Genomic DNA, 70,798 nt, shown 5'->3' on the forward strand with positions numbered 1-70,798 from the left:
CAGGTTCCTCTGTCCATGGGATTCTCCAGGCAAGAATACTGGAGTGGGTTGCTATGCCCTCCTCCAGGGAATCTTTCTGACCCAGGGATCGAATCGATGTCTCTTACATCTCCTGCATTGGCAGGAGGCAGGGGGTGGGGTTATTTACCACGAGCGCCACCTGGGAAGCCCAATAAGAGGTTGGGTGCCCCTGATTCTTGTGGGAGGTTGTGATTGACTCATTTGACTAATTTCTTATTCAAATGGTGGTCCAGGGAACCCCGCCATCTCCAGGTGCCCAGGAAGGCCCTTTTCCTTTTTAGGACAAGATTCTCAGCTGCTTTGCTCCCAGCTGGGTGGTAACCAGAGAGGACTGAAGGCCCTCTTTGTTTCCTCTCGATCTTACACTGTGGGGCTAGGGAGTGGATTGGCACAACTCATTGGCATTTTTACCCTGGTAGTCGGGATGGGGACAATGTATGGGGCTGAGCTGACCACGCTGATGGGGAGGTCTGGCTCTTAGCCCAGCTCCTCACTCACAGTGTGGCTTTGGGCAAACTTGTCCCTCTCTGGTCTTGGACGTCTCTGCAGGAACCAGAAGGGGTTGGTTGAACTTGAAGGCTCTTTCTGTTTTGTTGTGCTGTGAACCTTAAAGATTCTAACTGTGAAATACAAGGCTCCATGCTCGCAGGTAGAGACATTTGAAGGCTGGAGGTGGGAGGGCATTTTTGCTCCCTTAGAGTTGGGGTGAGTGATGGCGACTTAGTTCCTTGGGGTGAATAGATTCTGGGATGCTAGGAGTGTAGGTCAAGACCCTCCCCCAGCCCTTAGCCCAGTCAGGGTCTCATGTGTCCCAGGAAATTGGGCTTTTTCCAGAAGAGGCCTATTTCCAGAAGATGTGCTAGATACTAGATGTGCTAGAAGAGTTTGTGTGGTTTGGCTGTTGAGAAAATGAAAACAGAAAGCTGTCTGGTTTTCAGAACATGGAAGCCCCCAGCCCATACTCAATTAAAACAGATAGGCCTTCCCATCCAGTCTCACAGGAGCACTTGCTGTTCCTTTTACTTCCTCTTTCCCTTCCTGGAGGTTTGCTGGATTTATCTCTGCCTGCAATGCAGGAGACCCAGGTTTGATCCCTGGGTCAGGGAGATCCCCTGGAGAAGGGAATGGCAACCTACTTCAGTATTCTTGCTTGGAGATTTCCATGGACAGAGGAGCCTGACGGGCTATATTCCATGCAGTCACAAAGAGTCAGACACAACTGAGCGATCAACACACAGGCAATTTCAAGATTCCCTGGTACTGAGAACCCAGAGCCTGTTCCTAGCCCTTCTTCACACACTGGGGCTCTGGGTTTCTGCTGCTTCCAGAGACAGAAGTGTGTCGGCTTGGTCCAAGGCCTTTGTACGTGTATATATGATGCTGATAAAATGGAAAATGATCATCATAGCAGCTGAGGAAGCCAAGCCCAAGCTCAGGCAGCCAAGGGTGGGGAGTGCTGGTAGGAGGCCAGTCTTGAACCTGCTCTTTTTGTGTTCATTTTACACCCTTCCCACAGCACCAGCATAGATTTGCAGAGACAGCTCATCAGAAAGGAGCCTGTGCAAACCCGCAGGCTCCCTGCTATGGGTCAGGTGGCCGCGCTGCGGTGAGTGCGGAGAACAGCGGGTGTGCCCTGTCTTTTCGCAGGGCCAACCAGCCCACTGTGCAGCATCCAGGCTGCAGGCCAGAATGCCTCACAGGGGTCGTGTTTGATTCCACCTTTCAGCCTGCCTACGAATGCAGGTCCCTGGGACGTCCCTGGTGGCCTGGGCTGCTCCTGAACCATCTGCTTCCTAACCAGACCTGCCAGAGACTGCCCCCAGCCATGGGCCTCTGAAGCCAAGCCGATAGGTGGGGACACGAGTGGTAACCACATATGAGAGACATGCAGACAGGCTCCTGTGTGGCCATTTTTCCCCATTTCATTTCCCTTTCCACTCCAGAAGACTTAAAATTAAAAATTGGGGGAGAGAATAATACAGAAGCATGTACACTACCGTGTATAAAATAGATAACCAATGGGAATTTGCTGTATTCAAATCGGAGCCCTGTAACAACCAAGATGGGTAGGAAGGGGAGAGAGGTGAGGGAAGTTCAAGAGGGAGGGGACACATGTATACCTGTGACTGACTCATGTTGATGTATGGCAGAGCCAACACAGTATTGTGAAGCAATTTTCCTTCAGTTAAAAATAAATGAGTTTGGGGAAAAAGGAAAAAATAAAAATTGGGGCAAGGAGGGCACATATTTTCAATCTCATTTTAGTGATAAGGCTGAATTAACCACTCCAAAATTATACATCACTGGAGAGCCAAGACTGGGGTCTGACTTCACACCTTTTCAGTATCCTGGACTCCTTAGCCCTCCAACCTGCAGCTGTTCCTCAGAGCCAGGCCTGAAAACAATGAATTGCAACCTGACTGCATATTAGAATCACCCAAGGGCTTTAAAAACATTCAGGTCCAAACCCCAGAGATTCTGATTTAATTGATCTGGGTGGGTCCCAGGCTTAGGTGGGTGATTAAAAGCTCCCCAGCTGCTTCTAACAAGTACCCAGGACTGTGAATCATCATAGGCAAACTCAGAGGTGGCTCAGGGTAGGAGTTCCCTGGCTTTTCTGCACATTGGACTCATCTGGGAATCTTTAATAATATTGCTGCCTGGCTCCCTCCCACAGACATTCTGATCTAGTGTGGCATGCACCCTGAGCGTCCGGATTTTTTTTTTTTTTTTAAAGCTCTCCAGGTGATTCTAATAGTCAACAAGTTTGGAAACCATTGGCATAGGCTAAGACCCGGCTCCTCGACACGTGGTCTATGGACAGCAGCCTCAGGATCACCTAGGAGCTTGTTAGCAATGCAGAATCTCAGAATCTCTGGACCTGCTGAATCAGAATCCGCATTTTAACACGATTTCCAGGTGATTTGTATGCACAGTCAAATCTGGCCTATGGAATGACAAAAAGGCAGATGAAGGCATAATTTTTTAATCAACCCATCTGCTCGTTCATTTATTCAGTCATTATACTGATAATCACAGAGCGCTGGCTGTGTGCTAGCACTGTGCCGAGCACTGCTTATTCAAAGATGAATAAGGCTAGGGATGCGATGAGAAAGGAGCTGTCACAACCCGAGGGCAATGCCAGTGCCCATGGGAGCGGAAAGGATGTACTGTATGAGAGAGAACAAGGACTAGTGCCTTTCACTCTCTGGAGAGCAAAGGGCTCATCTTACAAGACAGGTGTGTTCAGGGGCTACGGAGACTCAGGATGGCTGCTGTGGAGGTGGGTGCATGGGATAGAAAAGGGGTTCCATGCCCCCCAAGGAGCCTCAGCTTGAGCTGTGGACAATGAGGTGCCTGTGGAGGCTGTAGGTAAGACAGAGGAGAGTGTCCTGACTCATATGGGTCTTCTAAAGACAGCTGAGAAAAATCAAGTGAAAGGACTGGAGTGGAAGAAATCTGGTGGCCATGGAGACCAACTGGAACATAGAAAGAGATCCAGTGATGAGGAGGTAGCTGAAAGGATGGAGAAGAGGGCCAGGTTTGGGAGAGGCTTCTGAGGGAAGATCAGCAGGACTTAGGGGCAGGCTGCATGCGGGCTAGCAAAGAAGGCAATGGCACCCCACTCCAGTACTGTTGCCTGGAAAATCCCATGGATGGAGGAGCCTGGTAGGCTGCAGTCCATGGGGTCGCTAGGAGTCGGACACGACTGAATGACTTCACTTTCACTTTTCACTTTCATGCATTGGAGAAGGAAATGGCAACCCACTCCAGTGTTCTTGCCTGGAGAATCCCAGGGACGGGGGAGCCTGGTAGGCTGCCGTCTATGGGGTCACACAGAGTCGGACATGACTGAAGTGACTTAGCAGCAGCAGCATGCGGGCTGGAAGGGAGAGAAGTAAGCATGGCTTCTATGTGTGCAGTTTAGGCATCCAGGTGAAGGTGGCACCATCAGCTGAGGTGAAGAAACCAGGAAGCTGGGTGAGTTTGAACAGGCTGAGAGGCCACTCTGTGTTTGGGACTGGAGCTAAGGAGACAGGCTGAGGCTGGCTGGGGATCTGGGAGTCAACAGCGTTCAAGGGTCATTGAAGTCATGGGAATGAGTGAGATAATTTAAAAACAGAGGAAGTGGGGAGAGAGAGAATACTGGGGCCTGACAGTTTGAGGAGAGATTGGAGGAGGAGGAGGAAAGGAGGGGGGGCAGGAAGGAGGTGGAAAAGTGGGAAGGAGCCAGTAAAGACAGGCTGGCAAGAATGAATCAGAAAAGGAAAAAGAACACCAAGACAGAGGACGCCTGAAAATAACAAAACATTTTTGTGGAGTAAAATGCTACAGAGAATTCTGGAGATGAAGACTGAAAGCTGGAGTTGGGAATTAGATCATTATTGACTCAGTGCTCTCAGTGGCGCACGGGTAGAGGGACCAGGTCATAGTGGGTCTAGGGGGTTGAGAAAGGGGACACAGAAAGTGTAGATTCATCTCCATTGTTGGTGGGAAGAGGGAGAGGGGATAGAGCAGTAGTTTAAAAAAGATATAGGACAAAGGGGTTTCTGTATCCTGTTTAGGTTGGAGAAGATGAGCCATTCCTTTTTTTTTTTTAATTTTATTGGGGTATACTTGCTCTACCGTGCAGTTTTGGTTTCTGCTGTACAATAAAGTGAATCAGCCATAGGTATACATGTGTCTCCTCTCTCTTGAGCCTCCCTGCCCGCCATCCCACCCCTCTAGATGATCACAGAGCACCAAGCTGAGCTCCCCGCGTTATGCAGAAGCTTCCCTCTACCTAGCTGTTTACATGGTTTCATATATCTGTCAATCCCAATTTTCCAGTTCATGCTACTTCCCCTTCCCCAGCCCCACCTCCACACATCGGTTCACTGCATCTGCATCTCTATTCCCGCCCTTGGTAATAGGTTCATCTGTACCATTTCTCTAGACTCCACATATATGCATCAATATACAAGATTTGTTTGAGCCCACTTCTGAGTTAAGAGGAAAGAATTAAAAGTGGTTAAAGATAGCGGGGAGAGAAAATAACTATCTTCTACCTGGGAGGGGGAGATGCAGTTCAGACCAAAGAGGGAGGAATTCATCGTAGAGAAGAGAGGGATATTAAAACAGTTCCCGTGAGTGTGGGGCAAATTACCTACGGACAGCCAGGAGGGAGTGCCTGGCTGAGCAACCTCAGGAGCCCCGAGAAGTTCTGGGAGCAGGACAGAAGCGGTAGAGCCAGCCAGGCAGGAACCTTTATGTGTTGAAACACATACTCCTATATTGTGTCATTTTAATTTTTGCATGTCAATTAGAGAAATGTATTGATTTTTTTATTGAATGAGATTCTTTAAATTCGGTAGTACTTTATAATTTTCAAAAGTTTCACATACATGATTTCATGTAATCCCATGCGTGCCTGCATGGTAAGTTGCTTCTCTTGGGTCTGACTCTTTGCGACCCTATGGGCTGTAGCCCACCAGCCTCCTCTGTCCATGGGGATTCTCCAAGCAAGAATACTGGAGTGGGTTGCTGTGCCCTCCTCCAGGGAATCTTCCTGACCCAGGGTCGAACCCATGTCTCTTTGTCTTCTGCATTGGCAGGCGGGTTCTTTACCACTAGCGCCACCTAGGAAGCCCATGTAATCCTATAATGACCCTTTTTATCCTTCACCCCTATCTTGCTCCTCCCCTTCTCCCTCTTCCCACTGGTCACCACTTATTTGTTCTCTATGAGTCTGCTTCTTTTTTGTTAATATTCACTAGTTTGTTATATTTTTTTAGATTCTACATATTAGTGATCATATAGTATTTGTCTTTGACTTACTTCACTTAGCACAATACCCTCAGAGTCCATCCACATTGCTGCAAATGGCAAAATTTCAATTTTTTAATCGCTGAGTTGTATTCCATTCTGTGTCTGCGTATGTGTTGTGTGTACCATATTGTCTTTATCCATTCATCTGTTGATGGAAAGTTAGGTTGTTTCCTTACCTTGGGAATTGTAAATAATGCTGCTATGAACATTGGCGTGTATGTATCTTTTCAAATTAGTGTTTTTGTTCTTTTCAGATATATACTCAGGAGTGAAATTCCTGAGTTATATGGTTGTTCTATTTTTAATTGTTTAAGAACCCTGCATACTGTTTTCCACAGTGGCTATACCAATTTACATTGTATTCATTTTCTAAAAATATCTTTTAAGTAACTTTACTCTTTAAAATACTCTTTAAAATACTATACTACTATTTTAGTATAGTATAATAAAGAGGGTATTATCAACTATTTACTATAAAAAAAGGTGTTTTAACTCTAGCAGAATTAGGAAAGAATCTAGTCTAATATCTCAACCAGTGAGAGATCTCTGTCTCTACAGTAACTCTAATAGCTGGTTGCCTAGCTCTGCTTGGCCATTTCCAGGGCAAGGAATTCATCTCCTCTACAGTGATCTGTTCCATCAGCTGAGAAATGAAGAGGCTTGCATGTAAGGAGCTGAACCTGTCATTGAATAACTCTCCATACCTCACTAGTCCAACTTATGTCCTCTGAGACCACAAAGAAAGTATCAGTCCTCCGGCATGAGATCTCTTTGATATTTGCATGTGGCCAGAAACCCCATGCATATCCCCTTCTGGCCCCTTCACTCTCTTCTCTTCTCCAGACAAAATGTCTGCAGGCCCCCATCATTCTGTGTTTGACACTTTGCTCTCCTGGCCATCACACACTGTATTAAGCATGAGGGCTTCAGAGAGACCAGTAGGTTGCATTCTGCTCGGGAGATACTTTACAGACTGCCGACTTACGCCATTCACTGTGCTCAGCTCTAGGGACCCAAAGATGATTGAGAAAAAGCTATGGTCCCCAGAAGCTCAGCCACATGAAGTGGCACATGGAACAGTCCTATCTCCCTTCTTTCTCAAGATACCTCTAGACTTATAGGAAGGGGATATTCTTTTCTTAAAAAATACAGAGATTTCCCTGGCGATCCAGAGGTTAAGACTCCATGCTTTCAATGCAGGGATCATGGATTCAATCCCTGGTCAGGGAACTAAGATCCCATATGCTACATGTCATGGCCAAAAAAATAAGTAAACAAAATAAAGTAATTAAAAAATACAATGATGAAGAGAGGCCATCAGCAGATGAGAGGTTTCCACAAAATTCTAGAAGACTAAGAGCAGCTGGAGGTCTGAAACAGTCATATAGAAGAGTGGAGAAAGCATCGGCTTAGAGAACTCAGAGAAGGGACAGTAGATGAGAAGGGGCTGATGTACTCCTGAGAACCCCTGAGAACTGGTCCCCACAGGGCGGAGCATGGCAGAAGGCAAGAATGAGATCTGGTGCCAGAGTAGGGAGATTATTTGAACATCTGCTTATGTAACTGTCAACCCATACCACCAGATTACCAGGTCTCCAGCCCTCACTCACATGATTGGAGGTTTCTTCTAGGAAAACTGAGTGGCCCCAGAAAACAGGCATGTGAAGATCCCCAGAGAACAGCCAGCTCCTACTGAGAACCCAAGAGCCAAACTCAGCTACTGAGGAAACCCCCAATACACACAGAACTCCCAAATGACATTTCAGTGTCTTATTTTTCAATATATGAATCGACACAGCCAAAGATAACTCACCCCCCAAGGACAGTCTCCACCATAATGAGACTGAGGGAAACACAGAGAAAGAAGACCCCTGAGGAAATGGAAATAACTGAAGAACAGAAAAGAATTCAAACAAAACGAGCACAGCCTCTAATTAATGTCCACAGAGACAGTACCAAAAGGGAAAACTCAGAGGACAAGAAAGTGCTCTTGGAAATGAAAACATTTTAAGAATGGCTGCCAAAATAAAATATTCAGTTAAATTAAAGATAAAATTACGGAAATTTCCTCGAAAGCAGAAGATGAAGGTTCAGTACCATTCAAAGATGAAGTTGAGGAAATAACCCAGAAAGCAGAATAGCAGGACAGATGAAAAAGAAAATAGAAATGAAAAGAGAATCCATTTGGTAGGTTCACATGGGACTAATAGGAGTTCCAGAAAGAGAGAACAAAGAACTCTGAGGGGAAGAAACTATCAAATCAATAACACAAGAAAATTACCAACCCTGAAGTTTAGAGGTCTTTACAAAGAATAAAATCAGTAGTGTATGTCAACCTAAAATTTTAGTGTATCAGGAACAAAGAAAATAACCCAAAAATGTTCAGAGAGAAAATATAAAAGCCCATGAACATTACAGAGGCAAGAGAATTCTTTTTTGTCCTTCAAGAGACTCCAAAATACAGAGGAACCAGAACTTCAAAATTCAGAGGGAAGGTAATTTCAACCCAGCATTCAACACATGACAAATTATTATCTTCTAGCACAGAATAAAGACATTTTAAAGATTATATAAGGGCCCAGACAGTAAAGAATCTACTGGCAATGCAGAAGACCTGGGTTTGACCCCTGGGTTGGGAAGATCCCATGGAGAAGGGAATGGCTACCCACTCCAGTATTCTTGCCTGGAGAATTCCATGGACAGAGGAGCCTGGTGGGCTATAGTCCATGGGGTCACAAAGAGTTGGACATGACTGAGTGACTAACACTTTCACTTTCAACACATCAGTTAAGCAAGTTGTTAATAATGTACTCCTCAAAATAAAGGCAGAAGCAAAGAAAGGTGGACAGAAAATTTCAGAAGCAGTGGCTACAATCTGGAGAGCAATTGGGAGATGTCTCTGGCTGATAGCTGAGCCCAGGGAGCTGCTATGCTGTCCAGTTGGGAGCCCAATGAGAGAGGGCTCATGGCAGGGGGTTTCTCAAAATTAAAGTAACCGAGGCACCAGAGCTTCTGAATAAAGCATAAGCCTTATATAAAGCATGGAGAACTGTTTGAAGGAGATCATGGGAAAAAATAAAATAGAGCCAATTAGCAAGTCCTGGAAAAGCAAAAAACCTACACATGCAAAGCTTAAACCTTGTATGCTAATTGATTCTGCTGTGGCCATGTTTGCATAGTCACCAAAATGTAAACACTAATTAACCAAAGATGGTGATAGACCAGGAGAGGTAAGGTGTGGGCAGCGTAATACACGTGTACCCTCATCTGTTATATAAGAAGTACATCTGCGGGTAAGCATCTATTCATATGCTCATGAGCCATTTTTATTTCCTCTTCTGTTTTGTGTTTTGATTATTTTTATGTTTATTTCAAACCAAATTCTTCATCTAGCTTAATGATAAAACCATAAAAGTAGTCCCATTTGGGTAAGGAGCAGTTAGATGAAGTGTTAACTATAAGAGAAAGAAATGAAGCACCAAATTAGAAAACAGAAAGTAAAATTGTATCCTTCATGTAAAATCATGTGATTACATAACTTGAAAACCCAAGAGAATAAATGGAAAAAAATTGCAAATAGTAAGAATTCTATAGGATTGCTGATGCAAAATTAATATGGCAAATTTACAGCATTCTTCAATAAAACAATCAGAAGTTTTAAAATATAACAGAGAGGAAAACCAATTGTAATAGCAATAAAGGTCAAGATCCATTATGAAGAATTTTGAGACGTTGCTCAGTAATGCAATAGAACTCATCAAATGGAGATGAAAAACTTCTTGGGCTGGAAAATGTTGATCTTAAGTATAATGATGTTAATTCTTCTTAAATTATGCAATATCTAGATAATACCTACATAATTATTTCTTGAAACCAGACAAGCTTATTCTCAAGTTGATATGGAAAAATAAACATGCTTGAAGAACCAGGAAATTCTCAGAAAGTGGAGTTGTGAGAAGACAGCAGTTCTACTCTGTGTGAAAACATAATTAAAATAGAGAGGTACTGGAGAATACTTGGTCAGACCAATATGACAGAATAAAGAGCTCAGAAATAGGCACAAATTTATATGGGGCTTTAGAATATCATAAAATGGCATTTCATATCAGAGAGGAAAGACAGATTCCTCAGTAAATAGGTCTGGCACAGCTGGAGACATATCTGGGGAAAAAGTTGACTCCAACTCACTCTTTACTTCAAAATAATGGAACAAGTATATAAAAGTTAAAACTGAAGCTATAAAGGTACTAGAAGAAAATATGGAGTATCAGTTCAGTTGCTCAGTTGTGTCCAACTCTTTGTGACCCCATGGACTGCAGCACGCCAGGCCTCTCTGTGTATCACCAACTCCAGGAGTTTATAATATTAATATATAAATATATGGTCTTACAGTAGGGGAGAACTGTGTGCTTATGAAGCTTTATTCAACAAAAGACTAGTTAAATCAACTACTTAAAAATATATCCCTGCACTGGAAAAAAGCACAAGATTAAACAACAAATGATAAATTGCTAAAAGATATTTGCAGATATATGGCAGACAAATGCCTACTTTTTTCTATAGGAAGAACCACTACAAATCAGTATAAAAACTGAAAAATCCCACTGAAAAATGGGTACGGGATGTGAATACATATCAGAGATAAAGAAAAATTCATTGCTCTGGTACAGATAAAAAGATACTCAATCTCATAATGAGGGAACTGCAAGTGAAGATTACAATGAGGTGTCATTTTTCATCCTTCAAAACTCAACAAAGATGGAAAACAGAATAGTGTATTGGCAAGGATGGGGAGCATTCATGCATTATTGGTGGGAGACTAAATTGGCACAAACCAATATCTACTGTCAAGTAGAAGAGGCAAGGATAGAACAGTGTGTAGAGCATGTGACCTGTCATTTACATTTAAAAAAGTAAACACATATACTTTATACAAATATAAAGGGGCTTTGACAGAAACCACAAGATACAGGTCTCCTTTCTTCCTCCTTCCCTTTTTTTTGTCCAAATTAATTAATTAATTTATTTTTGGCTGGGCTAAGTCTTTGTTGCTCTGCGCAGGCTTTCTCTAGTTGTGGCGAGTGGAGGCTTCTCTCTAGTTGTGGTGTGTGGGCTTCTCATTGTGGGGTCTTCTCCTGTTGCAGAGCGCCAGCTCTAGAGCTAGGGCTCAGTAGTTGTGGGGCATGGGCTTTATTGCTCTGCAGCATGTGGAATCTTCCCGGACCACAGTTCAAACCTGTGTCTCCTGCATTGGCAGGCCGATTCTTAACCACTGGACCACCGGGAAAGTCCTCTCCCTCCATTCTTCTTTCCTTCCTCTTTTTCTTTCCTCCCTTTAAAAAGAAATAGAAATAATTTTATGCTTTTCTAATTATAAAAGTATTCATTGCTTCTCATAAACAAGAATCTGAAATGTACAGAAAGAGTTTTGTTAAAAAGAAAGCAAAACCATCTTCAGCCTTATCAGAAAAATCACAGTTAACAGTTTGTTGTATATCTTTCAGATATTTTTTCTGATGTATATTTTTGAAATATTATCCCACCTTGCACATTATTTTCAATCTGAAATTTCTCATTCAACAGCATCTTCCTCTTCCTATTGGAATGGTCAAAATTTGTATTGCTTTCTAAGAGAAAGGTATGTATTGTGGACATTTATCCTTGTGTGTCATAGTGCAAATATTTTCCTAGTTCAGATGTCTAATTTGTATGACGTTTAAAACTTTTTTTTTTTTGACTTCTCAGAGTGGTAAGTGAGTTATTCGTTTCCCAACCAGGGACTGAACTTATACCCCTTGCATTGGAAGTGTGAGTTCATGCTCAGTCACTCAGTCATGTCTGACTCTTTGTGACCCTATGGACTGTAGCCCACCAGGCTCCTCTGCCCATAGCAGTTTTCAGGCAAGAATACTGGAGTGGGTTGACATTTCCTCCTTCAAGGGGTATTCCCCGACCTAGGGATCAAAACTGCATCTCCTGCATCTCCTTGCATTGGCAGGCAGATTCTTTGTCACTGAGTCACCTGGGAAGCCCCACAGAGGCTCAACCACTGGACCACCAGGAAAGTCCCCAAACTATTTGGGGGGATTTTCAAACGTAGACAGCATAGTGTAATAAGCCTTGGCATATCCATCATCCAGCTTCAGCCATTATCAAAATATAGCCAATTTTGTTTCATCTGTATCCCTTCCACTTCCCTCCTATTATTTTGAAGCAAATCTCAGACATCCCATCATTTTATGTGTAAACATTTTGGCAATGTAGTGATTTTGACATATGGAAAATTTCAATGTTTCAGTAAATCAAATCAAATCAGAAGACAATAGTCTTTGTGAAATCCCAGCATGATTTCTTGAACAGCATATCATTTCCCCCACTGACTTGAAATGCCAGTTGGGTTTTCTGTTCTCTTCCTTTGATCTGTCTGCTTAATCTGACACCAATACTTGACTGCTGCAGTTACTATAGGTTTAAAATATATTTGTTCATATTTGATATGACAAGCATCAGGGGATGCTCTAATTTAGTCTTTTTTTTCCTCCCCCAAATTTTCTTATGTATTTCTTCACATTTATTCATCCAGATTAATGTCAGATTTATTTTATCAACTTCAACTCAAAAACTCAATTGAGATTTTGATTGCAGTTATGGGAAATATATGGTGAATTTGAAAAAGATTGACATTTATACAATATCAAGTCTTCTTATCTTAAAACCAAATATAGCCCTCTATTTATTCGAATTGTTCAGTAAAGTGTGAAAGCTTTTCTTTATGAGGTCCTGCACTTTTCCTGTTAACATTCTTTCCCTATATTTTGTATTTCAGTTGCTATTATGAATGCAACTCCTTTCCCATTGTAATTTCCATAACATCTTACAGAAAACCCAAAAGAACTTTTTGGCCAACCCAATATATTCTAACTGATTGTTATCATTATATAGGAAATCTAATAGTTTTTCTGTATGTCTTTTGTAACTACCTGCCTTTAATCAACTTATTAATTATGATAATCTTCACTTGATCCTTGGATTTTCTATGGAGTTCATCAGGTTCTTGATTCTCCCTTTCCAATAATTATATCACTTTTTCTTTTTATTTTATAATGACATTGACTAGAACTTACTCCCATGCAATCTTTCATGATAGCTCAAATCAAGGACGTCTTTGTGCAGTTATAGGGTAGTATTTTATCGCTAAGCATGACACTCGCTCCTGATTTAGATTTGTTCTTTATCCTTCTTTGGAATTATCACTCTATTCCCAGTGTACTAAGGGTTGTTTTTTTTAATATATATTATATTTTATCAAATGCTTTTTGGGCATCTATCAAATGGTCATATGATTTTTCTCCTTTAATCTCTGTTCCTGAGATAAATTGCACTGATAGATTTTTAAGACTGACAATCTTTGAACTCCTGGAATAAACTTCTCTTTGTCATTTATAATACTATATTTATTACTCTTCTGCTGGACTCTATTTGTGATATTTTATTTTTCCCATTAATGTTGGTATATGACACAAAAAATTACTCTTTCAAAAAACTTAGCTGAGGAATAGAGAGGCAAACATAGAGAAAGGACATGGGAATGGGAGCGGGGGGCTTAGAGTAGCACTCGCACATATACACAACCACGTGCAAAATAAAAGCTAGTGGGAAGCTGTGGTGTAGCACAGAGAGCTCAGCTCAGTGCTCTGTGATGACCTAGAGGGGTGGGATGGCAGGGGGTGGGGGTTGGGAGGGAGGCTCAGGAGGGAAGAGATTGTGTATGCATATAGCTGTTCACTTTATTGTACAGCAGAAAGTGATGCAACATTGTAAAGCAATTATTTTTGTCGTCGTTGCCGTTCAGTTGCCCAGTCGTGTCCAACTCTTTGCAACCCTGTGGACTGCAGCACACCAGGCCTCCCTGTCCCTCACCATCTCCCAAAATTTGCCCAAGTTCATGTCCATTGCATCAGTGTTGCCATCCAGTCATCTCAACTTCTGACACCCTCTTCTCCTTCTGCCCTCAATCTTTCCCAACATCAGGGACTTTTCCAAACAATTATACTTCAATTAAAAAAAAAAAAGCTTAGCTGAGAAGGGCAGGAAAGAGGAACCAAAGCTGTAGAGACTCAAAATTAAGGATACATATGTTTTGAGCATATCAATAAGTTTGGGGGGGGACATGGCCAGGAGAGAGGAAACCTTTGAAGACGTAAGAGGAAGAGGATGTGACTGATGGGACAGGAGCCTGTGGAGGGGGCAGACAGTGGGACCAGATATCAGGGGCTGGGTGGCTGCGAGCAGGAGAAAGGGTCATGGAAGAGAGGCCACAGCAGTTGAGGCCAGTCACAGTTGGAGGCCTCGGTTGTCATGGAGCCAAGGAGGCATGGTTTTCCTCCCAGGTTGGTGGGTGAGGGCTGGAGGCACACTGGGAAGCTAAGAGAGCGGCTGAGAGAAATGGGGCAAATCAAGATCGTCATGCATGCCAGGGCCTCACTGAGGTCAGAGACCTGGACTCTGGGGGGCTTCAATTTGCAAGGTGATGCAATTATTTTTTCCTAGGACACTATGGGAGTGGAAAGGGACTCTGGGGCCAGTGGGGTGTCAGTGGAGGGAAGGCGGTTTCCAATGGGTTGTTGAGTGTGGAAGGCAGGTGGCAGGGCCATGGAGGTAGCAGGTCCCACACGTTGACAATGGGGATCATAAGACCTGGAAGGACACACACGACATGCAGACCTCTCCTCGAGATGGCTAGCACAGGTTGTCTTTTTCAAAATTTCCACCTCAAGGCAAAATTTTCCATTTCTGCCCTGTCACAAAACAAGCAGAATGCACCATGGCTTAAGCCAGATGAGTTATGTAACTGATTTCATGCCCTGCCACGTTTCTGACAGTTACAAAAAGTCTGTACTGTTGGGACATTGTGTTGGGACCATGCGGGGCAAAAGCTGAGCAGGGAGGGGTTCAGGTGGCCTGGCCGGCCCAGCCCTGCTGCTCTGATCCCCTGGGAGAAAGCGGTCTGGTGGGGACAGGGCAGCTAGGAGCTGGCCAAGGGTGTGAGTGCCTGAGGGGAGCTAGAGGTAAGACCTGGAGAGCAGGCAGCACAAGGCCCCCGAGGCTGGCCTGGTGAATGGGCCTCCTGCTTGGATCTTGAGGTCACGCTCAGATGATGCTGGGGCTTGGGAGACAGTGAGCGAAACAGAGTGTCCAGGGAGTTGGGAGGTGAGAGCATGGCTGGAAGGCAGGCCCTGAAGAAGAGAAGCAGGAATGTTTGGAAAGTTGCGGTGAAGAAGAGAAGCAGGAATGTTTGGAAAGTTGCGGTGGGGAGTGAGGCAGCCATGGAGCCTGGGGAGCCCAGAGAGGGGTATGATCCACTGGAGACCATCCCTCATCTCCACCCCCCCTCACCCAGCTAATAAGCAGTAGGGCTGAGATATACACCCAGGTCTGTGACTCCCTGAGGGACAGCAGGCATCCTTCTGGAGTGACCTGTAGACACCACTGTCCCCATGCCACAAGACCCGGTCAGAGCTCGCCCTCCCTCCTGAAGGTGGCCACTGGGTGGCTAGGTTAAAAGTCTTCAACCCTGAATGTGCCCACGCAGCCAGGGCGCACAATGATGGAGCGCCCTCCTAGGACCCAGGGGCTCTCTCTCCATATGGGAGTGGCTCAGCCATCTCCCCTGCCTGGCGGGTTCTTTGAGGGTTGCCCCCTCCCAGATGACAGAGGATGTAGTGAGTGTGGGATTTGGCTCTGGATGGAAATACTTCTGACTTCTGGCTCTGGGTCCTTGGGCAAGTGGCCATCTAAGCTTCAGACTTCTTGGGCTTCCCTGGTGACTCAGACGGTAAAGAATCTGCCTACAATGCAGAAGACGCGGGTTCGATCCCTGGGTCGGGAAAATCCCCTGGAGAAGGAAATGGCAACTCACTCCAGTATTCTTGCTGGCATAGTCCCATGGACAGAGGAGCCTGGTGGGCTGCAGTCCATGGGGCCTCAAAGAGTCAGACACAACTGAGCAACTAACACTTTCACTTTTTGCCTGAGAAGAGTGGGTGCAGGACTTAACCTAGAACTCATACTTCCCTTGTCAGTTGCTGTTATGATGAAAGAAGAGAATCCACATGTTACCAGTTGAATAGGTTCTCCCAGGAACTGACTCTTTGAGGGTGAGTAGCAGACGGGAGGTTTATTAGGGAGTACTCTCAGGACCCCACCGGGGAGGGGAGGAACCCCTCAGAACCGAGTCAGTTAACCTGTTTGGGTTTGCCTTGGGAAGGAGAGGGGCCTGGGCAAGGTGACCCTCCTCAATCAAGGAGAATTCCAGAAGAGGGATGTGAGCTCTTAGGATGGCGGCACTCCCCACAGCTGGGAGAATAAGTCCATCAGCTATGAAGCCAGTCCTGGGCTCAGCCCCTGTGTGGATCAATTGATCTGAGGGAACCATGAACCCCCTAATATCGTGAAAAAGTGGGCATCCCTTCTAAGGCGAATCTTTTTATCAGCTCCCCAAAGGGGTCTCTAAACCCGGTTTTTAAGGAATGATTATCTTAGGGTCACGTTCTAAATGGAGAAGAGGATTTCCTTGACCATCCCACTCTGCACTCTGCCCCTCCCCGCCTGGTCATGTCTGGGAAGTGCCCTCTGGAATCCCTTTCCCTCAGTCCTCTCCTCTAATCCAGTAACCACCACGCCAGTCCAAGTGCTAGCCTACAGAGGGAGTGGACTTTGGTGTTGAACATCCAGATTTAAACACTTCCCCTGCCACTCACCCTGTGTGTGGCCTTGAGCTAGTTTCTTGACCTCTGTGAGTCTTAGTTTCCTCACCTGGGATGTAGGAATAATTGTACTTATGTAATGGTTACATTCTAGAGGTGGACTCTAGAATGCAGAGCTGGTTTAGGGAAGTGCTCAGCTGCACAGTGCATAGAACAGGGTAGGTGATTCGTAACAAAAATCATTTTCCAGGGTTCAATCACACTTTCTTGTCTATCACACTTTTTTGTCTGCCTCTCCTAGCATAACCGATGGATGCCTCAAAACCAGGGGGGTTCAAATAGTAGCTGGATGTCACAGTCCCCACTTTGGGGCTGGAGCTCCTGCAGGCACTCTTGCTCCTGAGAAAATGCTTGATCAGCAGGAGCCCCAAGTTATATTTGAGGAGCCCTTGAGCATTCACAAAGGGCATTCCCACCCTGCTCTCTCAGCCGTGCTGGGCAGTGGACAGAGCAGCAATGACGTCTGAGTTTCCCAGGGGTGGAAGGCCTTCCTCAAGGCAAACCCAACTCCCCAAGGTCACAGAGCTAGCGAGCAGCCAAGCTCGCTTCCTCCCTGGATTGGTTATGAGGAAGGTGTTGGCGCCAGACTCACTGCCTGGGTTCCGATCCCGGTGGACTCTGTCCCTTGCTGGCTGTGGCACCCTGGGGATTTTCTTCACCTGTAACACTAGAGAAAACAACAGCTCTTCTCTCACAGGAAGACGTGGGGACAAACGTCATGTCTGGAGCAGCGCCTACTCTTGTCTAAGTGTGAGCTGCTTGTGGAAAGGTCACGGTTTGCACCACACTTTCTGGCTTCCCTCATAGCTCAGTTGGTAAAGAATCCACCAGCAATGCAGGAGACCCCAGTTTGATTCCTGGGTGGGAAAAATTCACTGGAGAAGGGATAGGCTACCGACTCCAGTATTCTTGGGCTTCCCTTGTAGCACAGCTGGTAAAGAATCCACCTGCAATGCGGGAGACCCTGGTTGGATCCCTGGGTTGGGAAGTTCCCCTAGAGCAGGGAAAGGCTTACCCACTCCAGTTTTCTGGCCTGGAGAATTTCGTGGACTGTATAGTCCATGGGGTCTCAATGAGTAGGACACGACTGATCGACTTTCACTTCTGGGATCGGAGCTCCGTCACCCTCCTTTCTCACCACTCACCGTATTCTCTGGTTCTCCTCAACACGTGTTGGTATTTTCAAGGGACTCCACCTGAGGCCTCGGCCCCACACCTGCTCAACTCTTTCAAAAACCTTTCTTTTTCTTCTGTCGTCAATCATTTCCCTTAAGCCACCTGCCTCTTCCCCATGACTATAAACAGCAACAGCTCCCCTTGCCTCCTCAGCTGCTGCCCTCTCTTGCTTCCTTCCCCTTGAACTGTAAACTTCTAAAAAATATATAAAATACCTCGGGCTGTTGCCTTCCCCACGCACTTCTCAAGTACTGACCCTGGGCTCTGCTGCTGCTGCTGCTGCTAAGTCGCTTCAGTCGTGTCCGACTCTGTGCGACCCCAGAGACGGCAGCCCACCAGGCTCCCCCGTCCCTGGGATTCTCCAAGCAAGAACACGAGTGGATTGCCATTTCCTTTCTCCGACCGTGGGCTCTGCCAGGTTTATTTCCTGGAAGCGGCTCTCTGAGGTCAGTGGCTGCTGAGAAGGCGGCCTGGCCCTGCTGAGGCTCTTGCTTTCCTCCCCTTCCCTTCCTCCCTCCCCTCGCACTCACTCAGCCCAGGTCATTTTTCCAGACTGACTCCCAGATCACCAGCCTTCTCCAGCTCTCTGGGGCCTGCCCAGCCCCCTCTTCCCCCTCAGCCTCAAGTCAGGGCACTGCTCTTAGATCTGTAGTTTCTTAGATCTGTGGGTGGATGTTTTTTCACCAAATGAGGGAGATTTTCAGCTTTTATTCCTGAAAAATATTCCTTTCTGCTCAATTCTCTCTCTCTCTCCTTTTTCCTTCTGACTCTTTTTATGTTAAATTACCTGATATCGTCCCATGGGTCAGTGAGTCTTTTGACTTTTTAAAAATTCATTTTTAAGCTCCTTTCTAAAATCATGTTTCTCTGTGGTCTTCAGATGGGATAATTTCTATTGATCTATTTTCAAGTTCAATGACCCTTTCTTCTGCCGACTCCAATCTGATGTTTTAAGTTTATTCAGTGAATTTTTTATTTTAGATCTTGTAGCTTTGAGTTCTGAAATTTCCATTTGGATCTCTTTTATAGTTTCTATTTTCTGCTGAAATGTCTACATCTGTTCACTCATTATGAATATCTTTTCTTTTTAAACGCCTAAACATGTTTATGGTAGTTATTTACAATTTTCTATCTCCTAATTCCAACATCTCTGTTATTTGGGGACCTGCTTATATTGGATCTATTTTTCTTAATTATGGGTCTCCTTTTCCTGTTTCTTCTCATGTCCAAAATGTTTTCTTACTGTATCATTGGCCATTATGGATGAGGCATTGCGGGGCATCTAGTTCACGTTTCCTTCCTTTAATGGGTGTTGATTTGGTTCTGGTAGCTCTTGATCCTTGCAGGCTAGTGTTTTTTGCTTTTTTCTTCACTATGTTTTTTTCCTTGCTTTAAGGTGTGGCACTGACTCTAACTCATGGCTGTTAGCCCTAAGGTGTTGCCTTTCCAGGATTACTCCTGAAAGTTCCAAGCATTTACTGAGGTCTCGCTACTTCTGTCTGGACTGGAACTTGGTCTCTGAGCCCTGCATGACCTGCTGTAACTCTGCACAACAGCCACCCTCTGATGGGCTTTGTGGAGTCCAGTGCTGTGCAGAGCAGCCCTTGGCCGAGCACCCAGAGGAGACCATGTAGCTGCCACAGTCTCCTTCAGCACAACTCCCCTTTCTTCACTATTGTGTTCATTTGCTAGGGCTGTCGGAACACAGTACCACCCACTGAGTGACTTAACTAGCCTGTATTCCTCACAGTTATGGAGGCTGGAAATTTAAGGTCAAGGTGTCACTCTGTGTATCTAGATCTCCCTATAAGAACACCATAATCTAACACCCATTAGATTAGGGCCACCTTAAGAGACTCATTTTAACTTATATCTTTAAAAGCCCTGTCCTGGGACTTCCCTAGTGGTCTAATGGCTAAGACTCTGTGCTCCCAATGCAGGGGGCCCAGGTTCGACTCCTGGTCAGGGAACTAGATCCCACAAGTCACAACTAAGACCTGGTCACAGCCAAATAAGTAAATAAAATATTTATTTTATTTTAGATCTTGTAGCTTTGAGTTCTGAAATTTCCATTTGGATCTCTTTTATAGTTTCTGCTGAAATGTCTGCATCTGTTCACTCATTATGAATATCTTTTCTTTTTAAATGCCTAAACATATTTATGGTAGTTGTTTACAATTTTCTATCTCTTAATTCTAACATCTCTGTTATTCGGGGACCTGTTTAAAAAGAAAAGATATTCATAATGAGTGAACAGATGTAGACATTTCAGCAGAAAATAGAAACTATAAAAGAGATCCAAATGGAAATTTCAGAACACAAAGCTACAAGATCTAAAATAAAATAAATATTTTATTTATTTATTTGGCTGTGACCAGGTCTTAGTTGTGACTTGTGGGATCTAGTTCCCTGACCAGGAGTCAAGCCTGGGCCCCTGCATTGGAGCACAGAGTGGTAAAATCCAGGTGGTTCAGTAGTAAAGAATCTGCCTGCCAACACAGGAGACATAGGAGAGGTGGGTTCGACCCCTGGGTTGGGCAGATCCCCTGGAGTAGGAAATGGCAACCCACTCCAGAATTCTTGCCTGGAGAATCCCATGGACAGAGGAGATTTGCAGGCTATAGTCCATGGGGTTGCAAAGAGTCAGCAGGACTGAGAGACTAAGCACACACGCACGTATATTTTGGTATGCAAATGTAAAAGCCCTGTCACCAAATACAGTCACATTCTGAGGCATGGGGGTTAGAGCTCCAGGGTGTGAATTTGGGGTGGGGCTCCAATTCAGCCCATAACAGCTATCCTGCCCCTCAGAGGCTTGCCTCTTCAGCAGCGCTGCACTCTGACCGCTGTCGTGTGGAGAGTGCCACAGCTGCCCACAACCTGGACATGCCCTTGGCCACTATGAGCCCCAGACCCTCTCTGAGGGCCCCTCCAGGCAGGTCCAGCGGCACAACTCCCTGAACCACTCCTCCTTGGGTGTAATATGCTTGCCTGCTGTGCCATTTACTGTGCTTCTTGAAGTGAAATGAAAGTCGCTCAGTCATATCCAACTCTTTGTGACCCCATGGACTGTAGCCTGCCAGGCTCCTCCATCCATGGAATTCTCCAGGCAAGAATAATGGGGTGGGTAGCCATTCCCTTCTCCAGGGGATCTTCCCAACCCAGGGTTTGAACCCAGGTCTCCTGCATTGCAGGCATATTCTTTGCCAACTGAGTCACCAGGGGAGCCCACCATAGTTCTTGCTCCCCCTAATCCAGAACAGGATGCTTCCAGACCTGGTCTCCACTTTGAACAAGAAAGAGGGTTTTCTCTGCACATGTGATTATCTGACCTTTGGGAAAAGTTCTTTCTCCTGGAGGTCAGATCCTGGAGATCCCCCAGGGAATTATGGCAGCTTTCAGCTTTTAAGGCCCTCTTTTCAGAATCCAACTCGGTAGATCCAGCGAGTTCAGTTGGTGGAGTGGGGGTGGGAGGTTGGGTTTTTATTAGCATCAGAAAGAAACAAATCAAGAAACTCTAAGATTATTAATAGAATGAAATTCTATAAACTGCAGTACCTCAATTCACCCACCATTCAGAATATACAATAGTTATTTTTGTCTAAATTATTTCCTGAACAAGAATAAGATTCAGATGTTAAACAACTGTTACTCTATTTAGTTTCATTTTATGGTTAATGAAACTATGAGGACAATATGAACTTACAATGGATCTGGAAAATATTATTACTGAGCAGATAAAAAGAATGGTCTATAAATTAATGAGTAACACTTGAATAAGGAATGTTTCTATTTTAACATGAAAAAAGAAAAATGTAAATATGAGATGGAGAAAATTACAGGGGACTGCGTGTCATCAAGCAGGTGACAAATGGCAAACCATGAAGCTAAAATGCCAAAAGATACAGAAAGAGTGATTCAGCTAGTGATGAAATCACAATGTGAAACGCCTAATTTTAGCCGGAGTTCTATTACACGGCAATGGATTGGATGCACGTATGAAGAGCCTGCCCCCTGTAGCTCTGTGGGGAAGGTCAGCGGGGGTAACAGCAGTTGTAATAGGAAAACATGGCCAGTCCCCCTCCCACCTGTCCCTCCCTTCTTAACTTCCTTCTTTAATTCCTCCCTTCCTTCATCCCATCAACACTAACAGTGGCTGCTGGGTATACATCAGCTAACAAGACAGACAAGATTTCTGTCCTTATGGATTTATAGTCCAGAGGAATAGGCAGACATTAAACAAACAAACAAATCATTCTAATAACTATATATTTGCAAAAGGAGATTAAGTGCTGGGAAGATGCTGAGTGGACTTCATCTGGGTGCTCAGAGAAGGTCTCTCCGAGGGAGTGCCCATGAAGCAGGGAGTTATCCAATTGGAGAGGGCGAGATGATGTTCCTGGCAGAGGGGACAGCAAGGGCAAGGGCCCCAAGGCAAGCTCAGTGTGTTCTAGGAGCTGGAAGAATGCCAGTGTGCCTGGAGCGTGAGGAGAGAGGGAAAGACATGAAGAAAGAGGGGAGCTGGGCAGGGCAGGTGATCACGCGTAATTTAATGATAGGGGTGATAACATCTAGAGATTTCTTTAAGGAGAGGAAGGGCATGAGCAGATTTGTACTAAAAAATTAATAATAATAATAATCGCAGAGGGAGGTATGGACGTGGCGTGAGCAGGTAGGAGGCTGCTGTGGCCAACAAGGTCACCGGTGCAGAGGGTCTTCTGTAGGGCAGGGGCAGCACAGAAAGGGTGGGAGTGGGTGGAGTGGAAATCCATGCAGGGGTTTGAACACAAGCCATCTAAGAAAGTGGGGTGAGGAAGTGGAGGTGCCATGGTGGCCTCCCTGTTTTGTGCAGAACAGCCAAGAGGTAGGAGCACCCTCTCCTTTGTGTGTCTGAAACTCTCTTGTTTTACAATTAAGGGGCGTTAGCGCTGGCTTTGAGAGGAAGCATGGGAAGTCCCTAAGGTCATTCTGTCAGTTGGCAGAGTGAGCTGGAACTGGAACCCAGGGATCTACCTGTGCCCAGTGCCCACCACTCAGCAGTACTGGGCACAGATCTCCACTGAGTTTCCTGCTCCAAGCTTGGGGTCGGGGTATTCCATAGTCTCAGGAGACCCCAGCCCATCCACTCCCCACCACCACCCCCATGCAGCCCTGCCTCTCTCCCAGGCTGGACATCACCCTAGGCCCCGCAGCCTGCGGTATGACCCCACCCCCCACACTCCCACCACGGGCCTGCCCTGCAGACCCCCCTCCACCCAGCCCAGGCGGCAGGGACAGTGCCAGGCAGGCCTCCACACGCCAGCCTGGAGCACAGCGGCCGCGTCCACGTGCCCGCCTCCCTCCCTCCTGCTCTGTTTCTCCTCTCTGGGCAGCCTCCAGCTTCTATTTCTGCCTCCCTCTGTCCCTCCTGCCCTTCACTTTTCACGGTCATTATCAAGTTCTACACCTTGAGAGCTGAAAGTGACCCTCCACTCGGTGGGTCCTCAACTTCTGCTTATTAAATTGGACTGCAGGTCACTTCCCCCCTGAGTTTGCCCCTGGGTCCTCACCGCTCTGACCCCTCTCCCCACTCCCAGATGACCTGTACATTGTCCGCTCCTGACTCTTTCATCCTCGTAAATTTGCTGCATCCATGCTGCCTTCCACCTCTCTGGGTCAGGTCCCTCCTATTGCCTCTCCTCGGAACTGTTGCAAAGCCTCTAACCTCTCCCCCCAGCCAGCAGCCTCTCCCTCCTCCAATCAATTTCATAAATTTTTCCTGTTCCAAAACCTTCAGAATTCTTTCCTTTTAGGTTGTTACATAATACTGAGCAGAGTTCTCTGTGCTATACAGTAGGTCCTTGTTGGTTACCATTTTTTTTTTTTTGGTTCCACTGTGCAGCCTGTGGGGTCTTAGCTCCCTGACTGGGGATTCCACCCATAACCCCTGAAATGGAAACATGGTGTCTGAACCACTGGCCCCTCAGGGAAGTCCCTGGTTATCCATTTTAAATATAGCATATGTAGAACTGAATCACTTTACTGTACAACTGAAACCCACACAACATTGTTAATCAACTATACCCCAGTATAAGAATATATATACATATATATAAGTGGGCTTCCCAGGTGGTGCTAGTGGTGAAGAGCCTGCCTGCCAATGTAGGAGACGTCGGACACGTGAGTTTGATTCCTGGGTAGGGAAGATCCCCTGGAGGAGGGCGTGGCAACCCACTTCAGTATTCTTGCCTAGAGAATGCCATGGACGGAGGGAGCCTGGCGGGCCACAGTCTATACGGTCGCACAGAGTCAGACACGACTTAAGTGACTTAGCACTTATACACACGCACATATACAAACAACCTTCAGAAGCTGCCCATTGCCTGCTGGAGGAAATACCTGACATCGAGGCTGAGCTTTGGCCGTTTGACCTTTTATTTGTCAAATGGCCATTTGACCTTTTCTCACTCCTCCCCATCCTTCACAAACCACCCAACCCCCACCCCAATCTGTTTCCACCTGGAGCCTTTGCTTCAGCCAGTCTCTCTCTCCACCTCTGAGTCCCAGAAGTTCAAACCCCTCCTGCTCCCCGGGACAGCTCCCGAGAGGCTCCTGGGTGAAGCCTCCCCAGTCTCCTCATGCTCCCCCATCCCTCCTGGAGGAGTGTCCCCTTCCTGGCCCCAGGGGCACTGGCACCTCCTCAGACACCCATCGCTGCCTACCTAGCCCATCATTCTCTGTGCTGGCACCTGCGCAAAGGGGTCCCAGGGGAGATCAGCTCCTCGGGGAGGCTGAGAAGCTCGCTGGGAGATGAGTTTCGTCTGAGGGGCTCAGGACATCCAGGGAGCCATGTCTACATTTTCCCTTCTAAGCTGGGAGTTCCTGGTGGGTCGGGACTGTGGCGGGCTCCCCTCTGCCTCCCCAGCATCCTGTGCAGTTGTGGCATCCGGCAGGCACTCACAGACATCTGCCAAGTGAACAACCAGGGGTCTAGTGAGTGACCCTGAGACACACGCGGGACCAGGATTAGGGAACCCAGGATAGTGCCTGGAAGAGGTGGAACTGATGGACTGAGCCAGGAGGAGTTCAGTGAAGAAGGAGAGGAGGAGAGGATGGAGAAACAGCAGGTGGAGGGGGCAGAGGGTAGGCGGAGAGACAGCCTCCTTGGAGGAGCAGAGGGGCTGGGGTTGGGCTCAGACGGGGAACTGTGTCTGGATCTGGTGAGGTTGGTCCTGCCTGGACAGATGGTGTGCCAGGCAGAAGAGCTGGGGAAACAGAGGGAGCCCTGGCCTTGCCCCACACCTATGGAGGGTCCCTCTCCCCTCCCACCAACTGGGGCGTGGCCTGAGGAAAGCGCTTGAGAACCTGGTCCTGCCTGTGTGGGAGGGAAGAGCTGGAAGCTGGAGGGCAGCCTGAGGCCTTCTTCCCTTGTGCCATCCCATGGTTTATGCCTTCCAAATCCTGAGAGGTACATGGGGAAGGTGAGGATCTCAGCACAGCACACAGCTGTTGCCAGAGCAGTGCAGGGCTAGGATCAGAGCCACCTGGCCAATCATGGGGCATTAGCAGGTATGCACAGAGATGAAGAATCAGAGAAGCCTATGGAGGCACAACCTGGTGCTGATCGGAAGAGGGGGGTGGCGAAGGGGGAGTCACAGTTGACCTTGATGGGGTCACTAAGGGCTGAGTGTGGAGGGAGAGGAGGGGAGGGGGCACCCGTTTGACTCTGGCGCAGGGAGCTCAGGGAGATGAGGCGGGTATTGCCAGCAAAGGGGTGGCCAGTGGGGAAGGTGGCAGACAGGCTGGGGAGGGGTGTTCCAGAAGGACTGCACAACCAACTGTGTACAGCACTATTGACAGGTCACGTGAGACAAGCTTGGAGAATCGACCACTGGATTCCAGCACGCCCATGACAGTGACCTTGATAGGAGTGATTTTGGGGACAAAAGTGACTGCTGGGGATTCAGGAGAGAGTGGGAAGGGGGTGATCAGAGTACCGAATAGTTTTGCTTGCAAGATGGGCAGTAGCTGGAGAGAGATATCTGGCCAGTGGAGGCCTTTTATTCAGGTGGGAATGACCCAGGAGGGGGCCACTGGCCAGTCGGTGTCCATGAGGTGGCCAGGGGGGGAGGGGTTCCAGACAGAGGGGAAGAGTGGGCCTTAGGGAGGAGCAGGGTGGCTCATCAGAGGTCAGAAGGGAAACACAGGTGTGCACAGGTGGGGAGACATGGTAGCAGAAACATAAGGTGTTTCTGTCTGAGCCACACACTGGGTGGTGAGGAAGCCGAGGTACAGACAGGTCAAGTACCCACTATTAGGCAGTGGAATTAGAACTTGGCCTGAGATTGGAAGCCAGCAGACACTCCCCAAGGAGTAGGAGAACAACAGAGTCAGGGCAAGGCTGTCAGCAACCTTCTAGGTCCTGTCTGTCCTGGAAGCCAAGGGCAAAGAGAGCTGCATGGGCTTTAGGGTCAGACAGACACCAGTTCCGGCTGGGTCTCAGCCACTCACCGGCTGTGATTAGACAGGTCAGCTTCCTCCCCCGTGGGAGTGTGTAGAGAGTACCCCTTCCACGGGGTCTCCGTGAGATGTGAGCAGCATGTGATGACTTGCAGCAAGCCCTCCACAGTGGAACGCCCTGGAGGGCCAACATCAGAGCAAGGAGGAGCCTTGGAGAGGAGGACCAAGCACCCTGTGGGGGGCTATGGGACCCGTGCACGCAGGAGGGGGCCGGCTGACTCCCTGAAGGCTCTCGGTTGCCCTGCCTCGCGGTCCAGTACCGAGGCCCGCGTGTCTCAGTTCAGACCCTCCAGTGTGATCCTCCTACGCCGTCAAGGTCCGGCCCGGGCGGGCTGCGGCACAGGCTGGAGCGGGGGAAGTAGGGCCGGAAGAAACCGCGGGGTCCCCAGGGAACCCTGGAGCTGTGGGGAGAACGGGGTGGAGGGCACCTGGGAGCAGTCCGAGCTCAGACAGGCTGCGGTGATTCTCAACTCCTGTGAACATTCTGAAGCAGCCCCAGGTCCCTGTTCTCAGGATGCAAATGAATTACCACCAGGTATGGAGTCTGGAAGGCCGTGCGGGGCCACGCATCGAGGAGGGGGATGCTGGGCAGGGCCAGTGTCTCTGGGCGGCCCCTGCTAACAAGCCTGTTTTGAGACCCGGGGAGGCATGAGCACCCAATCTCTCTGGCAGGTTCCAGATGTGTCCTCGACTCATTCAGGAAAATCACGAAACAAATCACCCTGTCCTGAGCTCTGCCATGGACCACAGGCCAAAGCTGTCTATTCGGCGGACCTGTGATGGACTATGTCTCCCTCCACCCCTCAGCACTTGTGGCCTCTGGGGGCAGAGTGGGGCAGAGGTAGTGGGGTGGTGGAGTCCTTCAGGCAAGACAGGTGAGACCCAGGCCGGGCGGCTCCTGGCACTTCTGGGAGGCTTTGCTGACTGCCCTCATTAGGGAAGCAAGAGGGCGCTGAGCTGTGGGTGCCTGGCTGCCACCTCCGTGAAGCGGTTCATTTGATATGTGCAAGGGAGGTTTCACAGGCTAAGCCATCTGGCACTTGACCCCTGACTTCACCATAACTATCTCATCTGCTGAGACAGAGGGCATTGTCAGAACACACCAGAGGCCCAGACCTGCAAGTTCAAAGTTGTCTGGCCTCAGAGGTCTCATCTGACAACTGTCATCCAAGCCCCTCTTCTGGGGGCTCTGGGCATTTATAACTCGGGGGGGTTCCCGACAGGATCTGGGTGCACGGATCCCCCCACCCAGGCTATCTAACTGAACCCCAAATCACAGCAGGAGACTAAAAACCTCCAAGGTCAAGAAGAATACAGGGAGGCGTGGACCATGAAAAGGAGACATGCAGGCTCAAACAGCCCTCGCTTGAAGATGCATTACTGTTCTCCCGGCCTGCCAGCCTCCCCACCAAATGGACCAGGTAAGAATTAGGTTGTGACACTGAGTTGGGGGAGGAAGGGGTTACTGAGAGTCTTGCTGCCCGCTTGCTTCCTGGCACTCTCAGCTCTCTCCCCCCCCACCCCTTCCCTCTCTCCAGATCCTGGCTGCATCTCCTATCAGAAGGCCATCTGCAAGCCAAGCCCCCGAGGGCGGCGCCTTCCCCTTCTGCCCACTGGCCCTAGCAGGGCTTCCGGCCCCTTTGGATCTTTTTGCGGTCTGGGCTTGCTGTTCCTCTCTACAGTAGTCAGGAAGCCCTTACCCCAAAAAGTATCTGCGGGAGGCCTTGTCTACAGAGGCACGCCCCAGAGGGCTTCCGGTGGGTCACATACCAAACCCATGGACATAGAGTGAAGCCATCAACCTGGCCGTCCCGTAGAGCTGCTGCGTGACCTTAGGGCAAGAGCTGAGCCTCTCTGTGCCTCAGTGCTCCACCACTGGACCATCAGTCATTTGACCTTCAGTCAATTACCGGTGCGAGAAGTCTGCGGGAGATTCCACGAGGTAAGAAGAAATAGGAGTGGCTCAGTTAATGTGGTGGAGGTTGTGTGATGACTCGGCCCCAGTCTTCTGTCCTGTCTGGAGACTAGCTCCCTCTAAACTTCTTTTGGGGAATCACCTCTCCTATGCTGTGGGCACTCCTGGTGGGACTGTCACTTGAGACATCTCACATTTCCCTGCCCACTGTCCCAAGACAGGCCTGGAAATTGAAATCCCATGGGAAGGGATATGAGATTGGGAACAAAACATCGATGCTGACTGAGTGGCAGCTCTGCTGATGAGAAGACTGTGAGCTTGTGCTGCTGAAGTCCCCTGAACTGCCTGGCACCTGCCCTTCCCCAGCCTGGACCCTCAACCCCCGCCTTCATTTCATGAACCACTCCCAAATCCCTCCAATAAAATGCTTTATTGCTTTAGTTAAGCAGTCAATAGAGTTGCTTGCCTCAAGATCCAGAGACCCCTAGAGACAGGAGGTAGGATTGCTTACCTTGGAGAGAATGCGGGGCAGACCCTGGGGGAGCTGAGTGACCATCCTGGAGGGAGGGGCCTCCCATGGTGTCAGCCCCCAGGGCACAGGGGACAGGGCAGAAGACAGAGATCAGATACACAGCTTGGGTTAGGGTCCCAGGAAGCGTTCCCAGAAGGTGAAACAATGTTGGGATTCAGGACAGAGGAGGACCATGTAATATGGAGAAATGTGACATACAGATAAACAGGGCCCTCAGGACTTCCCTGGGGGTCCAGTGGCTGGGACTCCCAGCTCCCAGTGCAGGGGGCCCAGCTTCCATCCCTGGTGGGGGAACTGGATCCCACATGCTGCAACTAAAGATCCCGAGTGCTACAATTAAGGCCTGGTGCAGACAAATAATTTAGAAAAAAGATAAATAGGGTCCTCATTTTCTCACTGGGGGACAGGATGGGTTATGACAACCACGGGTGGCTGTGGATTGCTGTCCCTCCTACCGGCTGCGGGTTTCTGGGGACGCCTTCTGTGGCTGCAATGAGCACAGGCCTCAGTGTCACGCTCCATCACTCAGAGAGGTCCCGAGCGCCTCGGCACTCTCCATCCAGGAAAGGCTCGCTCCCCGGCCCCTCTGTTCCTGAAATCCTCCCTCCAGGGGCCCTGGCTGGCTGCTGTGCCCGGGGCAGCCCACAGCGAGGGGCATGTGTCAGGCCCATAACCCTTAGAGGCCACACCAGAACCACAACCTACAAAGAAACAAAGCAGCTGGAAGTTTCCCTCCCCACACAGAAGCCACTAGAGGCAAGTCGGAGAGACATCCGGTGAGCTGCTGTATGACCCACACTGAGTTTAAAGGTGCAGAAGGAACCTGAATGAGGCTCGGTGTTCACTGGGTCAGGGAGAGGGCTCAAGGAAGGCAGGCTCGGGTCCCGGAGCAATTAACTGTAGGTGTGTGAGGTCACCCACCCAAACACAGTCAGACATGAGTGGGAAATGACAGGATGGTGACAAAGCCTGCAGGGCTAACTAGTGCCTGTGACTGCCAGAGCTCCTGCCCCCGGTGCCATCCTGATCTCCCAACCCCGCCCAGCTGCAGAGGAGGCCATGCCCTGCCACCTGCCCGCGGGCATGCAGGTGGGGAATGCGTATGCAGCTCAAGGGTGTCATCGTGTGGTCATTTGAGGTAGTGCACCCCACAGCCTCCCAAGAGCTCCATCCATGGATCACTCCCGCAGCTCCGAGTCCGACTCTGTTCTAGGAGAGCAAGGCCTATGGACCTTGCCCACAGAATTGGAGTTCTTTGAGGTGCTGTCCTGAGGGGCTCAGAGCCTGCGAGGGGTGGTGGAGAGGTAAAACAGAGATGGAGTATGAGAGGGAGGTGGGGGAAAAGGTTGCTGAGTGGAAGAAGCCCCTCAGGGAGGGTGTCTGCCCCCCAGGCTGCTCTCCTGTGTCTAAGCCACCTTTCAAAGTGGGTTTCTGGGTCCACATCACAGGCGTTTGACTGTCCTTGGCCCTTCACTTGAGCCCCTCAGGCTGCAACTCAGATCCCTGTGCCCTAGGGAAGCTGCTCCCAGGGAAGAGAGTGGAACCAGGGAGAGGGAGGATTCAGAGAAGACTCCTGCTTCTGGTGTGAATGAAAGAATCTCAACTTCAGAATGGATCGGATCTGGATGTCCATCTCGGGTCCTCGCCATACGAGCTGTGTCACCTCCTTCACCCTCCCCGTGGGTACCTGTGGCCTCATCAGTGACACCGCTACGATGCCCACCTCGCAGGAGCGTGGAGAGGAGTCAGTGCCGGTACAGTGAGTGGTCAAAACCGTGGAGAGGAAGGTCCCTGACTCTGAGTCTAGGGGTGTCGGCTCTGGGGAGTATCTGTCCGGCTCCCCGAGCGTTGCTGTGTCTTTCTGCTTTTGTGTGTTTGTGTTCATCTGGCAGCGAGCTGTTTGATTGAAACCAACCACGTGTGCATGCACCCCACCTAAGGCACCCCAACAGACAGGAGGCGTGCCAAGGGCTGGAGGGCTGTGGCCAGCACTGAAGCAAGTCCACAGGCCCCAGGAGCTGAGAGGGAATGGGGGCAATTGGGGGGCACGGCTGCCAGAGTGGGAGGGGCCAAGGCTGAGTCTTAGGGAGAGGGAGGAGGGAGAGGGGAGACGGTACAGAAGGGGCAAAAGAAAGTGAAGAAAGGAGAAGAAGAAAGGAGGAGAGTTCATGGCAGCATGGAAAGTCTTTCCAGGTGGCCAGGGTCCCCCTCTTTGGGGGCTGACACTGATGGAGTGTCCCTGAACGGGTCCTTCTCTGGGCCTCTGCTTCTGCCTCCAAAAAACCAGAGGAAGTTGGATTCCCTCTCTCAGCTACCATTGCTCCCCTCCAGGGCCCACCAGCTCTCCTGGAGCGTGGGAGCCGTGAGGGCGCTGGAGGAACTTGTGGGCTCACCAGCCAAGGGGTCGGGGGGTGGAGGGGGGCGGGACTGAGATAGAACATCAAGCTCTAGGAGGAAAGAGAAAAATTACCAGCAATGAAACCTATAGGTTTCCCCAAACTACAGTTTGAATAGAAATGTCAACCTCACCTGGAGTTATTACACCCTGTAATCCTAATGACATCTAATCCTATATACCAACTTGATAATATCATGAGCGTGTATGGCAATACCTCAGCGTGTTAATCCTGCCTTTCTCCCGGGAATAGCTTTCTCCTCCCAGCACCACTGCCTTTGTTCTCCCCAGAGGCGGCCTCATCCCTGCTGAGCCTGGGGAGGGACAGTGGGAGGACCAAAGCGCTCCCAGAAGACAGCTGTTGTTTCACCTGGAGGGGAGTGGACAGTTGTCATTTGGTTTGTGCCTAATCTGGCTGGAACCCGAGTCCCTGGGAGTTGCTGAGCCCCCACCTTCAGCCTCTCTGTTTCAGACTCTCTTTTCCCTACCCTTCCTCTGTATCCTTTTCTTCTCTTATTCCTCCTTCCCATTTCCCTCCCTTCTTTTTTTCCTGGCATCTATGGCATGTTTTGCCAAGGACACCCTCAGACACAGTTCTGTCCTTCGAGAGCCCCCAGGGACTAGCCCTTCTCCTTCTGCGGGGCTGTGTCCCCCAGCTGTGGGGTCTGGGGTGGGTAGGGGGAGCAGATTGTTGCTTGAGGTGGGAGAAGAATGGTTAGTGGTCTGTGGACAGGGGGCTTTCAGGATAGGGGACAGAACATCTGGGCCAGTGTACCCCTTATGTTGGACCCTGGGCTTGGCCTATCTGCAGGGCAGCCCATGATGGTCCCCAGGTGTGAAACTGCCTTTGCTGTCAGAGCGGGAAATCTCCTGGGCTCTTTTAATTGTTTTTGGTCACACAGCATGTGGGATCTTAGTTCCCTGACCAGGGATCAAACCCCTACTTCCTGCATTGAAAGCATAGTCTTAACCACTGGACCACCAGGTCCCTGGGCTCCTTTTAAGGAAGTAGGATTTTTAAGGTCAAAGTTGCAGAGTTATTCACACAATCCAGGAACCCCATCCCAAACTCCACACCCCTGTGCTCAACCTTCTAGAACCATGATTCCGGAAGCCTGGTCTCCCTGGACTAGTAGCTTCAGCGCGACCTGGGATCTTATTAGAAATGCAGATTCTCAGGTCCCATGACAAAAATGTGCTGAGATGGTTTGCATCACCTTGGGAGAAAGAAAAGTGCCCGTCCCCTCCCTAATCCCACATTTAATGGTGGTCAAGTTGGGAGTTTGAAATCAGCTGTGATGGGAATATTTACACCATGGGAACTGGCAAGCACTGCAAATCAGTGCCTGTTATCCCTTCAGAGAGCAGCTTCCAGCACACCACTGGGCCCATCCAGACCTCCTGAATCAGAGACTCTAGAGGTGGGGCCCAGCAGTCTAGGTTCAAATAAGCTTTCCAGCTGACTCTGATACACATCCAAGTTGAAGAAGCCCTCAGTGGGTCAGCGCTGGTGGAATCATGAATCTTGAGATTGGGATAGAAAAGGAAGATGTTGGGACTTCTCTTGGGGTCCAGTGGCTAAGACTCTGCACTTCAAAAGAAGGGGGCCTGGGTATGATCCCTGGTCTGGGAACTAGATCCCACATGCTGCAACTAAAGAGTTTCAATGCTGCAACAAAGATCAAAGATCTCATCAAGCGCTGCAACTAAGATTGTGCAAACAAATAAGAATATTAAAAAAAGAAACAAAGGAAGAAAGAAAAGGGAGATGTTGAGGGTGGCCAAGGAATAGCATTCCCAAAGTAGAAAACTTTGGGAAAGGTAAAGAAAGGAGAAAGTAAACCAGACCTTGAGCCTTCCCTCCAGGCAGAAGGGCAGCAGGCTTTTGGCAGAAAGCCCTGCTGTGCAGTTGGGTGCAGCCTGCCTGGAGCAGTCTGCCGTCTCCAGGTATCTGGATGAGGGAACCACGCATGAGATCAGGAGGGCCCAGAATAACTGTCTGGAAAAGTGCCCCTCTTGATATTTCCCCAACAACAAAAGCACATTTACGAGCATTTTGTTAGAGATACAAGGAAAGGAAGTCTTGGAAATTTTTTTTCAAATACAAGATAAAAATGGAAAATCACAGTACCATACTCATTACTGCTCATGTCAGTGGATGCAAAATGCCATGGGAATTTTCTTTGTCCAACTTTTAAATATTTCGAACATACAGAAAAATATAAGGGGATAATACAAAAAAACCCTTGCACCTACTCCCAGAAATAGCAAAGCTGAACATTTTTCCACAGCCATATCAGATCAGTAAAAAAAAAAAGAAAAAACTTTTGTTTGGCAAAAGGTTTGGCAAAGTTCCCTTTGCACCGCTTTTCCTCCCTCTAAAAAATAGCAACTGTCCTGAGACCGATGGATTTTCTTTTCATATATGTGTTCATACTTTACTACATATGAATTACTCATATATCACAACCTGCAATGCTTTGAGTGCTTCTTAATTTACATAAGTGGTGTCACACTGAATGTATCATTCTGGAACCTGCTTTTTTTTGTTGTTTAACCTAACATTACATTTCCAAGATCCACTCTTGATGATGGGTGGAGACCTAGTTCATTCATTTTGATTGATGAACAGCATTACACTGTACAAATAGACCACAATTCATCAACTCACCTACTGATAGATATTTAGGTTGCTTCCAAAATTTCACTACCACAAAGGATTCTGGGTGAACATCCTTGAACTTGCTTCTCTAGGACACATCCCTGGAAGTGGGGCTGCCACTCTAGGGAGGGTGCATTCCCAGCAACGCTCACGTTGCTCAACTGTTCACTAGCTTGGCTCAACTGGTTGACGCTTCCACAGGTGTGGATACGATGTATCTTAGAAGACTCTTTATTCAGTATGCTCTTGGATTGTGTTCTTTTCTGAACAAAAAACCCCTTCTAATGTTCTCTAGTTCATTCCTGACCTTTCTTCTCCTAACTTTACTCTCCTTTGAAGTCTTAAATTCTTCAGTCATCAGTTCTCCTACCAGTAGTTTTCCAGGATCTGAACCTAGTGGCCCACAAGGCGTGACCAGTATAAGTATTACAAGGTGGAGTGTATGGCTGTGTTTGCAGCTTTGTACCAAAGCAAGCAAGAAGGACTGGAAAGGGCAAGACTTCCCACAACATCTTTTCAATAATCCATCAAAACTGAGGTGGGGGGTGTACCCGCCGTGATGGAGAATCCTCTCTTCCTCCATCCCTCCCTCTTGCTTGGCATGGGTAGGGGCGAGAATTGTCCCAGGATATCACCCTCTATGCATCTGCCCAGCTCTCCTTGTTGTTTAGTCTCAGAGTTGTGTCTGACTCTTTGCAACTCCTTGGACCATAGCCCACCAGGCTCCTCTGTCCATAGGATTTCCCAGGCAAGAATACTGGAGTGGGTTGCCATTTCCTCCTTCGGGGGATCTTCCCCACCCAGGGCTCGAACTCTCATTTCCTGCTTGGCAGGCAGATTCTTTATCACTGAACCGCCTGGGAGCTCCCAGCTCTCCTACCCCCACCCAACTCCAAATACTTCTTTAAGCCACACAACCCACAGGAGAGGGGAAGAAGTGTGCTTTTCTGGGGAGGGGCAGCTCCATTTGGGGGAAACGGTTGACTTCTTGGCCCTGAGCCTAAGAGTTCTTTGTTCATGCCAAGGGCTGCCTCTTGCAGCTGGGCCTGTGGGATTAGGAGAGCTGCCAAAATCCTAGACTGGGAGTGACAGTGGACAGCCTAGATCTTGGTCGCTGACCCTGGGGCCGTTTGGAACTGCTCTGGAGTTCCTTTCCTCCCAGGAAAGACTCCCTGAAGCAGGGAGTCTTCAAGGCCTCAGAAGTAGACTTGAGAAACAGACGCCACAAAATCACCTGCCTCAAACTAAAGGCCTTTCAAGAGGCAAGAACCCAAAGTGGATAAAAAAATATAATTCACAGTTAAGTGGGAATAGGGAAGGCACGGATTCAAAGACTGTTTCTGGATGAGACATTTCCTCCCCAACACTTTAGGTGCAGCACAGGAATTGTTTGTTGTAGGGGGAGTTTGTCCTTTCTCCAAAAGATGAAGCCTGAAACCCTTGGCTTCCTTGTTCCAGGGATTCCAGGATTTTGGCCTTAAGCAGCCCACTCTCCTGGGCAACAGGTAGCTTTCTTCATGCTGGAGGACAGGAGGCCTACCCCTATTGGCAAGGAATTCCCACTGGAGTCCTCACCTTTGAGCCCCGCCCATCAACCAATGAGGACTCACGGAGGTGACGTGACTACATCCTGTTTCCCAGCCCAGTGGAAGAGGATGGGACCCGCTGGGGAAAAGAGCCAACGTAAGTGACGGATGCCACGACCATGTTGGTAAAGAAGTGGAAGGCAGATGAGTCAGCAGCAAGTTTAAGCAATGAAACAATTGCACCACGGGGTGTTTCTTAAATTCTTGTCTACTTTTAGAAAGTATGCAATTCCATTTGGTTGAGCTTCTCAGTTCTGAAATAGCTACAGAAAATGTTAAAAATGTTGTGGGTGAAGATGTACACACATCTACCTCTTCTAAAACAGTAGTTAATAATTGCACTGTGTGTCTCTCAGCAAATCTTTAACCCGATTGTTCCTTAGTTTCCTCATCTGCAACAGATGAAAATTATCTCTGGAAATTCCTTTCAGTCTAACATTCCATGATTTGATATTATGCTCACATTCTTAATACTCAGGCTGGGTCCACACAATGCCAAGGCTACAAGCCAATTTAGTTAGCGTGGACAAAATGTTCTCTCCCATCAATTCCTTGGCACCATGTAGATAAAACAACCAGTTAATTGACACAATTTTTCATTTCACAACAGGTTGGTCTGGGATCATCTTGACCAGCAATTCATCTGCGCTGGTATCCTGACACGCTGCATATCTCGAGCAGTTACGAGGTGTGTCATAGGCAATTCGCTATTAATAATTAACTATTGAGATTTTCAGACAATTGATGTACTTTTTAAACAATTAGAACAGACCCAACATATCCCTGTGATGATGCTTCTGTCACTCACTTGCGTTCTGATATGCCTCCCAGTCTAAAAGAAGAAAGGGTGGAGTTACAGCTGCCAGCCGGGGATAGCGTGTAGCCCTGAGCTGATGGGGATGCCCATGGGAGGGTGTCACGTGTCATGCATGTGAGTGTTGCCCATCACCTGCAACCGGGCGTTTGACTTTGACTGATGGAGACCCTTGTTACATAGTGAGACATCAAGTCACTGGAGACTCAGGCCCTGGAGCAATCTGATCCAGATGTGAACTGCGGCCAGCACCCTATGATTCAGCTGTAAGTCAATAAAGTGTTGAAGAAAGCACAAAGTGAAGGGCCTGTTCATTATGCCAGTCTCTTATTCCAAAACAGCAGTGTTTCATCATAATCTGTTCACAGCTGGGGGAGGGGAAGGGGTGTGAAGTAGTGATTATTGAGCACGTAGGTGCCAAGTACTGTGTCACACCCTCATGGCAGGTGTGAATGCTGCTGGCCATGTACTTTCCATTCTCTGCTGTCCAATGGGATGGCACTTCCTCCCCCTTATGGTTTGGAATCTTCACTTAAAATTCTGGCCAGTGAGTTGTGGGTAGAAGCAAAGTGTGTCAATTCAATGCCAGGGCATTTATTTGCTAGTTTTAGACCTTCCAGAATGCCCTCTCCCTCTACCATGGGGACTGGCAACAGTCCAGTGGCTGTTACATCTTCAGCAAGAGTCCTGGGGGACTATGGGGCAAGGCCCCCAGCCAAGTGTGATGCATGTGAATCAGGCATCACATGTAAGGATAAAGCAAAACTCGGTTGTCAGAAATCACTAAGATTTGGGGGTCACTCATTACTGCAGCACAACCTAATTTTGTGCTGGCTGGAGCAATGTTTTATACAGCATAGTACCGGAGAGGGAAAATGTGAGCTTTAGAGTCAAAAAGACCAAGGCTGGAATCTTAACTTACTGACCTTGAACAAATTCATAACTTCCCTGAGTTTCTTTATCTATAAAATAGTAGTTATGATTCTTATCATGATCTTGCCATTAGGTTTGGAAACAGTATTCATAAAACACCTAGGATTGGCATGTAGTAGATGGTTGACTATAATTATTTTAATTTCATTTATTTCTCAAAATAAGCCTGTGAGTAAAGAGAGATCATGGGAATATAAGAGAAAGGACAATTCATTATTGATGTTTCAAATGACTTTATATTCTATGGACGACATGGACCAGGGACCCCAAGGGTAAGTGGACGTGTGGAATCATCTGTGCCTATCCCTCCCACCCCCCCCCACTCCCCCATCCCCCCAAACCCAAGCTCAGAGAGGCTCTAGAAAAGAGAGGAGGCCCCCAGGATACCATTTACAATTCAGTCTTTCTGTTGCCAGAGGAAAGATGAATTCCACTTACAGAAGTGATCATCGATACCATCAGCATATAAAGTAAGAATATAGCAGTGGAGTGGGCTAGTATCCTTGTTAGTTTCACAGAAGCTTGTTATCTTTCCAGGCAAGGGCCAGCTGAGATCTATCCCAAAGGTCCAATGAGCTAAACACTTCTGTTAAATCATCTTATTAGTAGTATCATGCCCACTTCAACTGGCTCACCCAGGATAAGAAAACGTTTGTGGAGAGCAGAGAGGAAGGGAGAGGAGACCACGCATGGGACAGGGGGAACTGGAGAGCCCTTTGCCTCCTCCTGCGCCCCACCATGCCTGGCCTGGTAGAGCAGCAGGGGCACAGCCAGGGAAGGAGGTGGGGGACCCATCCCTTCCTCCCCACCTCAGTCACTCTGGAAACCATCACATTCCAGGGCTAATGCTTGCTGCAACTCCCAGTTACATGTAACTCCACCAAAGTGGAGCATGTTAAACCTCCAAGCCTTGTTTTCTCCACTGTCTGCTCCCAGACCTCTGCTTTCCTCTGAAATGCTACATTGTGGCCATGAACTTGGAATTGCAAATATTCAGTGACCTGCCCCATAGAACACCTCGATTCTGCCTCTCTCTGGGATGGAAGCTCCTTAGACACACTCACACACATGGAATGCAGACATCCACGCTCAGGGCCCAAGGAGAACTTGACCACCACTTTGACTACTTGGTCAGCAGTAGGTCAGGCAGGAAACACTGGTTGAGGCCCCCACAGCCTTGGTTGAAAGAAAAATAAAGAAATGTCCGGTTCCAGACAAAGCCCCACAGGCTGGGGCAGCTCTTTGTTGCAGTGAGTGGGCTTCTCGCTGCGGTGGTTCCTCTGGCTCTACAGCTTGGGTTCTGTAGTTGTGGGACCTGGGCTTAGTTTCTCTGAGGCATGTGGGATCTCCCGGATTAGGGGTCGGACCCATGCCTCCTGCATTGGCAGGCAAATTGTTAATCACTGCACCACCAAGGAGGTCCTCTTGGTGAACTTTCAACTTCTCCCAGGCAGATCAAGGCCCCATGAAAATTCCCATGGCTGGTGAGGTGACTGACCCCCAGCAATCTTCTAAGTTGGGGTGGTTTAGCAGAAGCATGTGTTAGATGTACATGGATCTGTGCTCAGGGGATTACAGCATAATGAGAATGGAAATAAGATTGTGGGATTGGGTCCCACTCCAGGGGATCTTCCTGACCCAGGGATGGAACCTGAGTCTCTTGCTTCTCCTGAATTGGCAGGTGGGTTCTTTACTGCTGTGCCACCTGGGAAGCTCCAAGGTATGCATGGCTTCTTGCAAAGTCATTCCTTTCATTGGAAAAAATGTTCTAAAGATGGGACCAGAGAAACCAGTTTTGTGCATGGAAAGATCAGAGCCCTCTGGATCCCTAGACAGCTATGAGAACTCAAAACAAACAAACAAACAAAAAAAAAAAAAACAAAGGAATATTGATAGAAACTTAGACCAGATAAGGGTCTGTAGCTTCAGTCCCCATGTCAAGATGGTAAATGTAAAAACTTTAGATGAGGTGAAAACTATGTGTAAATGTTGGGTTTTATAGAGCTGCAAGGAGTCTGTAGTAACATGCTGTTTATATATATGTGTGTGTATATATATATATATATAGTCTTTATTGAATTCTCAGTGGGGCAGTGGTCTCTCAGGGGTGTGGCTTCCAAAGAGCAGTCTCCAGCCCCCAGGTCTTGCAGAGAGGGGCAGATACCTGGGGTTGACCTGACTGTGTCCCATGCTATGGGGGATGCTATAGAAGGGACACAGAATTTTGAATCATCTACATGGGAGACAGAATTGTGGCCTTCAAAATCGTATGTTAAAGCCCTAGGCCCTAATGTGACTGTATATGGCAACAGGACCTTTCAGGAGGTAATTCAAGTTAAATAAGGTCATAAGGGTGGGGCCCTAAGCCAACAGAGCGGGTGGAAGAGACATCAGGATGTGTGCACACAGAGAAAAGGCCACGCGAGGACACAGCCTGAAGGCGGCCGCCTCAGTTCTTGCCGATATCTATCTTGCCAGCACCTTGATCTTAGCCTTCCAGCCTCCAGAATTGTGAGAAGATAAATTTCTGTATTTAAGCCACTCAGTCTCTGGTATTGTTTTGGCAGGTCTTGCCAACTGTTGCAATCTACAATGCAGATTGCTTGTTTTCTGTTTATTGATCAGTTTTGCAGAATAAGACACCTTTCCACAATTCTTCAGACCCTCTTAGTCCTGCTCGAGATTCTGAGTGGTCCCACTCACCCAAGTGTGAAGCCAAAGGGTAGAATCCTGTAGTCTGAGTCAGAACCATGGCAGGTGAGGAGACTGAGATTGAACATGGGGAGAACTTGCTTGTTAACCCCTGGTTGTGGGAGAGTGAGCAGATCCTCATCCCTTCTGTGCCTCAGTGTCCTCATCTGTAAAACGGGAGCAAAAATACTATCCTCCCTCATAAGATTATGATGAGGATGAAATGAGATAACACAATGATTAACACGTGGTGTGATGCTCAGCGAGGAATTCCTCTCAAAGCACAGGTAGCCTGGGTGCAGCCTGGGTGGGACACATGTCTGCTCGCCCTGACTCTGGTGGGCAGAGGAGCGCTGAGAGAGCATGGTCTTGGCTCTCCAGGAGACCAGCACTGTCCAGGAGGAAGTCATCTTAACTAGGACAGCTGCTCTTGACATCAGCATCTGTTCCCAGTGGAAATTTCTCTCTCCGGACTGTTTCCAAATAGGAGGAGACCATCCTCCTCTGGAGAACCTTGTGCATCTTAATTAATAAGATAATGAAGAAAAGCCTTCACCAAAAACCTGGCTCCCAGCAAACACTCAATAAATGTTAATGATTTCTGTCTACACGCGACCCACAGGCAGTTCCACACCACCCCTGCATGGAGCTGTGGCCTTAAGATTAAGGCATAATGTGGACCCTTTTGATCAGACCGGCATTGGGTAACTTTAGTAACCAAGTTGGCTCAGCTTTTCTAAGGCAAAAACCTCTGTTGATGTCAAAGGTTTCCCCAGGCCTTTCCCAAACATCCTTGGAAGGCTGAACTTCCCACGACCCCCATCAGGACACAGCAAAGCCCAACAGTGTTCCTTCCTGATGCTCTGGGCCTTGTCACCCTGCCTGCTGAGGGGCAACTCACCCCTGTGACTTTACCGAACTCCTGTCCTCTCAACTCCCCACGCTCGCGCCCTCCCCCATGAGCGAGAGCTCTTTTGACCTGGGAGAGAGTAGAAACCAACACCAATCCTGGGCAGAGAATTATATTTGCAGGAGGATTGGGAGCCACAGGAAACAGCTCAACTTACAGGTGGTCTGAACCCGGGGGAGTTCACCTCACTGAGTCGGACTTGATGGGCTGCGACAGTCTGGCCAGGGTGCTTTGTATCTGACTCCCAAAGGGCTCTCCCTAAAGTGACTGCCAGCTCCTCCAGCGCTTTTCTATTTTTGCATCCCCTGGGATCGTGCTGAGCACACAGGGCCACTCAGATAGAAATCTTTTTCTGTCTTTGTGTCCCCTTTTCGTTAAAAGGGCTTTAAAAATCATGTTCTGGGATGGACTGCTTTGTACCTACGAGAAAGCCAGCTTTGCAGAATCAGGTGACATTAGGGGTCAGCTTACAATCTCACTTTATCAGGACCTGGTTGCTAAGGGATCTTTCGATGGAGATTAGTGATAACAAACTCAGCAAAAAGCTGATTCTTGAGGAAGGGATTCAGGTGAGGAAAATTCTCCTGCTGATTCAGCAAAAGGCAGTCACAAGTTTTGAACATTCTGGAAACATCACACTTTTGTATAATTTACTTTCTTTCCGCAAGGAAGCAGGGATGAGACAAAGAAACCTACAAGAAACCAAATCCTTCTTCTGAGAAGTTGTAAGAGGTCAAGAGGGTGTTCTTTAAAAGATGAGACATCAGGGCTGGAGAAAAGCTATAGACCAGGACTCAAAAAATCTAACCAGATTTGGCAAACACCTAAGACAGAAGATTCAGAGTCAATGAATGCTACTCAAGCCCGAGGAAGACCAAGATTAAATTAAAGGTGCTTGAGGCTTTAGGGCACAGCTCTCCCAAGACTGCTTGCCTGAGGTTCCAGCCACCTTCGCTCTGTGGCTGCTCTCCTAAGGTGGAGATGCCTTCTGGGCTGGAAAGTGGGGACATAGAGAGTCAGGAGACACCTGTTAACCAGCCAAGCTCATGACCCTCCCTGGTCAAATGGGAATAACACCGTCTGCCTCTCCTGTGCTCTGGCCTATGGCAGGATGAGCAGAAAGCAGTGTAGGGAGAGTGCCTGGTGAGTGCTATGCAACTATGAGGTGCTGTCTCTCAAGATTCATTCATGTAACAGATTCACTTTCTGCTCAGAACGGTGCTGGCTGGTGGGAAGCCAGGGATGAAAGATGCATCCTGTCTTCAAGAGGTTCCCCGTCTAGTGGATGAGACAAAGAGTAAACGTCGCTCAGTCATGTCCGACTCTTTGTAACCCCATGGACAATTCTCTAGGCCAGAATACTGGAGTGGGTAGCCTTTCTCTTCTCCAGAGGATCTTCCCAACCCAGGGATCGAACCCAGGTTCTTTTACCAGGCAGGCAGATTCTTTTACCAGGGTGTGAATCACAAGATGTGAAGAGTGCTTTAATAGATGCATGTCCAAAGTGAGATGGGAGCACAAAAGAAGGACTCCCTCTTGATCCCAGAGAGGCAGGGAAGGCTTCCTGCAGGAGGTGACATCACTGAAGGATGAGTCGTGTTTAGCCAGATGAAGAAAGATGAGGAGGCTGTTCCAGACTGAGGGACCTGCAGGTGCGAGGGGTTAGGGGCATGGGAGAGTTTACATGTTTGGAGCCAGGCTTGCAGCCAAGTGTGGGGCCAGGAGAATGAAGAATAGTGGACCAGGTACAGCCCGGAGCATGTGGCGGAGCAGGTAGAGACTGCTCCCCGGTTCCCTAGAGACTGGGCCCTTCAACACATCATTCCAGCCTCAGTGGGTGACCCTCCCTCTCTGCTCATGCTGCCTATAACTAAGAAACTGCCAGACTTATCTCTGGCCACAACTTGCAAGGTGGGATCCCATGGAAACCTCCCATCTGCACCACGAGCAAGAACATGGACCACATGGGACAGAAACAGAGACACAGCAAAACTTGCTCAGGGACACACAGGGGTGTAGAAATCTAGGATTTGCCTCTGCATTTTCTAACATAAATATGAGGCCACACGCTCACAGACATGTCCTAAAGATGTAAGGTCCTGCTCAGAATTTGCCAGCAGAAAACAAGCCCGGTCCTACCACCTGCATCTCAGAACTATCCCTCCCCAACCTGTGCCCACCTCCTGCCCAGAGCCACCCAATGAGCCCTCAGCCGGTCAGCTCTCCCTGCATCCACCCCCTCAACCCCAGAACCCCCTTCCTGGGATGGTTCTGCCCGATTATTTGCAACGTGAACACTCAGTGCCTGGAAGTCAGGGCTTGGAAAGACCAAGCAGCAATTGTGCTGTGCTTTGCAACCTGCCCCTCACTCCTCAATAATTCTTCTCTTTTTTTCTTTTCTGGAGAACACTTAGCAGGAAAAGCTAATTTATGAAGTCCCTAAAGATCTGAACTTTCCGCAGAATTGGCTGCAGCTTCTAGTGGGTTAGAGTCTAATTGGAGTGGAGCAGAAGCCAGGATCTGTGCTGAGGAGGAGGAGGGAGGCATGAAGCCACAGCCCAGGAGTCACCCCTGGCTGGGGTCCCCAGCCCTCCCTCCTGCCCAGCAGGGAGCAGGGGGAAAGCAGAATGGGGAAGGGGCAGCACACAGAATGAGTCCGGAAAGACAGAGGTTTCAGGGGATTCTTGTGACACTTATTATTGCTAACATCCTAGCCAAATCTGAAACTCCCCAAGAGCTAGAGGCACTGTCCACCCTTCTTCCTGTCCAGGTCGCAAGACTAAATCCAGCTTAAGTCTACACTACCCCTCAGGTCGGGGCTTCCCAGGTAAAAGAACCTGCCTGCCAATGCAGGAAATGCAAGAGATATGGGTTCGATCCCTGGGTCAGGAAGATCCCCTGGAGAAGGAAATGGCAACCCACTCCAGTATTCTTGCCTGGAAAATCCCACGCACAGAGGAGCCTGGTGGGCTACAGCCCATGGGGTCACAGTCAGACACATGTACGTGTTGAGCAACTGAACACCCACAAACGCACCCCTTAGGTCTTGAGCCGACTACACCTCCCTCAAGTCAAACATTCCCATCACTCCCCTACAGGCTCTGCTGGAGGGCCAGTGTTCTGTAAGGGAAAATAGAAATTCAAAATAAGAAGCTTAACTCTCTCTGTTGAAAATAATAGAAGAGACTTTTCCACCTCACCTCACTCCCTTTTCTTAGAGCATTTACTTTAGAAAACTTGTAATTGGAAGTGCTTTCTCAGTCTCTTTGAAATGTATGTAAATTTTTTCAAAAGCCAAATAAGCCTCTTGCCAGCTTTACTCCCCAGGCATGTCTTTCTTAAGGACCCGGGAATCATTCATTTCTTTGAAATGGAATCATCCCGGAAGAAGTGCCCCGTCTCCTAGATTCTGTGAGAGAATAGGACCCTAACTTCGGCTTCCATTGCAAAACTAGCTCTTGCCATAAAGAGATGAGTTTCTTTTTCTTTCGGGTAAAGGCAGTTAGCCAACACAGGTGGCCACTGCAATGAATGAATCCAGGATGAGCTATGCGTGACCCATGGTGCTGTCAAGGCCGCTCGTCTAGAGGAAAGACCAGTGATTGCTTTCCATCTTTGCATTCTCCCAGCGGATCACCTCACATTCTGGTTTAATGCTAATTCAGTAGTAAAGCTGTTTTTCTTTGCTACCTCCGGAGAGAGGTTTGCCTGGTTGGGAGGAGAGTTTGTTTCAAACTCTGGTTCCCCAGAAATTCCCACGCTCTCCTAAAAGGAGAGCAGTGTTCTGCCCAGGCTTTTCCCGAGGAGGGAGGGCACAGAATGGAGAGGGGAGAAGCACGCAGGCTCTGCCAAGGTCACAACCACCACGGATTAGAGAGCCTGGACGTCACCTGGAAGAGGCAGGCCCCATTCCACCCTGAACTGGCCGCCGTGTTTCCCAGCCCCCAGCCTGCCCTCCTCACCGGGTTCCTTGCCCCGGGTTCACCTTGCTCTTTCATGCACTGAATGTTAAACTTCTTTTGTTTTCCCTGTCAGCATAGTAATCCTATTCCGCAGCTCTTTTCCACTTTGCATACAAAAGCCGGTGTATAATAGATTGCACGGATTCCATTGCTCTCCGTCTGCTGAGTCCCCTTTGTCTCATAGTTAACCTCATTCATCTGGACCCCATTCATGACGATTTTTTTATATCACTTTTCTAGGCAAAGACTAAAGTGCACTTTGCTTTCTCTGTGAAGAAAGAATCTGTCAAGTAAATTTGTCAAGGAATTTGCTGGAAAGCATTTAATTGATTTGAGAGCAGGAATTCTTTCTGAGCATTTAACGACGTCTTTGCATACTGATTGTTGGATGCTGATTCTTTTTCTCCTTGTCTTCCTTCCCCAGAGCTGGCTGAGAAGTTAGCAAGGAGAGGTCCCTTTCACCTGGTCTGCTGCAGTCAGGTTGGGATTGCTCAGCTGCCTCCCCAGGCCATTTGGTTCCAGTCTTCGGAGTCCAGTTCTCAACACTGGCTACACTTTTAACACCTGGGGAGTTTTAAAAGTATATATGCTGGGGCTTCCCTGGTGGCTCAGTGGTAAAGAATCTGCCTGCCAATGCTGGAGATATGGGTTTGATCCCTGATCCGGAAGGATCCCATGTGTTGTGGAGCAACTAAGCCTGTGCACCGCAACTATTGAGCCTGTGCTCTAGAGCCTGAGAGCCAAAACTATTGAGCCCATGTGCAGCAACTACTGAAGCCCACACACCCTAGAGCCTGTGCTCAAAAACAAGAGAAGCCACCACAATGAGAAGCCAGCACACCACAACTAGAGAGTGGTCCCCGCTCGCCGCAACTGGAGAAAAGCCTGCACATCAACAAAGACCCAGCATAGCCAAAAAAGCGAATAAATAAATTTTTAAAAAGAGTATATGCTGATGTGTGTATCCCACCCCAGCATCTCTACCTTCATTGATCTGTGGTGGAGCCAGAGGATCCTGGGTGATTCTGAGGTGAATGGAAAGGAACTCTGTAACTTGGGTCAGATTCCTCCCTCCCTGTGACAGCTGAGAGGCAGCTCCGCCTGGGTCCCTCCTCCCCTATCCTGGCTGCTCATTTAAGCACCTGAGGAGCTTTTTAAAAATACAGATACCTGGCACTGAGCCTAGCAATTCTGATTTTATTAGGCTGGAGTGGAGATTTGGGCACCAAGAGCCTCTGGTGTGCACCCACGAACCCAGACAGGGGAGAGAGCCCTGACTTCTGAGACTGACCAGAACTAGAATCGGGGCTCTGCTGGGCAACTCTGAGAAAATTAATTAACTTCTCTGAGCCTCAACCTTCTCATTCCCAACCCTGGAATTGTTACCCACATTAAAGGGTTGACTGTAGCCTACACGAGTAGGGTCTTCATCCACCCTCCTGATACAGCAGGGGTTAAAGGGGTTAAATAATGCTCCCTTGTGCAAATTTACTATCAGTAATTAACCATGCTACCGATAAAAATTCAAGTTTTATTAATAAAAGGGTGCTGCTTTAGGGATGAGAAAAAGAGGATTCCAGGGCCTGCCCGTCCTCCCAGTCTTTAGTGAGTGTCAGCAGCTTCTTATCTCTTAAAATCCTGTTCAGGGCGCTGGCACTTGTGAATCAAATTTTAGTTCATTAAAATCTCCCTGGAACTCCCAAGAGGAACTCTCTGCATATGTTTAAAGTTCTGCACGCTAGATGTTATTGTAAAGAAGTGAATGCTTTTCTGTTAGAAGTAATCACATTTGTATCATAATATAAATATGCAGTGATTGAGCTCAGAAAGCAAGCCTCAGACTTGAAATCAGATCAGATGGATTCTCGATCGTTGTGTATGCCTTCGGCCAATGCCCTTCACATCTCTTAGCCTCCATTGGCTCACCTAAATTTTAGATGGAGATTCTAAAAATTGGGGTTGAAAATAGTGCTGCTGCTACACAGGGCATTTGATTCTGCAGCTCATCTCTGATGCCGATATCTACAGGCTGAAGATGTGGTCTCAAAGTACCGCAGACAGTCACTGCGAGGCTTTAAAAGAAACTCCTTTCCCGAAGGGCACCCTTCCATCCAACTTTCTGAACCTGCTATTGGTACCACACTCTGCCAGATGTAGAGAAGGATGAAGATAAAATAGCTGTGGATTCTGCCTGCCAGCCCTCAAATAGATTGTGGTTGGGAGGTTCAGATAAATCATGCATGTAACTGACTCTAATGCACAGTAGAAAAGATGTCCAGCTGGGGGTCAGGGCAGGCTTGCTAGAGAAGGTAGTATTTTAACTGTGCCTTGAGGAGAAGAATTTAGGTAATGGGGCAGGAAATAGCAAGGATGCTGAGGAACCCAGGATGTGAATGGAGAGTGTGTGAGTGGAGGGGGCAGGAAGAGAATCCCTGGGAAACAGAGGCAAAAGGCGAGCAGGCAGTTCCTGGGGGTCTTGGATTTCTTTAGGGTGTTCCTAGAGGTAAATTCGCCAGTTGAAAGGAATGTGTATTTTAAAGCCTTAGGTATACCATTGCTCAAGTGGCCTATGGAAAGGGTGCTCTTTCTAAGGCAGCGAAATGTCAGAAACTTTGATCTAAATATGGGGGACAAGGAGGTGCAAGGGCTGTGAGTTGGGGTGCAGGCTGTCAAGTCAGTTTAATCAATATTTTTGGATCACTGGGCTGGGTGTGGGGGTGCAGAGATAAATATACACATCATTGCTCTTGGGGAGCTCGGTCTGGCAGGACAGACAGACTATAGTCCAGCAGTGTGGGCAACCCCAGGGCTCCCTTGAAAGCTACAAGCAGGCTTTTGTGTGGAAGGGTGTCATTTCTGGGATCTTCCTCTTTGAGGCACCTCGCTCACCTCCACAGAGTTACATACATGGTTCCACCTGTTCTCATCAGGTTACCTGCTCTCCAAGGGGCGGCTCAAGGTCCCAACTGCAGTCCACTTCCTACCAAGGTCCTTACCCCAGCCACCACCCTTCAGCCTTGGGGGAATTTCCAAGATGCTTGGTGACATCTGCCCAGCTCCTTGCAGGTGGTTCCCTTCTCTGGGCCACAGGTAGGACAGCCACCACTGGGGGTCTCAGCTGGGGAGTCTTTGCAGTAGACATCCAAGGCCTTAAAATATACATACCTGTTGACTTAGCTTTTCTAAATGAGCCTAAGGAACTAAGCATGAATATTTGATTTATTTACAAGATTAGGCATGAGAACATTGTTCATAAGAAAAAAAAAAAAACAGTGAAAACAATCTAAATTTTCAACCATAGGAAATTGTTTAAATAATTTATGGGACAGTTGCACATTGCCAGCATTATAAATTACATGGTAGAAGCATATTTTATAATATGAAAAGAAAGTTGAAGACAATTGAAAATATCACATTGCAAAATGGTATTACTTTATGATTCTATTTATGATAGAAAAAAGTATACACACACACACACATCTATTAGAGAGGGAAATAACAACCCTCTCCAGTATTCTTGCCTGGGAATCCTATGGACAGAGGAGCCTGGTGGGCTACAGTCCATGGGATCAAAAAGAGTCAGACACAACTGAACAACTGCACACACACACATATGCATCTATAGAGACACAAAAGAGAAGAGCTATGCATGAAAAACATAAAACATTAGTGATTTCAGGATAGTGAATTATAAGAAATTTAAAGCATCTTCTCTGGATGTTGTCTACAAGAATGTTCAGTACTTATATAATAAGAATAAAAGATACCTATTTCTTTCTTTTTATTTATGTATTTGGCCACATTGCCCATGAAGAAATCTTAGTACCCTGACCAGGGGTTGAACCTGCACCCCCTGCAATGGAAGCATGGAGTCTTAACCATTTGCCCACCAGGGAGGTCCCAAAGATACTCTGTTTCTTAAAGTGACATCTTCCCAGACACAGGGCCATGGGCAGTGTCTCTCATCTGAGATATACCCAGGTCCAAGAGGATCCTCCAGACCTCCGGGTGCCCCAGGTCATGCCTCAACCATGCAGGGTGCCACACAGCAACCTCTGCTTATGCAACGTGTTGCAGGAAAAGTGCTCTTGGAAGTCTGGCCTCAGCCCTGGGCAAACAAATCTGCCCACTCCTTGGCCTCATTACAGGCCATGATGGGACAAACCAGGACTCAGGCTTGGTGGTTGCATAAAAGAAGGATAGATGGATGGAGCTTCTGGTCATTGCGTTCCACTCCACTGAGCAGGCATATTCGAACTTCCCCTCCCTGACTGCTCAGCCCATACAAGCCAAGAGCCTTCTTCAGGAAGACTTCCAGACTAACCCCACCATGCACTGTACCCTGAATGTCCCCTTCTCTAATTAATAACTAACATTTGTAGAGTGGTTACCAGGTGCTTTACTTGTAACAATCTGAATACCCTGACAATAAGGTGTGAGAAGGTACTATAAGGATCTCACTACCAATGAGGAAACAGAGGCAGAGAGAAACTCATTCCCTAAAGTCGTGTCTGACTCTTGCGACCCTATGGACTGTAGCCCGCCAGGCTCCTCTGCCCATGGAATTCTCGAGGCAGGAATACTGGGGTGGGGTTGCCATTCCCTTCTCTAGGGAATCTTCCCAACCCAGGGATCGAACCCAGGTCTCCTGCATCGCAGGCCTATTCTTTACCATCTGAGGCACCAGGGAAGCCCCTTCCCTAATGTCACAGGCTTCTAGATCACAAGTCCAGGATTCAAACTCAGACAGCGTGACCCCAGAGCCAGCCCTCAGAGATGCCACACCTTATAGCCTCTCTGGCAGATGACTGATGTCACAGTCATGTTTCCATGGTGATTTTGAGTTGTTCCCAGATTTTTCCTGGAAGACTGAATTCCTCCAGGGTCACTGAGAAGGTGCTGGATACCCTGTTACTATTCTAACTGCAGGAGAAGTAGGGGTAGCCTATGGAGCTAGCTTCCAGCTGTTGCCACCATATCTACAGGTGACTGTGTAAGTCGTCTGATAAAACACCTTTAGGGACAAAATTGGGCTGGTGACTTGGGAAGCCTCGGAATGCATTAGATCTCAGTTTTCTGTAGGATTGAAGGCTTCTTTCTGCTTCTCCACAGCATCTTCCCAAATGCCTGTTCAGCCCCGGATACCTGGGGAGGGTCCAACTCTACACAGGATCATGGCCCGCGTCCTTCCACTCCAGTGGGGAAGAGAGATTAGGACAGAGAAAGAGCATGCAGCCCAGAGGCTGAACCTCTTGAAGTAAGTCTCTTGGCTATCATCTCTTTCTTCAGAGATTCCAGGCTGGATTCCAGCCTGGGATGCAAGAAGGCATTACCAAGTCTGGGCAAATCAGCACAACCATATTAACAAGTTATCTCCACATGGTGGAATTAGAGATGACTTTTTGTCATAGCTTTGCTTCTTTGCATTTTCTAATTTTCTGAAATGAACATGATTACTTGGGCAATTAAATTATTAAAGGGAGCAAAAGTCACTGTCCTTATTCTGTTCTTTGCAGGACTCTTTCCCCAGCCGTCTGTAGACAGCTATCTCAAGGTGCTCTCTACTACATGTGGCTTCCTCAAATCCCCTTCTGTCCTTCAAGACGACAAATTCCCATCACTGCCCTCTTCTTCCACACCCTCCACTGCACACTAATCTACTCAAAACCTTGCAAATGTTAGTGTTTCACAGGCCTGAGGCTGCTGGTCCCCCAAACCCTGGTTTCATGAGAAGTCATCTTTCCTGTCTTTGAAGATGATGCCTAGAACCATGTCTCCACCTGGAATTCAGCCTCAATTAACTGCTGGACATCTGCAAGCAGAGGTTCTAAACAACCACACTAGCAACATACCTTAGTCCCACTCTTATCACTGCCCTCCACATGCAGACACCTCCTCAGTTTCTGTCTCTGCCAGTGAGTTACACCATCATTGAGCTCTAGGTAGGAAAGCTTATGGAACTTTGACGGATGCTTAGTTTCTTCCCAGAAAAAAAATCAGTTAACAAGGCTGCTGTTCTTTTATTCAAAATGTCTCTTGGGTCTTTCCTTCTTCTGTCTCCTCACTCATGCTCCTGGACTATGGCTGAGGTCCGGGACTAATTCTTACTCATTTTTAAAAACATCTTTTATTTTATTATTTATTTTTGGCTGTGCTGGGTCTTTGTTGCTGCATGGGCTTTTCTCTAGTTGTGGCAAATAAGGGCTACTCTCTAGTCAGTGGCTTCTTTGGTCATGGAGCAGAGACTTCAGTAGCTGTGAGTGCTGAATTCTAGAGAACAGGCTCAATAGCTGTGGTGTTCTGGCTTAGTTGCTTTGCAGCATGTGGAGTCTTCCTGGATCAGGGATTGAATCTGTGTCCCCTGCACTGGCAGGCATATTCTTGACCACTACGCCACCAGGGAAACCCAAATCTTACTCATTCTTGCATCTCCAGGATCTAACGTAGTCCTCAGCACATAATAAACTCTCAATGTACGCTTTCCTGGTTGAATGAATGAATAAATGGGTATAAAAGAAATCTTTTATAACTTATCTCTTTTAGTTTTTCTCTGCAATCTTTATTATATTGCTTTGCAGTTGAATCTCCCCAAATGGTGACTTGACCATGTGAATCCCCTCTGGTGCCTTCAATGGTTCCCATTCTCTGCAAGGTCCTTCAAAATCCAGTTCCCCTAGAGACACAGAGGTAGAGAACAAACGTATGAAAGGGGAAGGTGTGGGAGTAAGATGAACTGGGAGATTGGGATTGACATATACACACTATCAATGCTATGTATAAAATAGATAACTAATGAGAACTGACTTCCCTGTGCATACAGCACAGGGAACTCTACTCAACGCTCTGTGGTGACCTAAATGGGAAGGAAATCCAAAAAAGGGGATTTATGTATACCTATAGCTGATTCACCTTGCTGTACAGCAGAAACTAAAACAACATTGTAAAGCAACTATACTCCAATAAAAATTAATTTTAAAAAATCCAGCCCCTCTTTCATTTTTTTTTTAAAGAATTTGCTGTCTCGCGCCCTGAGGCTCTCCTCCAGCTGTGATCCTGTGGAAGCCAGTGGACCTCAGGTGGGCTGTCTGTCCATCCCGGGCTCTGCTGGGCAGCCTGGTTCCTTGGCCCTGCTCTGCTTTTTCAAACTGGAGTCTTCAGTTCAGCTGTCAGAGATGTGTGATCATGAAGTCTCTGTGGTATGTAGTCAGGGTTTATTCCAGGAATGTTTATTGAGGACCCACTATGTGCCAGACACTGCTAAAAGCATTTGCTCAAAGCTTAACCGTTTCTAGAGTCCTTACTACGTTTCAGACCCTGGGCTAGAACTGGGCAGACCCAGTCTTGACTCTCATGGAACTTACATTCTCACGACAAAGATAAAATCATTGACAAATTAGTAATTAACTGTAGTTTTTGATTCATGCTATGTAGAAAGAAACACGGTGCTCTGACAGATGGTAACAGGGAGGACATCAGTCATTAGCAGAAGTAACTCAGACCATTCATGCATCTGATGGGCATTTATGGAGCCCTTACTATGCATCGGAAATGGCAACCCACTCCAGTATTCTTGCCTGGAGAATCCCATGGATGGAGGGGCCTGGTGGGCTACAATCCACGGGGTCACAAAGAATCGGACACAACTGAGCGACTTTACCTTACTATGCATCAGGAGCTGTGCCGGGACAGGCAACAGTGATGGGAATAAGATACAGTCTTTTCCCTTAGGGAGCTCACTCCTGAGAAGCCACATACATACCAGGAGAACCAATCCAGTCCACCCATCCACCCATTCCCACCTTCACACAAATATTTAACTTAGAGAAAAATAGCCCATTATTTGACCAAATTATCCTGTTGCTTTTTTAGTCCAATCTATAAGCTTGTATAGGTCCTCCTCACTGTGGGTTGAAGACACATTTCACACAAGAGAAGGTGCCTGGGATTGCCTAAGATCAGAACAGAGATCTAACCTTTGTCTGCCTTTTTCCTCCTTCAACAGGGCACCAGTAGTGACTCTGCAAAGCATAGAGCTCTGTGAGGACACCTTCAGACCCTGGCGCACCCACGTGAGCCTGCAGCTCGTGACTGATCTCAGCGCAAAACCACAGGGGCCATAGCAGCTGGGAACTGTGGGCTCTAATGATGCCACTTGTTGGGCCTGTCCTTTGACCACGCTGAATCACAGGCTCTCATTTGTAACAGGGAAATAAGACCCATTTTATCTCTTTCTGTGGGTTACTGTCAATCAAGAGACCATGAAAGTGCTTTGAAAAAGAAAAAGCAATATTCAAATTCAAAGGGTTAGAATTACCTTTTTTATTTTAACTGTGAGGGTTTTCAAGGTTCAAACAAAAAGGATTTTTAAGTTTTACTATTTAATAATGAAGTCAAGTGTATCAGAAGTTTGATAAAACACCATAGTTGAGTATGCTGTTTAATCACTAAGTCATGTCCGACTCTTTGTTAACCCATAGACTGTAGCCCACTGGGCCCCTCTGTCCATAGGCTTTCCCAGGCAAGAATTCTGGCTTGGGTTGCCATTTCCTTCTCCAGGGGATCTTCCCAACCATGGGGATTGAATCTGGGTCTTCTGCTTGGCAGGCAGATTCTTTACCACTGAGCCACCTGGGAAGTATAGCAAGCATTGTTCACTGTATACACAAGATCCATTTCTCCTCTTCTTCTGAGCTCACAGAACCCCAATTCTTTCAGGAAAGAACAAAGCTTCCATTCATCTGTCTTGATCTCCCCCAGACCCAGGGGCAGACCTATGATTTGTCTTATCAGTCATGGCAATCACCTTTCATTTGGCCAGTGACGGGTTTAAGGATATTTCCCAGTTTCAGTCAGTGAGAAATAAGGGAAACTGTGATGTCTCTTTCCCAACTTGAAATACAATCTCAAGAGGAGAAAACTGACGGACTTCCCTGGTGGTCCAGTGGTTAAGACTCTGAGCTTCCACTGCAGGGGGACACAGATTCGATCCCTGGTCCAGGAAGTAAGATCCCCTATGCCACATGGCTTGGTGGGAAAAAAAAAAAAGAGAGAGAAAATCTTTTACCTCTGCCCTGCCCTTTGTGAGGCTCTGGTGCCTGGAGGAGCAGCTTCCGTCTTCCAACCGTGAAGCAATGAGCGCAAGGGCACAATGGAAGAACAGAGAATCAGAATAAACAGGATTCTTGATGATGTCTCCAGGCTACTGCAACCACCCTTCTCCAGGTATAAGAGACAATGAAATGCCCTTAATGCTTGAGTCAGTGTTACTTGCTGCCAACTGCATATGTAAATCAGTACAATCTCTGAGGAATGTAGCTTGACAATGTATTTCTATTTTGAATGTACATACCCTTGAATTCAACATTTCTATTTATCAAGAAATCTCCCACAAATATACTCACACTGTGCTCAAATAAGTACTTTTGAGTCTATTAATTAACAACATTATGTATCTAACATTATGGTTAGATTGATTATGGTGCATCTGTGAAATGAAACATATGCTGACTCTAAAGTGATTGGCACAATCCTGTGTATTGGTAAGAAATTGTATTCTAGATATACTAGGTGAAAGAAGTGAGATTAATAATGGTTAAAATTGGGCAATGCTACATGGACATTTGTAATGCCATTTTTCCTTATAAGTGTATTGTGGAGATTTAAATTCCCGCCCCCCCCAAAAAATGTGGAGGCAGGGGGCAAGAACATTAGTGTGAATAATATGACATTATTTACCCTTAAATATATATTTTTTTAATTAATTAATTTATTTTTTGCTATGCTGGGTCTTCATTGCAATGTGCAAGCTTCTCACTGTGGTAGCTTCTCCTGTTGTGGAGCATAGGCTCCAGGTGCCCAGGGACTCAGCGGTTGCAACACACAGGCTCTAGAGCTTGGGCTCGGGAGCCGTGTCCCATGGCCTTTGTTGCTCCCAGCATGTGGAATCTTCCTCAACCAGGGACTGATCCCGTGTCCCTGCACTGGCAGGCGGATTCTCACCCACTGTACCACCAAGGAAGGCCTGCACACTTTTTTTTTTTTAAGGAAATGGATATATGAATGACAGAAAAATAATATCCATGGAAGGACACACCATAAACTGAGAAGAACAACTACTTCTAGGGAAAAAAGGACTGGGGAGAGACTGAGTTTTCATATCTTTGTTCCTTTTGAATTTTAAGAAAAATAATACATTATTCTAACACAACATTGTAAAGCAATTATATTTCAATTAAAAGTAAAAATACTTTATTATATAATAATATATAATTATAATATAATATAAACATTCAGTTCAGTTCAGTTCAGTTGCTCAGTTGTGTCCGACTCTTTGCGACCCCATGAATCGCAGCACGCCAGTCCTCCCTGTCCATCACCAACTCCCAGAGTTCACCCAGACTCATAGTAATATATAATAATTTATTTTAAAATAATTATTAATCAACACGAAATGTAAAAAATAGGTAGGTGATGGGTAGATAGGCAGATAGGCAGTCCACACCCTCACACTGTGGTCTCAAGTGCTACTTGGTGTTCAGGCAATAACTCTGGTCCCAATCTGACCTCTGACCCTTAAAAAGGTGATGGTAAGACAAGTAACCTGAGGCTGCCAGGGCCCCTGCCTATGAGCTAAGTCTCTGCTTAGAACCAAGTTACAAAGATGTTGCAGACAAGAAAAATTTGGTCATAGTGGATGCTACTGCCTCTATTTGAAAAACAACACAAACATTTCCGGGGGGTGGAGAGGAGGAAAGATTTTCTTCAAAATGTAATTTCATTGTAGACACTTCTTTAAAAGAAACATTTCTTTATTTGACAATTCCGGGTCTTAGTTTCAGCACGCAGGATGTTTAGTCACAGCATGAGAACTCTTAGCTGTGGCATGTGGGACCCAGTTCAGTTCCCTGACCAGATATCGAACCTGGGACCCCTGCATTTGGAAGCAGGGAGTCTTAGCCACTGGACCACCAGGGAAGTCCCCTGTAGATGTTGTTATGAAAAGCAGAAAAGCACAAAGAAGAGCTTAAAGATTCCTGATCCTACTCCCAATAGTGATAATGTATATTTTGGTGTGAGAGTGTGTGTATTGATTGGAATGTGTGGGATCAGAAAACACATACCATTTTATAATCCGGTTCTTTCCAGCTCACAAAATAAAGTTATTTTCCTACATCATTAAATATTACTTTACAACATAATTTTTAATGTGTGCATATTGCTGCTATGTGATTTTCAATAACTTACTAATTTCCTATGCTGAACATTTAGTTGTTGTCCAACCTTTTTAGTGGCCATGTAATTATAAATCATGGTCAATGCTAACAATTTCTGACCTCACAAACATATAGTACAATATCCTTCCTTTCTTCAATAGATAATTATTAAAAGCAAAACAACCAGGCTCAAACAAACAAAGCAATTATAAAATATCTTTAAAAAGACATTGGGTAAAATTCAAATGCAGACTAGCTCATGATGTTAAAGAATTACTCTTCTGTGGTAATGGTCTTGTGATAGAGATAGAAATGCTTCCTTATTTTTCAGATAAACACTGAAGTATTTAAGGATGAAACGCCATGATATTTGTAATTTGCTTTAGAATATTTTAGCCAAAAGAATTAATGATGCAAATATGCAAAAAGAGCACGTTAAACCTAAATTTGCGATTTTCATTTAAAAATGTATCTTAAAAATGAAAATCTTCGTGCAACGCACGGGGCTATCAATGTGGGATACAGATGTGAAAAAAACGGACCCCTGTGGGACTCGGCGGAGCACACAGATTTTGCGGGAGCACGTTCCCGTTAGGAAGTCTCTGATGCAATACGACCGGTGCCTTCAGGACCTGTGAGGCTGACTTTCCTTACCCCTCCACACCATCATCAAGGCAGGTGTGATTTTCCAGGCCAGGCGTACGGCCGGTCGCTCTCGCCAACCCCGGGTTTCCCTGGGGGCCCAGAGCCGTCGGGTCCCGCCGCCCAGTGGAGCTAGCTGCTCCGGCCTCACTGTCGGGGCGCCACCGCCCCCAGCCGGCTCAGAGGAACCCCTCACCGCCACCCTGTCCCAGGCGGCCGTTCCCCGAGGCCCGAGGGTCAGATCCTGGGGCCACCTCGAGGATTTCTCATACCTGCCCAGCCACCCCCAGCTTTTCAGGCGATACCAGAGGGTGGGCGTGGGGCTCCTGGCGCATCCGAGTCCCTCCCTGGAGTCCCCGACCCGCGGCCGCCCGGCCCGACGCTGCCCCGCCGCCCCGCAGGGCGGGAGCTGGCGCTGCGGGTGCGCCCAGGCCTGCCGGGCAGTTGCGCAAGTTGTGCTTCGGCGGCTATAAGAGGGGCAGGCAGGCATGGAACCCCGGAGGGATCGAGGAATCGCGGCGCCAGCAGCAGCGAGGTAAGTGCCCGGCTCTCTCCTTTCTCCTTCTCCGCCGGTCTTTCTTGGCAGGCCACCCAGCCCAGCCCACCCGGGACCCTGGGGAAACTGAGGCGGGCGAAGGGCAGGGCGGACGGCTTGGTTCTGGATTGGGGTAACTAACCGGTGGGAAGACGGCTGGGAGCCGGGGAACGCTAGCTTTGGGGCTGGGCTGTGCCTGCCCAGGAATCAGCGCTCCAGGAGCCACTCTGGGCCCCAGGAGACTGCCAGAGCCTCCAGCCCTGCCTTTGACATGCTTTGGAAATGGCCTTGAGCACACCCCCAAAGATCAGGATACCCCGCCCCCATGTGCAGAGGATATGCGTTGAGTTTCTTAGGAGTGTGAGTTCTGAGGGTGTACAAGGAGTCTGGGTCTGCAGATGAAAATTCAGGCAACGTTTTCCAGCAGGGTTCCTGACTTGTGAATGCGAAGGACTGTATAAAACCCAGGCCATAGGATGGAGATGAGGAAGTAGGGGTGAGCAGAAAAACTGGGAGAACCCAAATCTCCCAAAGAAATTATGAAAGATCTCACTCCATCTGTCCTCAAAGTCATGAGAACTGCCTTCTACACTATGGATAAAATAGGTTTCCTTTGGGGTGACCAAACAGGGGATCATGGGAAAGGCCTGTTAAACTTTTCCCACTGTAACCATTTCTCTAGCCAAAACTGATAAATGCACACTATTGGCAGGTGGGCCCCCGGTGACACCTGCCAGGCCTGCCTTCTCTCCTGGCTTGGTTTCGATTTCTTGTGGATGGGTTTGCCTTCACACTCCAGTTTCTATAGCTTAAAGATGTGGTACTTTGGAAAAGTGAATTCTTAAATACCGTTTGATCCAAGTGACACTCGATGGTGACCTGGTTGTCATTTGAAAATAGCAGCCTTGGAGGGGATTGGAAGGTAGTCTGCAGGGGAGGCAAGGCGGAGGGCAGGGACTGGAAGGCACCACCCCAGATGCAAGAGCTCAAAGATTCCCCACGCTGTCCTCTGTCCAGCCTCTGGTGTTTGCTCTGTAGAGCCTAAGGTGGCAGTGCAGTGGGCAGCTAGGACCAGGTGGGACAGAGGGTATCCAGGCTCTTCCCACCGGGACAGTGTGCAGAACCACAGTCGCTCCCACTCTGATGCCCTCCTGAGCAGGAAGGTCTTGCTGATCTTTTCTCTCGTGCAGGCAGGGGGAAAAGGCATGAGAAAAGCAGTGGGTGTGGCTCAGTTCTTTGCTTTTCAAGCAGTTGAGGACATTGGGCTGAGGGGAACGTTTCCATGTTGGCCAAAGGAGCATCCCTCTCATATTTTGTACATCTTATGCCCAAAATAACTCTTCTTGGTATTTGGGGGAAATATTTTCCTCCCCCTCCATTCCAGGAAATGGCTCCAAGTGCCAAGGACAGAGCCAAGGAGATTGCAATGAATTCCTGCCCGTCAGCCACAGGCAGATGCCTCTCGCATCTGAGTGGCCTGTGCAGGGTGTGGAGGTGACCGCTTGGGAGAACCTGGGTCTTTGTCCCCGCTCTAGCCTCGATGCCACTTAGGGGGACGTGGTGGTGGTGGTCAGTGGGAGTCAGAGAGAGATTAGGGCTCCAGGGATGGGGAATCCTCATGGCATGTGTATCCTTCAACCGCATGCATGTAATTGAAAGGACAACCGAGCCAATTTCTCCTGCAGTCAGTCAGTCAGTAGGCCCTGTTCCCACCAGCAGTAGGAGTCCAGTGGCAACAGCGCCCTCCTGGCCTGCGAGCCAGAGCCTTGGAATTCTTCTTTGTCCACACGGTTGTCTCAGAGAAGTAGAAAGAGAGGATGTTTCGGCTTAAAAACAACACACCTGCCACCTGGGCCCACAGAATCCTTTGCACGTCATGTGTGACAACAGATGTACCTTGCTTCTCAGCAATCGGCATTTTACAGTCTTTCCTGCTCCATTCATCCATTAGCTCTCTGGAATGATCGGTGTCGATGCTGATATCTCATCCATCCCACAGAAGATTTCATTCCCATCTGTGCACATACTGAGTTTGTACTCTGGGGTACTCCAGACTGGGTGTGCCAAAGAAGTGGAGAAGCCACAGGGAAGACAGGCTGGGCAGAGCAGAGACCTCTGAGAAGGGCAGGAGGCCCAGAGCACAGTAGGAGGAGCCAGGCTGATGAATGGGACCAAGACAGGGAGTATCTGGGACAATAGTTAAGATGGAACAGAATTCAGGAAGCTGAATGGGAATAGGGGCCCATGTGGTGTTAGAGGACACCTGTGGGGTGCAAGAAGCCGTGAAAAGGAGATCAGGATTCTGCAGCATTTTCTGTCTTCATTAAGAAAACTTCTTAGAAATTCCTGCTGGGCAAAACTGAATTCTAGATGGACTTTAAAATGGAAGCAGCCTAACCATCTAGAGGTAGGTTAACCTCATTAGATAATGAAAACCAGAGATGGGAAATATTTCATTCACTCATTCCACAAACATTCAGTGAGGACCTACTCTGTGCCAAGGCCTTGGGGGAGATGTTGAACAAGGGACATATTCACCACTCCTGGCCCCAGCAGACATCAATGATTGATCACGGCACCTTGTCCCTCTCATACTGGAGGGGGCTTCAGATTCCTCTCCACTCAGCACTCCAAGGAACCACAAAACCTGATCAGAGTGGCCACAGGAATTGAAACCTATTTGTTGTCCTTGATGAGATCGAATCTAAGGGTAGTTTCTGATGAACAGAAAAACTATAACCCTTGCACCCACATTCTGGCTACCAATTAAGTATGTTAACCCGATTTCTCAACCAGGCTCCTTACTTGCAAATAAGCGAAAATCATTCATGCTAGCTCAGTGTTTTCAACTGCATATTGCAACCAACACTTAAAACCAGGATAGAGACTCTCCAGTATGCATCACCCATAGTGAAGATGAATTTTATTTCCTGACACTTGTTTTTCTTACAGGTGTGTATCTATATGTCTCCTGGATGAAAAAAATGTATATTCAGAAAGTTGAAAACTACTCAAGTGAGCAGCATATGTGAAAAAGTATCTCACCCTTGAGGCTAAGGACAGGGCGAGCCTAGAACCAACAAGGACAGGAACCAGAAAGAAGGTCAAGAAAAAGCACAAGCATTGACCATAATCCACACGCCCCCCTCCCCCCAGTGGGTAGATGGACCCTGGTCTCTCTTAACTACTCCATGCATGTGATGTCAGCCATGGCTACCCTTGAGTTTCTGAGTCTTCATCAGAGGCAAACTGGACTCCTCAGAGCATACATTAAATTCCTGGGAGAGATATTAACTGACCCAGTCAGGACCTGGAGGAGGAAAGGGAAGAGAAAAGAGTATTCTGCTTCTCTTGCCCACTACTGTTCATGCAAACATCGCCTCCAGGATTTGTGTGTGTGTGTGTGTGTGTGTCCTGCATAGGGCAGATCCCCCAGAAGGTCCCGGCCACCTAAAGAATCAAGCCCAGGACATTCTAGCTCTCCAGCCTCACATACAGTACTCTTCTTCCATATTGAATTCTCTCAAACCCACCACGGTATATCCCAACTCCACACTCGCCCCTTGGCCTGGAATGCTCTGCTTGCTTCCCTCCCCCTGGGGAACTCCGGTCCTTCAGGCCTCAGTGCAAAGCTATCTCGGCTGCCCAGAGTCAGCCCTTTTCCCTGTGCTCCCCCAGCTCCATGTTCCTTCCCTTATAACTTTCACCAGGTTGTACTAAAATGAGTTATTTAAGCTTCTATCTGTTCCACTGGATTCTGAAGAACTCAGAGGACCCAGACTTCTCTGTCTCCTTCATCCTTTGTCCTTTCTTCATCCCCAAGTCCCTTCCTACTTAGAGTTAGGGAGAAAGAAATGAAGGAAGGCTGAGAGGGAAGAATGCAAGGGAACCAACAGGAAAGATTTCTACAGGGAGAGAGAAGGCATAGACTACCCAAAGCTTTTTCCTTAAAATGAATAGTAAATACCACATTCAGTTCAGTTCAGTTCAGTCGCTCAGTCGTGTCTGACTGTTTGCGACCCCATGAACCGCAGCACACCAGGCCTCCCTGTCCATCACCAACTCCCAGAGTTTACCCAAACTCATGTCCATTGAGTCAGTGATGCCATCCAACCATATCATCCTCTGTCAAATACCACATTACCTGAATTTAATTTGCACTAACAAACCAAAGATCATTGGAGTTGTTGTTCAGTTGCTCAGTTGGATCTGACTCTTTGTGACGCCATGGACCGCAGCACACCAAGCTTCCCTGTCCTTCACCATCTCCCAGAGCTTGCTCAAACTCAAGTCCATTGAGTCAGTGATGCCCTCCAATCATCTCACCCTCTGTCCTTATCTTTCCTAGCATCAAGGTCTTTTCCAATGAGTCAGCTCTTCACATCAGATGGCCAAAGTATTGGAGCTTCAGCTTTGGCATCAGTTCTTCCAATGAATATTCAGAGTTGATTTCCTTTAGGATTGACTGGTTTGATCTCCTTGCAGTCTAAGGGACTCTCAAGAGAGATTACTGGAGAGAGGGGTATAAAAAGCTGCTGGCTGGAGAAGAAGGAAGAGAGAAAGCTGTACCGGGCCCCTTGCTTACCTCTGGTACCTTCTATGGGGAGAAGGCAGAGGAGTTTGCATAGCTCAAAGCTAGTGGCCTTTACCAGCAAATGTCTGTGACCTGGAGCTTTCCCTATCTCCCCCACCACTCCCTCCACTGCTAGAACCAGGGGTAGGCCTGCCCTGGGCCCAGCTAAACTTCTAGTGTGTGTGTGTGTGTGTGTGTGTGTTTGTGTGTGTGTATGTGTGTGTGATATCTAGAGAAACACCTCCTACCTTGACATGGAGGCCCCCACTTGGTCTGCTGCATCCCCCAGGACAAGAGGGAAGGTGAGGGAGCTTATGTCTGGAGGCCACCAGCTTCTTGGGGAACCAAGAGGCAAGCTTGTCTGTGGAGAACGGGGCTCTGCAAGGAACTGCCAAGTGGGGGAACAAGGCCTGCAGTCAACCCTGGATGAGTAGAGGGGGGGACCAGTGCCCAGGACCGAGGTGAAGTCAGAGCAGGGGTCATGACAGGGTTGATGGCAAGGTTACAGGATTGTCTTCCATTAGCCTTGAGCCTGTTTTCTGTGATTACATTTCATTTTCTAGTGCTCCCCTGGGGGTAGGGAGTGGAGCTCATTCACTGGTTTTTCTCTTTTTTTCTCCAGCGCCCCTGTGGCAGGGGATGCTGGTAGACCTGATGGGGCATGGTCAGGTCTTAATTCAAGGAAAGGAAAGGCAGTCTGCAGCACACGTTAGTTGGCAGGGCGTCTAGAGGATGCATAGAATAGAGTGGGTGGTGGGGAAGCCAGCGGAGTGGAGGGGAGACCTCAGGGTGGAGAGCAAGCCTCCCCCCTCATGAGCTGCACACACAGTCCAGCTACCCCCTACCATCTCCCAGTACTGCCCCTTCCTCTCCAGGCTCAACATTTCAGCAGTTCTTCTGAGAAAAAGACAGCTCCTTAAACATTTAAAACTTCTAGAGGGAAAAGGCTTTGCAGCCCAGGCAGATGGCTGACACCTGCCTTTTTCTCTCATGGCTCCTCCCACCTCCACTCTACTCACTCTTGTCAGTGGCTCCAGCCAGCACTCCTGGGTCTGTGTCTGCAGCACCCCCTCCCCTTTTTTTTCCTGAACTGAGACCCACCCCCCCCCAGTTCCAGCTGTCAGCAGGACAGGCCCACCTGAGGTCCCACCAATACTAGCGAATCAGCATGAACGTTCGTTCATCAAACCTCTCCTCATGCCTTTCCCAATTTCTTGCTGCCTCCTTCTTGTCACCTGGGCTGCAAGTCCAAGCCTGGAAATGATCAGAGGGCCTCACTTCCACAGAAGGAAGCCTGGCCTCCCTGCCTGGCACTCACAGCTCCGCCCCTCCCATCACACCTCCCATGCCAGCCGGAAGCCACCATTTTCTGAACCCTCTGCTGGGGCTTCCCCTCTCCTCCTCCTTCACAGACACAATCCCACTCCTCCATTCTCAGTGTGTGTTAGCCGCTCAGTCCGTCCGACTCTTTGTGACCCCATGGACTGTAGCCCGCCAGGCTCCTCTATTCATGGAATTCTCCAGGCAAGAATACTGGAGTGGGTTGCCATTCCCTTCTCTAGGGGATCTTCCCGATCCAGGGATTGAACGCAGGTCTCCTGCATTGCAGGCAGATTCTTTACCATCAGAGCCACCAGGGAAGCCCCTACATTCTCAAGGCCCTTACTAAATGCCACCTCCTCCAAGATGCTTCCTCCATTCCCTCACTGGAAATAACAGTGACAACAGCTAACATGTATTGGGATTGACCATATGCCAGGCACAGAGCAAGCATTCTCCATCACATAACAGCCACAGGTAGGAATTATGATTCGTTTCATCCCCATTTTACAGCTAAGCAAACGGAGTCTCCAAGAGATCAGCAAACTTTCCCAAGGCCCTGTTGAGCTTCTCTTGTGGCTCGGATGGTAAAGAATTCGCCTGCAATGCAGGAGACCTCGGTTTGATCCCTGGGTTGGGAAGATCTCCTGGAGAAGGGAAAGGCTACCCACTCTAGTATTCTGGCCTGGAGAATTCCATGGACTGTATAGTCCATGGGGTCACAAAGAGTCAGACACAACTGAGTGACTTTCACTTTCACATGCTCTAACTGAAACATAGTTCTGCTGAGCTCTAGAGCTCATAGTTTTATTCATGAGTCCCTCCCTTGAGTTATCCAAGGCATTTTATTTCTTTAAACATTCTTCCTTGCATTGTATTGATAGTTAATTAGGTAAATTCTTAAACCTGATGAAGAGCACAACAGTTTTGTTCTTTACTTTTATTTTTAACAAATAACACATGTAAGTAGTTGACAATGCTGAATGCTGTGGTGTACTACCTGGGCTTCCTGGGAAAACCACCAGTTCAGCCTCAACCATCCCCACTCCTGATCCCAGTTTCCTGTGGTTGCATGTCTCTTTCATCTCTGCCTCTGGCCCACAGTGGGCCATCCATACATGTTAGATGTCAACCATCAAATAGATGTTGAGTAACTATTATGCTTCCAATAGTCATGTACAGATTGAGAGTTGGACCATAAAGAAGACTGAGCACTGAAGAACTGATGCTTTTGAACTGTGGTCCTGGAGAAGACTCTTTAGAGTCCCTTGGACAGCAAGGAGATCAAACCAGTCAATCCTAAAGGAAATCAACCTTGACTATTTATTGAAAAGACCAATGTTGAAGCTGAAGCTCCAATAAATTGGCCACACAACGAAAAGAATCAACTCATTGGAAAAGACTGATGCTGGGAAAGATTGAAGGCAAAAGGAGAAGGAGGAGACAGAGAATTAGATGGTTGGATGGCAACACTGATTCAACAGACGTGAATTTGAGCAAACTCTGGGAGATAGTGAGGGATGGGAAGCCTGGCCTGCTGCAGTCCATGGGGGCTCAAAGAGTCAGACACGACTCAGTGACTGGACAACAACAGGAAAACTATTATGTGTCCAGTGCTGTGCTCGGTGAAGTTGTAATTGCTGTCCTGCTCTTACCAGCCACTCCCCACGAACTGAACATCTCAGGCCACGGCCAGGCCCCACCCTGGTAGTGACACTGAAGCAAACCAAAAAAGTCTTGATGTCTGATCAAGTCTGATGTCTGTGTCCAGGTGAATAAATTAATTAGCATTAAGTTTGGCCACGTTTAGCAGAGATCCAAAATAACAGTGGCTTCACCAAGACAGAGGCGACATCTCTCACTCATTCAGCACAAGTCCAGGGATAGGTGGTCCACGCAAGTATGTCATCTCAGCTCCAGGAAGTGCTCAGGGACCCAGCCACCTCCAGCTCCCTACGTCACCGTTCACACAATGAGGCCGTCATCCTCATGATCCGAGAGGCACAAGAACACAGGATGTGCATTCGTGCTAAGTCGCTTCAGTTTTGTCTGACTTTTTGCAACCTAGTGGACTGTAGCCTGCCAGGCTCCTCTGTCCATAGGATTCTCCAGGCAAAAATACTGCATGGGGTGCGATGCCCTCCTCCAGGAGATCTTCCTGACCCAGGGATCGAACCCTCATCTCTCACATCTCCAGCATTGGCAGGCAGGCTCTTTACCACTAGTGCCACCTAAGAAACCCAGGAGACAGACTACCGCATCCGTGATTCAGGCATCAGGATGGAGGAGGGGACAGAAAAGGGAGGAGCAAGGCATACGGTGTGAGAACTGCCACATCGCACTTCTGCTTGTATTCAGTTGTCCAGAATCAGCAGCTGGGAAATAAAGTATTTATTCTGAATGGCCACCTCTCTATCTAAACTTGGATGTTCTGTTAATTGGGAAGAAGGGAATAGATCCTGGAGACAAATCACCAGCCTCTAGCAAACGGGTTAGATGTGCAATAGGACTTCTCTGGTGGTCCAGTGGTTAAGACTCCATGCTTCCAATGCAAGGGACCCAGGTTTGATCCCTTGTTGGGGAACTAAGATCCCATGTGCCTTAAAATGCAGCAAAAAAAAAATTTTTTTAATTAAAAGGGTTAGATGTGTGGATGTGTGTGTGTGCACACCTAGGTATGCTGTGTTATACATGTCAGCACGTGGTTTCATGTTGTGTGTGTGGGTGGACCGGGGTCTCCTCATCACTTTGATCTCAGATGGGCCTGTTACGCGTTCTCTCTGCAGCGCCCCCAGGGAGCTCCCCTAACCCTGGCCTGTCCTCTTAGGCAGGCTTACTCAGCAGCAGCTTCTCAATTCCACATCTCAAGGAACTGTGATTTATTTTCAGTGCCCACTGAAGCGTATTATCCATGGTGATCGAGGGGGCTAGTAAAACTGTTTTTCCACTCAGGTATTACAAGGTGGCCATGACATGCGAGTGACTATGATCAGAGTTAATCTGGTAATAAATTCTCTTGGGAAGGAGGGTATCATTAATACATAAATCCTAGAAGAGGTTACCACTCAATCTTGTGCCTCAGGGGGAGGACCCCAAAATACCAGGCACCCTCTTGAGATGCCCAGGGAAGGCAAGGGGCAAGATGCTAGATTCAGGTTGGCTACAGGTAGTGTTGCGGAAGCATTTCAAGTTCTGCCAAATAATTACACAATTAAAAAAAAAAAAAGCTGACATTTTCCCCCTGTCCCCCACCCCATCCTCCACCTACACCCTTACACACACACATACACACAGCAGACAGGGACTTTACAGGTGCTTTTCAGTTACCCTTAGATCCAAGTGATGTTATTTGTTCCATTTCACTGATGGGAACTGATGCTTTAGGGAATTAAATCTTGCCCAGAGACACTCGGTGAATAAGGGCGGAGCCCACTGATGAAGCTTTGGTGTCTAACCACTGGCTTCCACTTTTGCTAGGGTTTCCTGGACTCATGCTGAGGGATTAGCACTATTTAATTCCATTCTTCAAGCATTTGGTGGAAATGTTTACTCAGAGAATGAGGAGTTAATAGAGGTAGTATTGGATTTTTAGGAGCCAAAACAAGCACAAAACCATTTGAAGTACCCTCTCTCAAATTACTTATACTTTTCATACATGAAATAATTATGGGGGTACAATCTCTTAGCTTCATCCTAGAATAGAGCAGGGTGTGTGTTCCCAAGTGCCACAGTTCCAGGAGCTGCCCTTGGTCAGACATCAGGGTGGCTTATAATTTGGACTTTTCTCCAGGCTTCCCTTAAAGCCTGGAGAAACTGGTGGGGTGGGGTAGAAAGTGTTCCAGCTTTTCTGGGTGTGGCACCTTTGGCTATGAATCCTAGCTTTGCAGCTTACTTGTTTGACTTTGGACAAGTCCGCATGTTTTCTTGGGTTTCACGTTTCCCCGTTGATAAAATTCAGATTTTAAAAATCCCATACTTTTGATCAAGCATTATAATATAGAAATAGACTGCTTCTTTCTTTTTTTGAATTAATGATTTAGTTTTGGTTGTCCTAGATCTTCATTGCTGTGTGTGAGCTTTCTCTGGTTGTGGGGAGCCAGGGTGACTTCGTTGCAGTGCTCGGGCTCCTCACTGCAGCGGCTTCTCTTGTTTCAGGGCACAGGCTCTAGATGCGTGAGCTTCAGTAGTCGCAGCACCTGGGCTCAGTAGCTGTGTTTTGAGGGCTCTAGAGCGCAGGCTCAGTAGTTCTGGCTCATGGGCTTAGCTGCTCCACTACATGTGGAATCTTCCCAGACCAGGGATCCAACCTGTGTCTCCTGCATTGGCTGGTAGATTCTCATCCACTGTACCACCAACAAAGTTCCAAAAGCTTATTTATTTTCTTTTCTTGCTTGTGGGATATTAGTTCCCCAACCAGGGATTGAACCTGGGCCACCATGGTGAAAGCACCAAGTTCTAAACACTGTACCACCAGGGAATTCCCAAGACTGCTTACTTCTATTATAGTGTCAGAATATGAATTATACTAATATTGCCACCTATGGCGGAGAAGGCAATGGCACCCTACTCCAGTGCTCTTGCCTGGAAAATCCCAAGGACGGAGGAGCCTGGTAGGCTGCAGTCTAAGGGGTCGCTGAGAGTCGGACACGACCAAGTGACTTCCTACTTTCACTTTCCACTTTCATGCATTGGAGAAGGAAATGGCAACCCACTCCAGTATTCTTGCCTGGAGAATCCCAGGGACAGGGGAGCCTGGTGGGCTGCCGTCTATGGGGTCGCACAGAGTCGGACACCACTGAAGCAACGCAGCAGCAGCAGCCACCTATAGACAGAAAATGCATTATCTGTTTTTAATCAAGACCCAGATGAAACAGAACACAAAAAGCAGAGATGAACTTCTCTGCCATCTCCAAAACCTTCATGTTAATACTTATACCCATAATCATTCTTTCAGGCTCATCCACACATACTTAGCATGGATCATTGGCCAGACTTGCAGGCATTTAACCTGATTACCTTTTGCCTCATGTATCTCATTAAAACTTCACAGCTTAATCAAGGACCAGCATATTATGAATGTTAGAATTCACGGTTCCATGACTTTGGAGTTTCAGACATCCTGAGTGAACACGGTAGGCTGAGAGTGTATGTGCCCTCTCTGGCCTTCAGGTCTTTGTACCAGCTGCTCTCTTGGCCACTTATGGCAACCACTTTATATTCTTCCAAGACCTCTCCTTCACCTTCAATACCCAGCTCAGGCGACACCTCTTCCCAGGGAGGCCACTTTGTAATCCTGCGATATCTTGTCCTTCTTGTAGAGCTCTTTCTTAAAAAAAAAAAAAAATATATATATATATATATATAAAATTTATTTTTAATTGAAGGGTAATTGCTTTACAATATTGTGTTGGTTTCAGCCATACTTGCAGAGCTCTTTCCTCCTGTACTGTTATGGCCTGTTTACTATCTTCCCTATTAAACTGGAAACATTTTGAGAGTAAAAAAATGTCTGTTGTTCACTGTGGCATCCTTGGTGCCCAGCACTGCGTCTGACATTATCAGACCTTCTGTAAGTGCCCGTCGGAGTCAGGCTCCCAATGGGAGAGAAAGGAAGCAATAAAGCCAGTGGTAAATGCCATCACGGAGGTATCAGTGTGCTGCTGTGAGAGAGTAATGAAGAGGACAGTCACGTAATCTCTAATAATAGGGTAGTAATAGAGAACCTTTCACAACTCCTTTAAAGCTCTTTCACGCGCATTATCTAATTTGATCCTCATAAAACCCTGGAGATAGGTACATTGCGGGGATACAGGGGGAGTTTTTAGCGGTTATGGGATATGCCTGAAGTCGTACAGCTATTAAATGTCTGGATTCAAACCAGACCTTGAAAGCCCGCCGTCCATCCGCTCATGCCCTGGCTTACTGCTGTGTGGTCTACAGCACACCTCCTGTGGTTTTCTTGATTCCGCCGCACCTCTCCCCAGGGGAGTGCCTTTCATTACTGTCATTTCTAGACAATGAATTGTCTTTGAGGAGATGATAGCCATGGCAGACAGCAAATCTCGTTGTTATCCGCATCCGAAGACGTGGATGCGGGTGGTAACGGATCACATGGGTGTTCTCTGAGATCGGCGACGTGCCACATGTGGTTTCTTCTGTTTTCAGGCCCCAGAAGCCCATCCCGGGAAGGAAAATGCGCTGTGGACCCCTGTACCAATTCCTGTGGCTTTGGCCCTATCTGTCCTACGTGGAGGCTGTGCCCATCCGCAAGGTCCAGGATGACACCAAAACCCTCATCAAGACGATTGTCACCAGGATCAATGACATCTCACACACGGTAGGGAGGGACTGGGAGACGAGGTAGAACCGTGGCCATTCTGTGGGGGACCCCAGAGGTTGGCGGAGGAAGCTGTGCAGCCTTGCACAGGGCCCCAGCAGCCTGGATGCCCCCCTGGCATAAAGACAGCTCCTCTCCTCCTCCACTTCCCTTGCCTCCCGCCTTCTCACTCTCCTCCCTCCCAGACCAGAATCCTAGTGCCCAGGCCCAGAGGGAGTCACAGAGGTCCTGGGGTCCCCTTGGCAGGTGGCCAGAACCCCAGCAGCACTCCCTCTGGGCCTCCATCTCATTTCTAGAATGTTTTAGTCATTAGGCATTCTTCCTGGCTGGTAACTGAGCTCAGACCCTGCTAAGCTTCTTCTCATTACTGCCGGCCCTGCCCATCAAGCCGTCTTCAGATACAACCCTCTGTGTTTTTGTAAACAGTTATCAGTGTCTCTTGAGGCATTTTTTCTGAGGTCCACAAGCTCAGACCTGCAACCATAGGTGAGGTCTGTATTTAGAATGAGGGAGATGTCTGTAAAGTCTTAAGCTAGTCAGGATCCACAAGGTTTTTAAACTCCAATTTCCTCATCTAGAAAATGAAAGTGGGAAAGTGTTAGTTGCTCAGTCATGTCCAACTCTTTAAGACCCCATGAACTGTAGTCTACCAGGCTCCTCTGTCCATGAAATTCTTCAGGCAAGAATACCGGAGTGGCTTGTCATTTTCTTCTCCCAACAAGATCTTCCCAACCCAGGGATTGAACCTGGGTCTTCTAAATTGCAGGCAGATTCTTTACCATCTGAGCCACCAGGGAAACCCATAAGAACTTGTGAAGACTATTAAGATAGTCATTTAGACAACAAGACTATCTTAATAGTCTTCATAAGGTCTTCATGAGACTAAATTAGATAAAGCAAGTGACCCTCCCTGCATACCCTTGCAGAACCAGAACTGTGTGTGCCCTCTTTCAAGGTTTTCAGTCATGACTTTTGATAGCTTCCCACCTTAAAATCCAACTTGCTCACCTGCGTGGAGCAATCTGGAGACTTCCACATCTCCTGACCACTCTATATTTCTAACAGTGGCTTTGGGAAGCCAGGGAGCAGTTAGGTAGCCAGAAGCGGGGACAGATCAGAAATAGACAGTGTCTGCATTTCCTAGAGAAAAGCCCTTAAATTCCTTGCTTTCAAAACAGTCATTCAGCAAGCTGTACACAATAGACCCAGAGTGCCCCAACCTGTGTGGTGCGGGGATTGATTGCTGTGGGTGGCAGGGGAGGGGAGAGCCCCTCCTGGTAACCAGGGTTACTTGAGCAGAGCAGTGAGCTGGGGCATTGCTGGGGTAATGGCCTGAATCCCTTAGAGGGTGAGACTTCCTGGAGAATCTGACTGTGAGGGAGGAGTCTGCTTGGGGTGGAAGAGTTGGGGATGGGAAATGTACGGAAGACCTCAATGCCTGGGGAAGAAACTCAAGCAGGAAATAGGGAGTCATGGCTGGTTCTATAGCAGAGTCATTTGGAAAAGGG

At 47.7% G+C, this 70,798-nt stretch overlaps 1 protein-coding gene and 3 long non-coding RNA genes across 10 annotated transcripts in view; 3 read left to right on the top strand and 1 right to left on the bottom strand.

The window, feature by feature from the left end:
• Positions 1 to 13,983: 13,983 nt before the first annotated feature.
• LOC129658627 (uncharacterized) lies at positions 13,984 to 17,772 on the bottom strand. Of its 3 annotated transcripts, none has more exons than XR_008717458.1 (3): positions 17,611 to 17,771; positions 14,905 to 15,065; positions 13,984 to 14,627 (listed from the first exon to the last, which is right to left on the bottom strand). It is a non-coding gene; the product is annotated as an uncharacterized LOC129658627 (long non-coding RNA). The 3 variants fall into 3 exon arrangements; XR_008717459.1 differs by lacking the exon at positions 13,984 to 14,627 and adding an exon at positions 15,592 to 15,724 and having other exon boundaries at positions 14,697 to 15,065; positions 17,611 to 17,736; XR_008717457.1 differs by lacking the exon at positions 13,984 to 14,627 and having other exon boundaries at positions 14,697 to 15,065; positions 17,611 to 17,772.
• LOC129658628 (uncharacterized) lies at positions 15,915 to 28,593 on the top strand. Of its 4 annotated transcripts, none has more exons than XR_008717462.1 (4): positions 15,915 to 15,986; positions 27,550 to 27,691; positions 27,809 to 28,212; positions 28,407 to 28,593. It is a non-coding gene; the product is annotated as an uncharacterized LOC129658628 (long non-coding RNA). The 4 variants fall into 4 exon arrangements; XR_008717461.1 differs by lacking the exon at positions 15,915 to 15,986 and adding an exon at positions 23,878 to 23,930; XR_008717463.1 differs by lacking the exon at positions 15,915 to 15,986 and adding an exon at positions 26,587 to 26,805 and having other exon boundaries at positions 28,403 to 28,593.
• A 2,804-nt stretch (positions 28,594 to 31,397) lies between these two features.
• LOC129658630 (uncharacterized) lies at positions 31,398 to 36,464 on the top strand. Of its 2 annotated transcripts, XR_008717465.1 has the most exons (4): positions 31,398 to 31,510; positions 35,233 to 35,457; positions 35,971 to 36,048; positions 36,358 to 36,464. It is a non-coding gene; the product is annotated as an uncharacterized LOC129658630 (long non-coding RNA). The 2 variants fall into 2 exon arrangements; XR_008717464.1 differs by having other exon boundaries at positions 35,971 to 36,372.
• A 32,682-nt stretch (positions 36,465 to 69,146) lies between these two features.
• LEP (leptin) overlaps positions 69,147 to 70,798 on the top strand; it is a 3,054-nt gene continuing 1,402 nt past the window's right edge. The window contains exon 1 of the mRNA XM_055589521.1: positions 69,147 to 69,290. Coding sequence (XP_055445496.1) covers positions 69,147 to 69,290 — 144 coding nt within the window. The remainder of the gene's footprint in view (positions 69,291 to 70,798) is intronic.

This window comes from Bubalus kerabau, chromosome 8 (genome assembly GCF_029407905.1).
Source record: "Bubalus kerabau isolate K-KA32 ecotype Philippines breed swamp buffalo chromosome 8, PCC_UOA_SB_1v2, whole genome shotgun sequence".
NCBI classification, from domain to species: domain Eukaryota; kingdom Metazoa; phylum Chordata; class Mammalia; order Artiodactyla; family Bovidae; genus Bubalus; species Bubalus kerabau.